Below are 72,089 nucleotides of genomic sequence, written 5' to 3'. Positions count from 1 at the left end.
GATCAAGAGAAAAGGAGGGAACCTGAAGGAGAGTCTGAACACTGACAATATTATACTTTTTGCGAGATAAGGAATGGACAGTATGTATCTGAATATTGGGACACATTCATTTACAAACACAAACATCAGTCAAACCTGAGAAGGCCCATGTCAAAAAGCGTTTTTAGGCACTTTGCTCAAAACTGTCACTTTTTCAGTCACTTTTTCAGTCAAATTTGTGCCCTCGTGTCTTGAAAAACATTTGAAATCCTCACTCAACTTTATGGTAATTTTTAGACAAGATTACATGTATTTTGTAAAAAAAAAAAAAGTATAACCTGCAATATGCTATGGAATATGAGGAAAAGATGGAAAAATTGTGAATAAATGTAAAAAAACAAAAAACAAAAACAGGTCACCTGTCTTCCCTGGAGAAATTTCTTTCTTTATATCTTAAAATATTTGCGCTGGGGCGGTGCGTGGCGCAGTGGGTAGAGCGGCCGCCCCATGTGGAGGCTACAGTCCTCAATGCAGGCGTCCCCGGTTCGAATCCCGCGTCGGGCAGACCTTTCCTGCATGTCATTCCCCCTCTCTCTGCCTCCCCCTTTCCTGTCAATCTATACTGTGGACTATCGAATAAAGGCAAAAAGCCAAAAAGCCAAAAAATATACTTAAAAAAAATAAATAAATAAATATTTGCGCTAGTTTTTTCTCTCCACTGTCTTCATGGTGGCCAGATGGAAGCCATAGTTACCGTAGCCGTCCTCTACAAGAGTACCCGTATGCAGGGACATGGGCGCCGCCATTAGCCCAGATCCAAACCGGAAGTCACGACCGGAAGTTGCTCTTCTTCATGTGTATCATTTCTATGTAGATAAAAAAAATAACTCAGTAACTCAATGGTCCATAATAAAATATTGTTTTCCAGCGGATATCTTAGTTACAACATGATTGAGCTATAAAATATTTTTTTGCATGGATCGTTTATTAAGTTATTGAGTTATTTAAAAAACGCTGCTAACGGCTAACAGCTTAGCGCCGAACGGCTAGCGGCTAACGGCTAGCGCCGCTCCTGCTGACAGCAGACCAGGAGAGAGAGAGAGAAAAAATAAATGAAATGTCGTTGGTGGGTGCTTTGGTTAGGGTTAGGCAATGAAGAAAGGAGTTGGTTAAGTTTAGTAAAAAGAGCAGGTAGAGGCTAGACAGGCCAGAGAGAGACGAAGAAGAGCAACTTCCGGTCGTGACTTCCGGTATGGATCAGCTGGGCTAATGGCGGCGCCCATGTCCCTGCACACAGGTCCCTCTCGTCCTCTATCCACAAGTTTCCGAACGTCATCTATGGGCAAACCCGGAAGCCGGTTTTGCCGGTTTGGTGGAATTGTACGTTTACGTTTCCATGGTTTTCAGTCGTTGTCATAGTTGCGGTAAACGCATGGATCTATTAAGGCTGGCTTTTAACACGGATGTCAATTTGTGTGGTATCCACTGTTAAAAGCTGCTGTGATGATCCATGCATTTTACAGATTTTCATTGGAAAATAAATAAATAAATCCATGCATTTACCGCGACTGCTGAAACCATGGAAACGTAAACATAAAATTCCACCGGAAGACCAAAACCGGCAAAACAGGCACATTTTTGACGTTCGGAAAAAGGTGGATAGCAGAGGCCTTTTTATTATCTCTAGATGATTCCCATCATTCATACTCATCAAACCATTTAGTGACTCCTTGTGGCCAGAATGGAAACATCTGCATTCGCATCTGTATCTTAATTTCTCACCCATGTCTTTACTTTCGGTGGACAAAGGTAGTTTTAAATGAAGTATCAGTATTATGTATTTGAAAATTTTAAACTTTGCCACACCTTGTGATTGTACAGTAACTTAGCAATTCACTCCTCCTCCTGCATGGATTGGACATGAGAATGTTCTTTATGCAATAAGAAGAAAGTCATCAAAATAATTTTTGGAGGGTTTGAAAGGACATTTTAAATGATTTCACAGAAAGGTGACTTTGACTTTGGGTTTTCATTGCCTGGAGAATTCACGTGACGTAAGTGTTGCTGTCTGCCCATGTAAGTGAGGAGTCCAGCCCAAAATGTCAGCGTGACTTGTGTTAAGCAGTGGAAGGAGACACGGACAGTGAGTTCTGATGAAACTGGAGGTAACTGGAAATCGTGAACGTTCTCAGTCACCTGATTGAGTTGGAACTGGGAGAAGAAAAGAACGAGTGAGAGAAACGTTTCGTCATCCTGCCATTTGGGCGCTGTGGTGTTCAGGCTCGTCTCGTCTCACCGCAACCATGCGGGAGCCTTCATCTTCGCCACTTCACAGTCCTCTGAGCGGAAACCAGACCACCAGCACATACTGGGCATACTGCTGCTGCACAGACGGTGACACACAAACATACACACACACACACACACCCTGGTATGAATATGAACGCATGCAGACATTCAAAGACACACAAACACTTGTGTCAGCGCCACTTACAACAGGCCACAGTTTGGTTCACAGTAAGTAATCACTTAATGATATAATAGCAATCACTGTTCATCAGCCAACTCCACACAGTCACTCCACTGGGCGTGTTTATAATGTCATCCAGCAGCTGTGTGTTTATGAATATTTACGTGTATGTAGTTCGCTCCCGGTGGAAGTCAGGAAAAGGTAGTGGACATAATGTGTTTATTTATACATATTTATATTTATTTATATGAGCTGAGAATTAACCGAGGCTTGAAATGAAATGAATAACCCATTCCTCCTGCAGCCAGCCTGAATGCATTTTAAAGTGCTTTTGAGAGCTTTATCTCGGGGTTTCTGTTTTGTTATTTCAAACGTGATGGAGAGCCTTTGCCACTTCTGTCCATTTTTAAACCAGAGTCGGTGGATATTTGTGAGAAAATAGTAGTTGTAAATGAAAATGTCAACTGGCACTTGTCACATATCCACGCCCCATCCCTCTCGCTCTCTGTCTGTCTCTGTCACACAGAACAAATTAAGCCGACAGAGCAATTGAAAGGAAATGGAAATGCAGTGGGAAAACAAGTCCCGCAGAGAGCTTTGATTGCTGCGATGTCTGCAGGACTCTCATCAAAACTTCATGTGATTCATGTGGACAATATGTGTGATTAATTTCTCGTTACCCATGGGCTACCTGCAGTTTATACTTTTTTCCTCATTAGATGTGACACACTAAGATTAATCATGTTTCATGCGACTCAGAACAATATCCGTCCTCTAAACTAAGCTCTATCAAGTCTGTTGTTTTCTACATCCCATGGATTTACTCTCACATGAACAGCCCCAAGAATATTTTTTAAAATACATAATAGCCTTCTTATAGCAGTTTTCTGCTTATATTAAACATACCTGGAGAGTATGTTGCCTGTCGTAACACATCTTTCACACGCTCTGGAAGGATCATTATGAAATTCAAGGCCTGATTTATTATAGCATTACGTCCACTTAGTCACTGGACCTGAAAAATGATGTTTTGGCCTCAGACTCGTATACTATCATAAATATATTATCACCTAACATGATATGGCAAACTTAGCAACTGGCTTATACATCCAGCAGATGCGTGTGAAGTCAGAGTTGTGTCAAAGAGGTCATTGTGAGTCAAGCAGTTTTTTGCTCTGTTCTTGGTCTCTGCCAAATCCAGGATGAAACACCTTTAGAAAATATCTTAAGCTGCTGAAGGCTCCTACTGTGCTCAATAGCTAGTCACTATGTTTGTCTGCCATTTGTTGATATAGTATAGTATATCGTGGGGTTTTCAAGCTTTTTTTAAAAGCGAAAAAAAGAGAGAGAGGAAACCAAAACAGTTATGAGCTGACAATGATATGAGAGACACTATTGATTTAATTTGATGTTCGTTTTTAAAGCAACATAATGTAATGTTTTTGAAACGGGTCTCTTAAATATAGTAATTATTACAATTACAGGCGCTCTTTGTACTTTTTGCTATTGCTGCATAGTGTAACGTCAGCATTAAACTGCTGTTTACTTACCAGTCAAGAGAAAACGCTGAGAATTTAACTTAAAACTTTATCGCTTTATTCACCAGGAGTTTCCTCCAGTAGCTGAAATTTACCATTTTCCTTTGCTTCTATCATTTATTTTATTAAACTGAAGTTAGCATGTTAGATTCCAATACCAAGTAACTGGGGCACCCAGTCTGTCCTGAAGAAGAGGGTGTTTATCCAACCTCTTGTATTGTAAATTAAACATTAGCTGAAGTTCTTAAAGGGGAACTAAACCCCTCAGTTTTGGATGACGTGCTCTAAGCTTGAAATTCAAAAAATGCCTTGATTATGGGCGGGACTCCAGGAGCACTCTCCGACCCCCCCTCCCCCCTCCCCCCTGCGCCCCATTCACACCCGCGAAATCACACAAAAGAGAAAAAAAAGTAATAAACACACATCAACACTTCTGCTAGCGCTAACGAGCTACTAACGAGCTACTCTAACAGCACTAGTAGCGTGGACACTACTAGGAGAGGACGCCAGAGCCGTGACACAGCATCTACAGCTGATCCGCCGGCTCGTTAGCTCGTTAACGGCTCGTTAGCGCCGGCCGCACTAACGATTCCCGTTCAGGCAGCTGTTAGCAGCCGTTAGCCGCAGCAGAGCAGCTAGAGCGCCTAGCAACCGTTAGCCGCAGCAGAGCAGCTAGAGTGCCTAGCAACCGTTAGCGGCAGGCAGCAGCCGGTGCTGATTGGTCGGGGAGCTAGTGGCCGGTGACGAAAGCTGCCTCCAAAACGTCATCTGCCTCCATCTCAGCCAATAGAAAAATTCGATTGTAATAGCCGTGTTTCAACCCATAGAGGGCAGTCACTCTACATTTTTACTACAAAATACACCAAATTGAAATATTTTGACTAAAATGTCAAAAGTTGGACCAGAATCAACTGACAACACTACCTTATACCCAAATACATTTGTTTTCAGCAGAAAAAAGTGGTTTAGGGGTTTAGTTCCTCTTTAAAGCAGAAGTAAGCGATATTTTTGTGTTAATATAAGTCTTAAATAGTTGTATCTTCCGACAGCAATCACTTACATGGAGTGTTTGGACCGAAACACGGGTCTCTCAGTCCCTCTGCTCTGCTCTGAGCCGAGGAGAAAACTTTTCTCGTATCCTACAAGTTTTATCCAATGAGGAGAGAGAACGGCATGAAGGGCTGTGTGTGCAGCCAAGGGATGCGAGTGAATGTGGTGACGTAGGGACGAGGACCAACAGATCCATGCAGAGCGATAGATATAACATCGCTCTGGATCCATGACGAGGGCGGGGGCTGCTAACTCCATCGGCTGACAAGACGTTACGGTGCGTTCAAGGCAACCCGTAACTCGTGTTTTTCTGACCTGTGAAGTCGTACCAGTTCGATCTGGTACGAGTTCACGGGTCGGAAGTTACGAGTGGCCGTTATAGTGACTTTCACAGGTAAAACAGGTCGGAAAAACACGAGTGGGTTGCCTGGAACGCTACAAAGTCGTAAGTCGTGACTTGAAGCTGTAATTTACGGTTTCAAAAGCCTACCTGGAACGCAGCATTAGCCAAAACAACCGGATCGCTTACTTCTGCTTTAAGACTACTAAACAAACAGCTGCTAATGCTATCTTTGGCTATGTAGCAGTAGCAAAAGTCTCTTATTGCTTTTTTGTCCAGTGCAAAGACACAGCCCATTATATCTGCAATATGCATATACTGGATATAGCATTTCATTTGCAGGTTTATCCATCAAAGTCCAATTTAGAAAACAAAAGAAAAATTCCAAGGCACTCTCTTACCTATAAAATGCCTTTATTAAATTATGGCATGGTCAACATGACAATTAAAAACTCCGTCGCGTTTCGGCGTCTAGCCTTCATCAGGGAGTCAAATGGAGTGGGACAGGAACAATGGTTCTTTTATACAAGTGTTTGTCCAATGACAAGTGTCCACCTGGTTACCACAGCCCAGAGTGGGTGTGGTCATCAGCCCATTAAAGGGACATATCCATGGCCCAGGCCTCAACTAAGCTGAATGAAAGAATAAAGGAGATCAGTGATATGTACAAAATAAACATGCCAACAGATACCAAAGAGAAAACATTGGATATCAAATAAGATACAACAAAACAATCAAACAGCATAAGATAAAACAAATACAATACAATAATAAGCAGACAGAAACCAGAGAAAAACTAGAGAACATAACAAACTCACAAGAAAACAGTGAAGTCTAAGTCCTCATTCAGGCCTGGATGTTTTGTAGCCTGCAACTTATAGATCCAAAACACTTCCCTTTGATTCAGTTTTCTTTGTCTATTGCCTTTGCGTATAGAAGATGGAATGTGGTCTATGCCAAATGCTTGCAAGGTAGAAGGATTACTGTTATGGAAGTCAAGGTAGTGTTTGGCCATAGGATAATTAACATTTCCAGTGCGAATCGCATACTTGTGTTCTGCCAATCTGTCTTGGAGGCGTCTTTTGGTTCTGCCTATGTAAAACACTTTGCAGGTGGGACATTCCAACCTATAGATGACAAAGGTAGTTTTACAGTTGATGAAGTGGTTGATAGTATATTCTTTCTGTAATGCAAAATCAAGAAATGTCTTAGTTTGTATAACATTAGCGCAGTGATTACACTGGTGGCATTTATACGACCCTTTTGGCTTAATGTCCAACCATGTTTTTTGGGTGTCTGGTTTAAGATGGCTGTGAACCAGTTTATCCTGCAGAGTAGGACACCTCTTGAAGCTAAACAGTGGTGGTTCAGGGAAAACTTGACTCAATGTGGTATCGCTTTCTATAATGGCCCAATTCCTTTTTATGATATCTTTAATATTTTCTGCTTCTGTGCTGTAAGTGGTTACAAATGCCACTCTGTCTTTCCTTTCTTTTGGGGTCTGACTTTGTAATAATGTCTGTCTGTCCAGGCCTTTGGCCCTCGTGAATGCTTTCTGTAGGTTGATGTCTTTAAAACCCCTTTCCTGAAAACGTGTAAACATTTCTTTAGAATTTGTTTCAAAATCCCTTTCTTGGTCGCAGATTCTCCGCACCCGCTGAAACTGGCCATAGGGAATATTTTCTTTAAGTCTCTTAGGGTGAAAACTCCTGGCATGTAGTGTGGTGTTTCTGTCTGTCGGTTTTCTATACATAGAGGTGTGTAGATTACCTTGATTGTCTTTAAAAATCTTAAGGTCTAAAAAATGTATACACTCCTTGCTGTAATCCAAAGACAACTTGATATTAGGATTAACACTGTTCAGAAAGGAATGAAAATCCAGTAGCTCTGTCTCTGAGCCAGACCAAATAACACAGACATCATCAATATACCGGCCCCACCAAATAATATGATTGAGGAACTTATTCCTTTGATGGTCAAAAACAAAATCTTCCTCCCATTTTCCCAGATAAAGACCTGCATAGGAGGGACTATAACAAGCCCCCATGGCACAACCTTTGATTTGTTTGAACACTTTATCCTGAAATATGAAAACATTGTTATTTAAAGTCCATTCTGTCAGTGTCAGTAAAAATCCACTAGGTGGCATTTCAGAATCTGAGCGGGCACTTAAAAAATGTCTTAGTGCTGCCAGGCCTTGTTCGTGTTCTATTGTTGTATATAATGATTCAACGTCCATGGTGGCTAAAAAAGTTTCACCATCTATGTTTTCTAGTTGTTCAAGCCTATTAAGAACATCAGTGGTATCCTGGACATAGGCTGGAAATGCAGGTAGAAATGGCTTGATGAAGAGGTTGTGCCATGGGGGCTTGTTATAGTCCCTCCTATGCAGGTCTTTATCTGGGAAAATGGGAGGAAGATTTTGTTTTTGACCATCAAAGGAATAAGTTCCTCAATCATATTATTTGGTGGGGCCGGTATATTGATGATGTCTGTGTTATTTGGTCTGGCTCAGAGACAGAGCTACTGGATTTTCATTCCTTTCTGAACAGTGTTAATCCTAATATCAAGTTGTCTTTGGATTACAGCAAGGAGTGTATACATTTTTTAGACCTTAAGATTTTTAAAGACAATCAAGGTAATCTACACACCTCTATGTATAGAAAACCGACAGACAGAAACACCACACTACATGCCAGGAGTTTTCACCCTAAGAGACTTAAAGAAAATATTCCCTATGGCCAGTTTCAGCGGGTGCGGAGAATCTGCGACCAAGAAAGGGATTTTGAAACAAATTCTAAAGAAATGTTTACACGTTTTCAGGAAAGGGGTTTTAAAGACATCAACCTACAGAAAGCATTCACGAGGGCCAAAGGCCTGGACAGACAGACATTATTACAAAGTCAGACCCCAAAAGAAAGGAAAGACAGAGTGGCATTTGTAACCACTTACAGCACAGAAGCAGAAAATATTAAAGATATCATAAAAAGGAATTGGGCCATTATAGAAAGCGATACCACATTGAGTCAAGTTTTCCCTGAACCACCACTGTTTAGCTTCAAGAGGTGTCCTACTCTGCAGGATAAACTGGTTCACAGCCATCTTAAACCAGACACCCAAAAAACATGGTTGGACATTAAGCCAAAAGGGTCGTATAAATGCCACCAGTGTAATCACTGCGCTAATGTTATACAAACTAAGACATTTCTTGATTTTGCATTACAGAAAGAATATACTATCAACCACTTCATCAACTGTAAAACTACCTTTGTCATCTATAGGTTGGAATGTCCCACCTGCAAAGTGTTTTACATAGGCAGAACCAAAAGACGCCTCCAAGACAGATTGGCAGAACACAAGTATGCGATTCGCACTGGAAATGTTAATTATCCTATGGCCAAACACTACCTTGACTTCCATAACAGTAATCCTTCTACCTTGCAAGCATTTGGCATAGACCACATTCCATCTTCTATACGCAAAGGCAATAGACAAAGAAAACTGAATCAAAGGGAAGTGTTTTGGATCTATAAGTTGCAGGCTACAAAACATCCAGGCCTGAATGAGGACTTAGACTTCACTGTTTTCTTGTGAGTTTGTTATGTTCTCTAGTTTTTCTCTGGTTTCTGTCTGCTTATTATTGTATTGTATTTGTTTTATCTTATGCTGTTTGATTGTTTTGTTGTATCTTATTTGATATCCAATGTTTTCTCTTTGGTATCTGTTGGCATGTTTATTTTGTACATATCACTGATTGTTTTCCTTTATTCTTTCATTCAGCTTAGTTGAGGCCTGGGCCATGGATATGTCCCTTTAATGGGCTGATGACCACACCCACTCTGGGCTGTGGTAACCAGGTGGACACTTGTCATTGGACAAACACTTGTATAAAAGAACCATTGTTCCTGTCCCACTCCATTTGACTCCCTGATGAAGGCTAGACGCCGAAACGCGTCGGAGTTTTTAATTGTCATGTTGACCATGCCATAATTTAATAAAGGCATTTTATAGGTAAGAGAGTGCCTTGGAATTTTTCTTTTGTTTTCTCACATCATTGATCCCTTTCCAAAGAGCACCTCTTTTTAAACAACGAGTCCACGTAGCGCTCCTTTGTTTGAAGATTTAAAGTCCAATTTAGATTGTAGAAGAATAACTGACTGAGCTCATAGAGGAACCTGCGGGCATTATACTGTATGTTCAGACATGAATTGTAGCCAGCATGTTCAGAAATACTCAGGAAAATGTCTTTGAAATACCGTTCAGTGACATGAACAGTTAACAGTTTCCCGGCTGGTTGTCAGACATCAGTAGATATTTCTGATCAAACCAGCCAGGACACATTTATCTCTGTTTATCGCCTCATCTGTTTCCAAAGAAGGGGAATCTCTCTCCATGCCAAGTCTTTGTTTGGTTCAGGGCATTAACATACAATTTCCTTGTCTGCTCTTATTGTTGCTGTGAAAATGGTCCTGGATTTGGTTCTAAACGCTCCTCTTCCTCCTGTATTATTAGCTGTGACTCTGAGCACAGCCGGAGCTTGTGTTGGCTTTGTTTTGGATCTCACCATCAGGACTATTTTCAGCATCATCTCATCTTCATTCACCTTCTGTCATACATGAAAGACCTCCAATGTGGTATTCCCACCCAGCTACGCACCCGGCTAGCCTTTGTGCACAGACCAGACTTGATATCAAAATGAGCAGAGTGGAGCTCAGAGAAGAGCAGAAGCACTGTGATCCAGTTTGCACTTCGTGCTTTACCACTAAAATGATTCTGTTTGAAACACAGACTGTGTGTGCGCGTGTGTACGTGTGTGTGTGTGAGAGAGAGTTGAAGAATAAGTAAGGGAATGCTTGTATGTATGTGAGTAAAAAGCAAGGGCAAGAGATGGAAAGGCCATCGGGTTCACACAGAGAGAACATCCCCCACTTATAATTTATTTATTCATTCATTTTTGTTTTTCATTAGGCAGGGATCTGGGTCAGATGTAGAAGTGTGTGTGTGTGTGTGTGTGTGTATGTGTGTGTGTGATAGGCAGAAATAAATATCAGGACAGATGCTTCTATACAATGAAAACTGGAATCAGCCAGTTTAGACAGACAGACGAAGCTGTTTGCAGATCAGTGGGCAGATGCAGGATATGAGACAAGTAGTGAGAGATGAAGACAGACGGGCATTCAGAGAGACAGGCATGTGTGAGCCAGCTGTTTGTCATCTTCCCCTCTATGGCCCTTTGGTAGGAAACCAACAGGTGTTTGTGTTCAAATAACAGATGCAGGCAGTTTGTGGAAACGTGTTGGTTTGCTGCGTGATAAGAAAGGCATCGGTTTAACTCGGGGCTTCAGACTCTGAGCCGGTTTATCAGCGTCTGTAAGAGATCTGACTGATAGCCTTGAATTAGTCAAAGAAACAGGAGTTGGCAGTGAAACTGGAGAGTCTGTGCGACGTCCGACTCACAACATGTGTGTCTGTGTCTTTTGTAGCCCGTGTGTGTGTGTGTGAAAGAGACAATGAAATAACGGCATTAGGACTGTGGGGTTGGCTCAGAAACGGAAAATGAATTTGATAATTGAGTCACTTCTGAGTCATTTGTCAAATAGGAATGTGGAGTATTTGTTGCCTCCAGCTTTTCAAATACTTTCCTCTATTTGATATGTGAATACCTTTGGGTTTTAGATTTTAAGCAAATGACCTTGGGTTTTCAGAAGGTGTGATGGACATATTTCACTATTAAATGTGAAAATAATCAAAAAGATGATGAAAGGTATTTGAAACTTAGAAGTGTATCTATTGTTCATGTGCGCGGGTTTCGGTATGACTGCACCGAAGGCGTGTTTGTTGACACACCCTCTTCTCAACTTCAAACTTTAACCAGAGAGGCTGACTCCTGACAAGCTCCCACAAGCTCCTGCAGTTGTTAACATCAAAAATATTTGTCCATAAAAAGACAGAGAAAGCCAAACCAAAGTGCTGAAGGTGAGTACGTTCTCCAGTATTCGTATATTATTTATTTATTTATTTATTTATTTATGGGAAAAGCTCGCCACCGTCTCATAATCGAACATTCCCAGAGCAATAGATCACTTTTATGCCGGAGAGGGACCCTGGGGAAATTTTGGGTCGTGTCATGGAGGAAGCAAGGGAGGGAAAATGACAGGGAGATGGAGTGATGAGGAAACCAGTGGAAATATGGAAAACGATAGAGCAGCTGATAAGAAGCTCATTATTCTGCTCCTATATTTGGATCACCATATTCTCCTTCCCTACTTTCACGCTGACAGTGAAGACATCTTCACTGTAGGCCTACGCCCTACTGAAATCTGCCACCTGCACGCCTGCCTGTCCCTCAGCGTGTGTGTGTGCGTGCGTGCGTGCGCGCGTGTGCTTTCATGGTACTTCTGTAGTTGTCATGGCAACATTAGATCGTCTGAATAAGGGTGTTTTCAGTGGGGTTGACGTATAATGAGCTGAGGTCTTTTGTTTTCAGAAGGAGATATTCATCAGTTTGACCTTTCCCCTCAGCAGAGCAGGAGAGTTTTTTCTCTCATCACACCTCTGGCTTCATTTAACTGGTCAGCGCAGAACTGAAGAGCATCACATGGTGTGGTGACGCTCATAGTGTTTGAATGTTTACTGACCCTTTCCTTTCAATGGTCTTTTTATTATTGACAAAGCATGTATAAGACAATCACTGCACAGGAAGATCATTTTTGATTTTTTGTCCAACATCCACCCATGACACAACATAACCCCCTGTCCAAATAACTGAACATGGACATACTCAGAAAAAAATAAAAATAGAAAAAAATGTGAATAGACAGAATAAAAAGAAAAGAATAAAAACAGGGAGGGGCTACTCCGTAATATTGTTGAAGGTTTCTCATAATGTTTACTGACGCTTTCAACCGCTGCTGCCAGTGTAGACGTTTTATTTTGTGGGTGTGTCAGAGTCAGTTACTGGCACACAATAGTCTAATCTAGGCTTAGATTCTGATAAAATGTTAAAAACTATTACTTTTACCTTCACTTTAGAGCTTGAACTTGGATTTTGAAAACACCTGGATGGTTGTCTGATTCCTCACTAAAACATAATGAAAGCTTCCAAATATAAATGCAATTAGAAGATGAATACTTTAATATCAACTGATATCTGTTGTTATTCAGTTGCAGTTTGTTTTGTTATTGTAAAGTAAACAAGTGAATTTTTTAAAGATGAAAAAGATTCAGAAAATTGCTATCAGACTCCACTACTGGTCAAGATGTAAGAACTTTGTTAAAAGCGCTAATAACAACCCCTAACAGCCAACGATAATATTGGAAAATGGCTTGTTTTTGTCCGTAGTTGTCCAAGTTGCCCAAAACCCGAAGATATTAAAGTTTGAGTACCACAAAATGACAGTAAATCCTCAAATTTGAGAGGTATGTTGTGACAGATATTTGCAAGTTTGTATTGATAAATGATCTGAAATGAGCCAGCTGCTAAAATGGTATAATTAATCATCTATTTTAGCACTTTCTACTGATAGTTAATGTCCAACAGTTTTGCCTGATATGTCTTTGCTAAGACGTGGGTGCTTTTATCTTTTTGAAACAGCTCTGAAAGCTACAGTAAGTGGATGTTTTTATACTATTTTTGAGGCTGCTTGACAGTCAGAGTGCATGAGGTATTACAACCAACAGCAGTCGCACCGCTCTTCAACACAATAGTCCTTAGTCTAACCTGCTTATCAGAGCCACCTATTTGGAAATACAATCGAGACTATCTGTCTGCAGTACAGGTCTGCTGAGCTGCTTCCTGGTTCAACAGTGATGTACTGTGTTGAACTGTGTTGGGTGAAGCTGGCAAACTCTCTGCTTATGTCTGATGTTCCTGAATTCTGTTTTAAAACCACCTCTGCAGCCCAAAGCCAGTGAACTGAGACAGACACAGACACTTGATAGTAAATGTAATACTTTTTTAAATTTAGGATTACTGGTAAATCTTAAAGCAGAAGTAAGCGGAATATTTGTGTTAAAGCAGAAGTAAGCGATATTTTTGTGTTAATATACAGTAAGTCTTAAATAGTTCTATCTTCCGACAGCAATCACTTACATAGAGTGTTTGGACCGAAACACGGGTCTGTCAGTCACTCTGCTCTGCTCTGAGCCGAGGAGAAATCATTTCTCGTATCCTACAAGTTTTATCCAATGAGGAGAGAGAACGGCATGCAGGGCTGTATGGTGCAGCCAAGGGATGCGCCTGAATGTGGTGACGTAGGGATGAGGACCAATAGATCCATGACGAGGGCGGGGGCTGCTAACTCCATCGGCTGACAAGAAGTTATGGTGCATTCAAGGCAACCCGTAACTCGTGTTTTTCCGACCTGTGAAGTCGTACCAGTTCGATCTGGTGCGAGTTCACGGGTCGGAAGTTACGAGTGGCCGTTATAGTGACTTTCACAGGTAAAACACGAGTGGGTTGCCTGGAACGCTACAAAGTCGTAAGTCGTGACTTGAAGCTGTAATTTACGGTTTCAAAAGCCTGCCTGGAACGCAGCATTAGCCAAAACGACCGGACCGCTTACTTCTGCTTTAATATAAGTCTTAAATAGTTATATCTTCCGACGGGAATCACTTATATAGAGTGTTGGGTCCGAAACACGGGTCTGTCAGTCACTCTGCTCTGCTGTAAGCCGAGGAGAAAACGTCTTGTATACTTCCTTGTATCCTACAACCTTTATCCAATGAGGAGAGAGAACGGCATGAAGGGCTGTGTGTGCAGCCAAGGGATGCGCGTGAATGTGGTGACGTAGGGACGAGGACCAATAGATCCATGACGAGGGCGGGGACTGCTAACTCCATCGGCTGACAAGAAGTTAGCCATAACGACCGGATCGCTTACTTCTGCTTTAAGTGAATTCAACAACTAAAGTACACTTCTTTGTCGTCACTCACAAGCTTCACCATCTCCATCTCTGTAACCTGTGATACTGCTAATAATATTTACATCCATCCACCATTTCAAAATGCATTCATGTGATATGAGGTAAGCTGCTAATTGACCTTATTGGGATCAATAAAGTTTTCTGAAACTGAAACTAAAACTGAAACCGCAAGAAACACATGATTTCTCAGAATGAAACATGAAATTATAAAAGACTGATTGCCATAAGTGAAGCACATGGTATTGTTAGAGATGAGAAAATAGAGTTTTCAATGTTGTTGTTTTTTGCCTGCCTTGGTATGACCAACCTTTTTTGGCAAATGTAAGCTCATGCTGGCAAACTTGCATAAATGTATGAAATGTGTAGCCCCACTGAGAGTGTTGAGTTCACTAACTTAAAGACTCAAATTGTGGCTGAGACAGTCAATCATAGTCATTGTCAAACCTCCAAGAGTTTCTAGGGTTTCTGTGGTTAACAACATTCTCTGTCAGACAGACCAAAAGAAAACTCAACTTTCAACAGAATCAGCAGCTCCTCTGTTGTTATCATTTCCAGCTTAATATTAGTGTTAACAAGAAACTGTGAATGAGTCACATAGTGGAGAAGTCAAGGCTTCGTCCACACTTTGTTTTTTATTTTGAAACATCTCTTTTGCTATGTTTTTTCTTCCTGTTTTTGACCACCAAAAGCCTTTTTGGAAATGATGACATAGACACTCATGATCGCTTCTTGTTTGGGTCATATCCTGGAAATCAGCCCCACGACCAGTGATGAATCCAACACAGATAATGAAATATATAATTGCAAGACCTTTTTGGTTTGCACTTTTAAAATGGAAATGCAGAAGTGTGGACATAGCCCAAGGCCGAGAGATGCATGGACAGAGAGTGACACCTGTAGAGAGCTGCTAATCCCACATTAAAGTAGATTACTGTAGCAGCCTGGTGTTCCCTATACCAGTCTGTCTGGAGGAAATGGAGCTGCCATAAGCTGCTATAAGTTGCTGTGGGCTGAGAAACTGCTGGCTGTGCTGCTGTGTTGACCAGAATGCAGCTCTATGACACTCAGACCCGGTCTGAACCCTTGACTCTTGTTCATCTCTTGTGCGTCACTCCACCTGCTGCTGAGTCCTGCTGTCATACAAGGTCTGTGTGTCTGTGTGGCTGCTGTCACTCTGGTCTACACTGTGTAGTGTGGGGTGTGTGTGTGGGTGTGTGTGTCATCATTTCTGACTGATACTGTGGAATAGTTGGAAATTTCCCTGAGAAACTTTTTCGAAAAAACTAATTTTCTTTATTTTGTCTCTTTTGCTTTTGTCCGATTACATTTTACATCAGTAGGACATGGGTCTATTTTGACTGGACAACAAATACAGTAGTCCAACTAGCCCTATAATCATGAATGACTGAGTGAGTGATGGTACCTCTACCACTGCTCACTACTCGGGCGTAAAGGCCTGAAAAATAAAAGCAACAATGTGAGAAAAAAAAGAATCCTTCTCTTCTAACTTTTCTCTCTGAGTGTCAATACAGCTGAAATCCCAGCTCAGTCTTGTTTGTTAGTCCTAGTTAGTTTTTTCAGCAAAAATTAATTTACACAGCAAAGAGCTCAATGTTATTGCATAACAGTGGACTTGCATAAATGACTGATGCGATGTGGAGCTGAGTGGATCCCTGATTTGTTTGTTTATTAGTTGCATATATGATGAATCAGTGCCCATTTTAATTTTATTTAAACTCCACAGGATACTTTCATGTTTAATTGAAAAAATGTGTTAATTAATTTGTAGTATTTTCACTGCTGTTGAGGAAAATACCTTTACTTGATTGAAACAGCTGTGAAAGTAATTCTGCTTATTGGAATACCACATGAACAGTAGTTGGCAGTCTTGGGCTGTTGACTTCAGTTTGGATTGGAGGTACATGTAGACCTGCTGCAGGTATCTGGCCTTGAATTATAGCTACGAATGATGTTTTGTTATGACACAGTTACATGTCTATTCATAAGTTACACATTAACACACAAAAATGCTGACTGGGGGTATAGTGGGGCATGAAAACAACACACACATCAAAGCTGGGACAAAACAAGCCCTTTCTGCGACACGGCAGTGCCACTGTCACACAGTGTGACAACTTAACAGAGCGCACGTCGTCCTGCGTGACAAGGCCGCTGTCACATTTTGCAAAGGGGTCTCTTTGCACGGCGTGACATGTGGTAAATGGAAAATCTGAAATCCGGGTTGATGGGATCTTTAAATTCTGCTCTAAAGGACAGATACTTGCACCTGCCGCTGCACAGTGTCTGATCGTACACGTACATGAAGGGAGAGGCAGTGAGGAGACTGAACATGGGGGGTGTTGTGTTGTGTCAGTACACAGTGGTGCGTACGTAGATCTGCTGATCTCAGCTCTGATAACTGTATGATTTATTGATGACTGTCAAGCATGTAGTCTATATATTTAACTGCCCTTTCACCTTTGGCCTCAGCGATCACATGCTGGATGAAGACATTTCCATGTAAAGTGAATTCTGGGTAAAGTGCTGGATCTCATCAGGACTTCAGCCCTAAACACCATGGTGCCAACAGTTCAGATGAATCCATGAATGAATGGACAATGAGCCCAGGACGAGCGATGACTTCATGTGCATAAAGGGATAGTAGCATTTTTTTTTAAAGTGGGGTTGTATGATCTACAAATAGCCCCTAAGTACTGTAATTGCAGTAGAAGACTCTCTGCACTCCTCCCGTTAGCAACGCCAGCCCATAGACCTGCCCACAGATCTACAACATACATTGTTGTGAATGGACCCAAAGAAACGGCCTTTTTTTCGTGGCCTAAAAGAGGTTTTACCTGAAAAAAAAATACACAGTTCCATTGTTCGCTGTAATATAATTTTTTCCAGCCCCTCAAAGTGCAGGAAAAACGCTGTTTTTATTTGGACCTAACCAACTGCTGATCGGCGGGCGCTAACCCTGGGTGGAGGGATACGTGAGTTGGTTAGGTCCAAATAAAAACTGCGTTTTTCCTACACTTTGAAGGGCTGGAAAAAATTATATTATAGCGAACAATGGAAATGTGTATTTTTTTTTCACGTAAAACCTCTTTTAGGCCACGAAAATAGGCCGTTTCTTTGGGTCCATTCACAACAGTGTATTTTGTAAATCTCTGGGCAGCGCTATGGACTGGCGTTGCTAACGGGAGGAGTGCAGAGAGTCTTCTACTGCAATTAAAGTACTTAGGGGCTATTTGTAGATCATACAACCCCACTTTTAAAAAAATGCTACTATCCCTTTAATTCTGTGTTTTCTGTCTTCAGCCCGCTCATCTGTGACATGATGATATGTGATATGTAATAATGTTTGACACCAGATAAAAGTAAATCTGTTCTCTGGTCTAAGTGTGACAGAGGAGGACATCCCCTCTAGTCTCATCGCCTCCTCGCCCTCTGTGTGCTGTCCAGCAGCTTGTTCTTTTATCTTTGTGTGTGTGTGTGGACAGAGATAATGACTCCACCGATAAACCTCTGTCTCTGTCTGTATTTTTTCTATCTGATCGTCTGTCTGCATGACTCTGCCCTGGTTTCTTGTTTTGGACCTGTGACTCGTGATTTGGAAACAATGGTTGATTCAGTAAAGAAAATGACTGGTGCAAATATTCTGCACAATAAGCCCCATCCACGTGCAGTTGGAAGTGCACGGTCGGTGACCCGCTGGAGACAGCAGAGCGGACGACCAGAAGATGCGTCTGTGCTTGAGCAGGACCGGGTGAGAGGAAGTGATGCTGGTGTGTCAGTGTGGTTTGGTGGAGCCGTTTTCACAAGGTATGACATGTTCATACTTGTGTGCCATGTCGACTGTAAAAAATTACTGGAGAGCTTGTAGGCCATTGAATAAAAGTGAGTGAAGTCTATAAAGCAACGTGTGTCGGGGTAGACAGCGCTGTCCTAGAAGCAGTTTGATGTTGGGGACACATGTTTTTTTTTTCTATCCCTGTGGTGAGCTACTATTGCAATATGACAATAATGTTTTTATTGCTGCAGCCTGAGAATGAACTAAATTTAGTCCCTATGTTTTCAGTTCTTCAGCACCTACAGTGTGTGATCCACCTATTTTGCTTAAAAACACAAACTTTGTCATTAGCTGCCTGTCTTTACACTAGTGTTTTTTAGCACAGCATAAACCACGCACCTAGGAGTGTCAGCGGTGGTGTGTGTAATGTCTGTGCGTGTAATGGAATCAGCCACGTTAGAGTGACAATATTACATTCACTGCACATGTTGTCAAGGCCCATTTAATTGAAGGATTTGGCCTTTATAAGACATTTAATTGACAAATGATACAGCAGCGTAATGAGAGTCTGCAATCAGAGGTTGAATTTGTGTGCTTTTCTCGCTCTCTGTGGGAGGGAGGAGGCCACCTTTCACAAGCTGATCTGTGTGTGTGTGTGTGAGTCGGTGTGAGTCCATGAGTGTGTGTGTGTTAATGATTTAGGGTCTCTGTGGGACCCTGACAGGAGGATTTGGCACGTGGCAACGAGGGGTCATCGGTGACAGACGCAGACCAGCAGATGCTGGAGAAAAAGGGTGGAGAGAGGACACAGAAGGGAAGAAAAGGGAGAGTAAAAAAAAAAAAGAAAAAGAAAAAAGAGGAGGAGGATAAGCTGTGGAAAGGAAAATGGTGGGAGGAGGGGAGCAGCAAGGGAGGTGCTGGATTGATGATTAAATGAGCAGAGATGTTGGGGAAAAAGAGGGAAAAGGACGGGGAGGGAGGAGGGAGGGCGAAGGGCTGGAGGGAGGGAGAAGAGGGCAGACAGGAGTCACGGAGGACAGTGACGAAGAGGCCATCGGGCAGCTTGAAAATCCTGATCTAGCGTAAACAGGAAATGCTGACAGATGATTGTCATATGACTCCTTATTGTCATGTGAAGTATTTTTGAGTTGCTGACATAAGCAATTATTGGGGCTTTGAAATAAAACAATCTTACAAAAGTGTTGTTTTTTTTTTAAATTGTGGAAATTCATTGAAACTGCAAAATTTGACCGAAACAGGTGACAAGATCTAAACAAAACTGTGAACTGCAAACAAAGGGTCGTCATTACTGATGACCTGGCCTGAGAGAAAGAGAGAGCTTTCTGAGAGGGAAGGACATGATACCCAGTGACAGTGTCATTGAATAGTGCTTGTGTTCTGTACAAAGTGAGACAGTGACTCACTAAGCTTTCCTATAATGAAACGAGACATGGAAAGGTTGTGTTTTAATGGAGACAGGGGGAGAAAGAGACAGAGATGGGAGGGGTCGGGTGGGGTGGGAGTGGGGGGCTGAAAGCTGCAGATCGCTCTCCGTCCCTCCTGCTGCCTCCATTTACCATCATTGATTGTGCAGCCAGGCTGAATGCTGTACTCTGATGGCCAGCATGTGTATACCAGTGTGTGTAAGAGGCAAAGAGGCAGCTCACTGTGTGTTTTAGTGAACCTCTCCTTTTGTGTTCCCGCAGTTATGGCAGTTGTGCTCTCGTCTCCTTATGAGCGTCATCACACGGTGTCCTCACAGGGAACGATGAGGACATTTTACAGCTCATTTCTCCTTTAAGGGGCCATAAAACTCAGAGTTGGGTTTGATGAGGTTAGTCCAACGTTGAAATGGGTTTATGATTGAAACTATGATTAAGTAATAGGTTTCAAAAGTGTCAACACCACTTTGTGTTTGCACCATTTAATAATTGTTATTTGAACTATATTTGCCTGATGAAAGCCTGACGATTTGCAGCATGAAATGATCTTGGAAAATTTGTGTGAATAATATGTTCAGCCACCGAGGGAAATGAAGTTAGTGCGCCTTTACAGTACATCAGCAGCAGATTCAAAAGAGAAGAAAACTAGTTCAGTCAGCAGGAAGGAGGCTAGGAAAGTGACTGAAGCAAAAGGGGCAGGAACACAAAGCATTGTTTTTGAGACAAGATGAAATGCTGCAACTTACAGAGAAAAAGTAGGGAAGTAGATTTATGCAGATGATGAATGTTGGCTCTTTATTTATTAATTTATTTGCTTTGTTTTGTTTTACAGTGCAAAACACCAAAATAAAGGTCATTTAAGTTACAGAGAATTAGGTAACGTAAGGGGGGGTTAGGTTGTTTGACTATTTCTTGGTTACCTGCAGTGACTTTGAGTGCCACTGCACCAGGCCAGTAAACCCTCCATAAAACCATGAATGTAGCTGAACCTCTAACTAGTAAGTTTATTTTCCAAAACATAACTTTTATTTGAAGTCAGGGTTCTCACATGTGCAGGACTGTTGCTGTTTCAGTGTTTTCAGATTCACATGTGAAAAGAGCAGCTGATTGCTCGAACACAAAACGAGCCGGTGTGTCCTCCATCACCTCGACCAGACCAGGCCGTGCCCCTGATGCTTTCTCTCTGCCATCTGTACACAGTAATTCAACCTTCTACTGTTTCCTCTTTTCCTCCTTCTCCTCCTCTTTCTCTCCCTCTAACCGTCCTTCTCCCTGAGGCTGCGTTTTTGAGACCCTTGTTCCTCCCTTTTTCCTTTCTTCTATACTCCTGTTCCTCCCTTCTGTCCATCTCACTCTCCATCCCTCTCTGTCGATCCCTCTCCCCTGGGCCATGGACTGTTGGATGGCTTTGTGTTTGACACGTGTGTTGGTATAGGAAGCAGTGCACGCACACACACACACACACACATGCACACACCGCGCACACACACACACATGCATGCACGCCTCCAGTTTCTATTGTCAGTAAGCTGCTCAGCTGTGAGGCCCCTAGCCCTAATTCTGTGTGTGTGGGGCGAGGACAGGGCCCCCATTGTCCTGCAGATTAACTCACACTCACACACACACACACACACGTGTCCCCAGACCCCATGGGGTCCGTTAAGTGTGAATGTGCCTTGAGGTAGAAAATCAGGGGGCAATTTATGGCGGGGTCCAGCTGAGAAGATGGGGGATGTACCGCAGATGCAGTCCTCTGTTTGAAGCTTTAATGTCAAAGTGTATCTGCCATCCTTTTCTTTAAGGATAGAGGTGAGTCCCAGCCTTTTTATTAGACTGCACTATAAAAAGAAAAATGTACATGAATTAGATTTGAGCAGCTGTGAACTGACAATTAAAATACTGACACAAATGGACAACGACAGTGTGAGCTACAACAAGGTTATCAAACTCTTTCAAAATCATATCACAGATACATAAAGCTTTAAAACGGTGAAATGTACTGTGGACTATCTTAAACACCGAAGGATCTTATCAGGAAGCGTGCACTCTCAGTGGGATTTTACACACAGTATATGAGAAACCTGTGAAGCCAGACAACACAATCAATTTCGGTGATCACTGGTTTGAAGCAAAGCCGCCCCAAACTAAAACCCAGAAAAGCCTCATCCGGCAGAATGAGGTGGGAGTTTGTGGGTTTGTGTTCTACATGTAAATTAAACTGTTAATTAGCAGCGGGAAAATAATGAGATGAAGCAGAGGATGCTGCCGTATGCACAGAACTTAAACGTGTCTTTAAAGCTGATCCTTTTTCTCATCGCTTGGTTAACTCCTTTGGTCATATTACAAAGCCAGAATCATACAACCAGCCTCCTCTTCTTAAAGAAACAACATGTAATTGGCATTTGTTGAAGAACTGATGGGTCTGTGAAGCAAGGATTACAAAATAGAAGTGATGGGATTATAGCAATTAAACTACTGTAGTGTAAACAACCAAGACTTTGAACTTATTTCATGTGCACACAGCTGCTTTAAATTACAAACAAGGCATTACTTTTCAGGTACATCCCTTAATTCAGAGGGAAACTCATCAGTGAAATATTTTCCCAAACCATAAAACCTGAACTTGGACTCACAGCAGCAGCAGCGTGACTTTCATGAAAACGAAGCCTCAGATTCTTTGCCAGATTTCAAGCCTCACTTCAAACCCTCCCTCCTCTCTACCTGTGTGTATTATGTTAAGCCTACAGTGACTGCTTACATTCAAAACCGTTGACCTACAGCGGCTGCTGTCTAGAATAACCAGTCAGGTTATGTGTCTAACCCATATGTCGGCCTCAGGTGATCCATAGCTGCCAGGGAGTGTTTGTGCAGATCTGCACGTTTCCTCTTTTCCAGCTCTCGGTCTGAATAAGGCCAATTGATTGGCTTTAACTTGTGAACATTTGTGCCGAAACTTCTGAGCCCAATACATTCCTGTTTTTCTTTCTTTCTTTTTCTTTTCTTTTTACCTTTTTACATCTAAATTCAAGGAGTTTACACGCTCTACAAATAACTTTCAATTTAAAAGTTCAACATTTTTGGAAAACGTGCCAATGTTCTTTCTGGTGCTGAGAAAATCTGAGCCAAATGAATTTTATTTTTGAATATGATGATAAACCCTGATTATGTGTCCTCACGTTTTCAATTTTCTCTTATTCGTTCATTACAGTTTTTTTTCAACAGCAATTGGTCAAAACTGAAGTCATTTTCAAAACTCTTAACATGGTCTGCAAAACAGAAGTCCATGTGGAGCAAACTGTGAATCATTTGCTCTTTCACACAAAATGCACTCAGGGACCACAGTCACCAAAATTCATAAACATTTCTCTTAGTTACTACTCTAGTTACTAGTCCACCACCTAGGAGGGTTTCTGTGCTTTTCCACTGTAGCCACAGTGAAATCTTTAGAAAATCATATGAAAAATATTGATATACTATACGTTGTTTTTTTTTTTTGTTTTTTTTTAACAATAGCTAAGACCCCTTTTTCAGTTCTGTATAGCCACATTTTCAGAACTCTTACTGTCATACAGTTAGCACAACATCAACCTGTGTGGGCTATACAATTGTAAATACAAGGCTACAGTCAGCAGACTGATTGCTTAGCACAAAGACTGTAAACAGCTAGCTACGCTCTTTTATCAACACAATCCACCTCAAAGCACTTCGATATATTTCTATTTCATATTCCTGGTTTGTTTCATTCATAGAAAAACCAATGCATAAAAACAACTTACTGTTTTATTGGGCTTATGTTCCTGTTTCTTGGCTTGGACCAGTTGTTAACATAAGCAGCCAGCCATATAGTCAAACTAAGCTGAACATCTGCAGACACCGTGTGTGTGTGTGTGTGTGTTAGATAGGCCACTGTGTGTCCTTTGACTGCACCAGTGGCTGATTAAATGCATTTTCTTTGTTAATCGTAGATGTCTGAGAATGATAAAATAATGACAGAGTGGGAGGAGGGGTCCCTGCTGGTTGTTGCAATAGTCTTGGGAAAAGGAAGTCCGTACAGGAAGTGAGCTGGCTGGGCCTCAGTCCTGTGTGACTGCAAACACTTAGGTCTGTCTCACCACTGTACACATGTGTCTGTATGGTATGGTGCAGTTGTACACACAAACACTCCTTTTGCTGGAGGACATTTCATGTGTTTGTGTTTGTGTCAGTGTGCATTGTGCATGTGTGTGTGGGGCTTGTTTTCAAATGCCACATGGAGATGAATATTGTAGTGAAAGAGAAAGAAAGCATGTGTTATTCCAAATGCTGTGTCCTCGCTTCCCCGGCTTTGTGAATGACTGATGTAGCTGCAGGAAGAGGCTGATAAATGAACTTAATCATCACATCACCTCAGAGCCAAGTTATGCAGTAATGTGCAGATGTGTTCAGATACACTATGACGATGGGATGGGGGGGGGGGCAGCACAAAACAGAGCAGGTCATTGCCCAGACAAAAACTGTCACTGATGTCATGTTTTGATTGCAGAGATGTAAAGTAGAAAAAGGAACACTTTGTACTCTGAAACAATAATCTAACCCAGTGGAGAGAGAAGTTTCTCTCATGAGTAATTTTATCTTTCGAGAGTTCCAACACTTTACTTGCAAATCCGGCGTAACCTTTGACTTTTCACAGACTTACATTTCTCTGTGATCTTTGTATTTTCCAACTTTACCACTACAAATTCATGCACACAAAGGAACACAAGGGGTCTTTCTCACCTTGATGCCACATGCTCCTCTCGTGCAGCATGAGCAGCACGTGTAGTAGGTGTGTGTGTGTGTGTGTGTATGGCGGTGTGTGTGCCTCCTAACAGAGGGGGGAGGGGGCAGCTTGGCTCGGTTTGGCTCGGTGTGAGCTCTTTGTGAGAAAAAGGGGGGAGTCAGGAACCGGGTGTTTCTCTCAGCTGCCTGCCGGTCTGGTTGCTGTTGGTAACTTTGCTTGATGAGATCAGAGGGGATCGGCTTTCAGCCCTTCATGTCTCTCTCTCTCTTTCTCTCTCTCTGTGTGCGCTCGCACTCACTCTCTCGGAAAGACTGAAGGGGAACTGAGACAAGAGTGGGGCTGAAAGTCTGTTCGGAGCTGGAGCTGTCAGCGGCTGTGACGACACTGCCTTGGAAACACACACATTAGAGTTGGGAGTGTGTTGAGGAGGGGGACGAGGAAGAAGTGATAGCCTCAGGACAGATAAGCTCCAGGGAGGGAAAAGAGGGAGGGAACAAGGGAGGAGTAAGGAGGAGGGAGAGGTGGGCAGCCCTGTGAGGAAAGAGGGAGTCTCTCTCTCTCTCTTTCTGTCTCAGACTGACTCGCAGGCTGCTGGTTTTCTCGTCCTCCGTCCTCCTGTCCTCCTCTCCTCCTCTCTCCTCGGGCTCTCTGGCTGCCGACCGCCGGCCGGGAGGAGTTTCAGCTGTGTTTTGGCTGCCGTTTGGATTTGAACATGGACTCGGGCTGATCCGCTTCACGCCCGCGAGACAAGAGAGGAGTCTCTGGAGATTCACCGTAAGCTGCTTGATCTGTTGTTGTGTAGTCTACAAGGTGTAGCCTAGTGTGTCATCGCTGAAATATGTCTCATCTAAAAAGAGATTGTTGCTATTTCAGTAGTAGAGTGTGTGAGTTTACTTGTGGAAGGAACGCTGTACAGCTCTATGTGATGTGATGCTTAGACAGTTCATACAGTCATATACCACACACGCCTGAGGGTTAAAGTAGCTGTAAGTACGATTAGTTTCTCAGTCTGTTTACATTAGACCAGATCAGCCCTGCTGCTGCTGTTAACCTTTTGACAACACGCTCCTCTCCTGTGGATGCTACTGTGCACTCGGGTCTCTCCTCTTCCCTCCCTCCCTCCCTCTCTCCCTCCTCTTTCTCATCCTCTGTCACCTTTAATTTTCTTAATGGTCTCGAATCCCCAGCTGGCCAGCCGGGATAGCCCTGTATGTCTGTGTGTGTGTGAGTGTTTGTGTGTGTGTGTGTCTGCTTTTGTCCAGTGGAGATGGAGAGTTGAGAGTTCTGGGATAAGCTACCCCTAGGATCCCCCCCCCCCGCTCACATACAATAATAGGATAGATCCTGCTTTCTATTTTTACACACACTGTCTGTCTATACGTTACAAACACTCCTAATCTGACGTCTCGCTCCTCGTTTGCCTGCAGTAGCTTTTCTCCCTGTGTTGTGTTTAGTCTATGGATTGGGGTGGGAGGGTGTGTTTGTGTGGTCCATTCTGGCACAGAGAGATAGCAGCTCTCCTTTCTGACTTTACCCTTTTGTTTTGTCAGCTGCTGACCTCTGTTTCTCTCTCTCTCTCCATCTCTTCCATTGTTTGTGTTCTCTCTTGCTGTCTTTATTTCACTCAAATCCACGCAGCCTTCCTCCACCGCAGCCTTTTTTTTTTATTGTTAAGCCTTTTATTTAAGTAATTGCTCTATTTAGGCACTCTTTCTAATTTCCTCCCTCTCTTTCTTTTCATTTTTTTCTCCTCTGTTTGTTGTAATTTGAGAACCCCAATGAGGATTCTCAATATCATGCTGTTTGTGTGTGTGCATGTTTGTGTAGATGTACTTTTCTCTGTCCAGTCGCCTCGTGTTCCACTTTACACAGAGCAATTTTGGAGAGCCCTATGGTGAGAGAGGCAAGTGCCCCAATCATAAAACATGAGCGTGTGTGTGTGTGTGTGTGTGTGTCATAGAGCTCTGCTTCCAAGAATTCCCATTATCTCTTGATTATTGTTTGACTAATTGATGAATTGCTTAGTCAATAAAATGTCAGACAAGGGAGAAAAATGCACTTCCCAAGTCACCAGATGCCAGTGTGACGGCTTCAGATTGCTTTTTTTTTGTCCTCACCTCAAATATGTTAATTTTATGGTTGTGAAAAACAAAAAAGGCAGTAAATGCTCATAAAGGTTTAGCATTTTTCGAAACGTCTCTTTGTTGGCTGGTGACTGCTTTAGTTAGAAAATAGCTCAATTGAATAGATGAAATTTAGTTTCATTTTTTTGATAAATAACCTAACATTAATAATACTAATTAATAAACTAAATATTTTAAACTCCTAGCCCCTTAACCATCCACAAAAATGTCTTTATACAGTATAATGTAGAAATGTCATAAGAAATCATGTGTTGGTGTGTCATCACGCTCCTGCGAGGGCGGGTTGGAGGATAAGTGAGTGATGTAGCAATGCGTCATATTCAGGCAAGATTCGATTCAGTTTCATTACTGCTAGGGCTGTGAATCTGCCACCTGAATCTACTGCAACTCCACAGAGGTTTATGGATGGCACTGCCAAGGCCTTCTACATGTGTGTGTGTGTATATACAGCATATATATGTGTGTGTGTGTGTGTGTGTGCATGTATCCATGTATGTGTGTGTTTGACAGATTAATAGGGTTTCCGTAAGGCTGTAGCACTAATGGTCTTCCCCTTAGGGCACCATGGATTTCAGATGTCACAGCAGGCATGAGGGAAATATAAGAACTTAGGAGCAGACAACGTTGTGTGTTCATACAGCTTGTGTGTTACAACCTGTCTAAAAATAGTGCATTTCATTTTTTACGGAAACTATCGAGTGCAAGTTCCTGCAAATGACCAAGAATGGAAGTTAAGTATCTTCTTAGATGAGAAATGAGGGAATTTTTACAGTGGGAATGTTCTTTTCCTGAGAAGAACAGATAATTGTAGGCAGAGGAAGAAGATGTGCGGGAAGGAACATGATTCATTTGGGGGAAGTTATTTCGTAAAGAGTTCAGACTGATGGAAGAAAAAACGAAGGGAGAGTACATGGAAGTGATGCATCAGGGAAATCTCACCAAAGGCAACCATCAGCTTGTGCGTAAAGGTCATTTCTTCTTCCACAACAAGTAACGCAGTCAATTTCACCCCTGTGTGAGGAGGTCTGTGGACGACCGGGATGCAGCTGTGTGTGAATTTGCTCGTGTTCAGTGTTTTGCAGACTTTGCTTTTTCTCTGCATGCTGAGCTCGCATCCATGCCGCGTGGTAGACGCTGGGGCATTCGGTGTGGCATTTGATGGCGGTGCCTGAAGGACCGATTCAGAGAATGTCAGCTCGGCTGTATAGTCTCCGTGGATTTTACTGGTACAGTAAAGGCAAAGAGAAACTCAGAGAGACTACGGACAGAGACAGATGGATAGGGGGAATAAGACAGAAAGTATAGCGGGGGAAAATGAGCGAGGAGAAAGAGAGAAGATGTGTGAGGAAACAGTCAAATTTACAAAGAGAGACATTGATAAAAGAGCCTTCATCCACAAATGCCTAATAAGTCCAGGGATGTCCATGTGAGCGCACCACTTCTTCTCATCAGCTGCGAGATAAGTTTGGAGTGTCTGTCTGTATTTTGACATCCTGTTAGGAGCCAGACGCTACAGTTTATGTCTAACGCTGGCATCTTCAGCCACCCAGGGATTCCCTCAGTAGGAATGAATGTCAGCAATGTCGAGGGGACGGTAGTTTGTTTAATCTAGTGGGTACAGCTGCTTGCTCTGAAGAGATATTATATAAATGTGTGTGTTTGTGTCTGTTGCTGTGCATTTTGTGACGGCGTGTAAGCCCTTTTATACAAACGCCGCCCCAAGGAATGGAAAGTGGAAGAAGTGACCGCTTTGTGATTCATTCGGGTGTCACAGGAATGAGACAAAGTTGCTGTAATTTACTGTGACAGTTGAGGTTCAAATAAGGTCAGAGTGGTCTACAAATCTGTAGTGCAATGGTAGGAATGAGGTGATACGGTCAGAGTTTAGGAGCTTTTGTGTTCGTAAAAGGGCAGACGAAGAACAGGGGTGAGTGAAATTACAATCTGTCAGTTATAATGAGGCACATGAAATCTGTTTGGCACTCGCCTGGTCTCAAACTGCAAATTCATCTCCTTGTTATGACTTTTCATGTTGAATTTCAAGCTTGACCAACATACCAGCAAGTAAGCACAAGTAGCACAAAAAACAAGTGCCTTGCTCTGTAGAATAATTTGAGTTCACCGACCCTTGACAGATGAGTCAAAAAAAAAACTGCTGACATATTTTAATGCAGACTCATAGCCATTCCCTAAGAAAAAGATGCTCAATATTTCAAGAGGAAGCAGCTGAATCTCTCAGAACAGACGTGTAAAAAGTTTTACTTGCAGCTTATTAAATGTTTCATGGCTCTGAGTTTCCAAATAACTGTTCCCTTTGTCCCAGGGTGTTGTGGGGGTGAATCATGAAGTTTGGTGGAAACCTAGATCAACTTTGTAAACTGTTTTCTTTAAGGAGAATGAAAATGTTTTGAGGGAATAGTTTGACATTTTAAGAAATATGTTTATTAAGGTTCTTGAAGAAAAATACCAATCTAATAAACAGAGCAGAAAATGAAGGAAACACTCAGCCTGGCAATGTCCAAAAGTAGCAAAGTCAAAACCAAAGTTCACTCATTAACATGTTTTTGTTTAAACCTTTAAAAAAGTGAAAAGTGAGAAGCTTTTCTTGGCTGCCTGAGGTCTCTGTTGGTTGCATGGCAACCTTACAGTAACAACAAGAAACTAGTCTGGTCAAGAAATAGTCCCTCTTAAAACCTCAGACTGTCATTTTGCACTTTTAGTTTTGTTTCCTCTGAACAGAGCCAGTCTTTATATAAGCTTAGCTCAAGAACTGTTACCTGGCACTGTTTATTGAACAGATGAGCATATTGTTAGTCTTTCAGAAAGTGAATAATATGTCATAAATATTCCTTTCAAATGTCTTTCTTGGCATTTGACTCTTACAGCTACATCTGACTCACTAAACAAGCCCATTGTCTCCACTAAACGGTGTTAATGGTGAAAACAGCAGCTGTTCCTGCTGCTGTCGGTCTGTCTGCAGGTGGCTGCGATGATAACTTGCAGACCAACTGATCTGAGATGAAAGACGAGCGCGCACACCGCAAACACACTCTCAGACCAGACGTTCATGCATCAACACAGAAACAGGAAGGCTGAATGACTGTGTAACCATTAGTCCTCCTCACTCTCTGGGGTGTTGTGGGTCACTGGTTGTCCTTGATTAGCCCACACACACAAACTAGAAATATAGTCATATACAGCAACTTTTTTTTTTAACAATATGTGGAAGTCTTACTAACTAACTCATATGTTCATATTTAGGGATTTGGTGCTTTTGGGTGTGGAAAAAGCCCACAGACATCTCTGGTCTGTTCTCTGAGGGTGGTGCAGTATGAGTGAGAGGTTCCTCAGCAGTTTCCTATCCAAATGTGTGAGTCTGTGTTTGTGTGTGACTTCAAAGCCTGTCTGCCCAGTCAGAGCTCGTTGGAGAGTTTTAAATGAAACACAGTCTGAGGCAGACACACACATCAACAAACACTCTTCTCTTGTACAATGTTACACACACACACACACACACACACACACACACACACACACACACACACACACACACACACACACACACACACACACACACAAGCCCTTACAAGCTTTTTAGTGACTGGAGCTTGTTAGTAGTGCAGCATGAGAAGCCAGATGAGTCCAGCCCACACACCAGGTGCACACTGCCGTCTGTCTGTCTGTCTCCTGTCTGCCTGCTTATCTAATCCTCTTCCACTATTTGACAACGCGTCTACATCAGTTTCTAATTTAATATCACTGATTATTGATATAACAATTACTAATTATTGTATCATTATCATATAGTAGCTATATGATAATTACTGTGTTATGAGAACCAGAAAACATTATCTTGTTTCAGCTTCTAAAGGTTGTGGGTTTTTATGTGACAAAGACTGGTGTGCTGGTTGGACAAATGGAATAATATACTGTATAGACTTGTGAAATGTTATTGGTGAATGGTGAAAACAATTTTCCAAATAAACTCATCTATCTATCTATCTATCTATCTATCTATCTATCTATCTATCTATCTATCTATCTATCTATCTATCTATCTATCTATCTATCTATCTATCTATCTATCTATCTATCTATCTATCTATCTATCTATCTATCTATCTATCTATCTATCTATCTATCTATCTATCTGTCTATCTGTCTGTCTGTCTGTAAAAAATGTGAGTTTATTAGTCAGTCAAGAAAAGAATAATTGGTTGCAGCTCTACATCAAATGCCAATCAATGCCTGCCATTTAGTATAGCCTACTAAATTATGGAAATGTGCGTCTTTGCATTTGTGTCTCCATACCTGTCTAACTCAGCTGAAAGTGGAGACGAAGGGAGGGGGGAACAAGTGCAGTCGGTCCTCACTGAGTTGGCTGCAGGAGAAGAGAGGGATGGAGTGAGGGAGGGAGAGTAAACAACAGATGGTGGAAGCATGTTGCTGCTATTCACAGAAGCAAACGCCGCGCCAGCCCGCCACCAGCCTACTGAGAGGTTACCCACGCAATGGTGACCGTGGCAACACGGGGTCAGAGGTCAAGTGCCTCCTTGATGGCAGCCTGTAATGCCAGATTGTCATCCTCTCGTGTGGCGCTAGACTCGGCCAGCTGAGATTGAGACACACACACACACACACACACACATAGACGTGTACAAACACACGGGGAGTTTGCACAGAGTTAAACAGTGTTTTTCTGTGATGACTCTGGAATCTTCCAAGCTGGGTCCACCCTGAACCCACCTGCCAGCCGTGATGACACACACTGAGGCAGCTGCGTGTGTGTGTGTGTGTGTGTGTGTGTGTGTGTGTCCGAGCACTGAACCCTCTCATGCTGAGTGGTGAACTGAGTGGTGGCACACATTGGCTGCCAGCTGCCATGACCTCATTCACGTCGAGAGAGAAGAGGAGAGGTAGAATGGAGAAAATGCAAACAGTCACATTAGTTTTACACAGAATTACACCATGATCTCACTCTGCGGTCTGGTAGAAGACTGGTTCGGTGGCTATAATTGTGCATGTGTCATCAGTATCTGGTTTAAAAAGAAAAACACTGTACATATTTTAATATCACCTTGAAAGACGAGCAGTCGCCTTTGTTTACGATGCCCCTTAAAGTGTCTGTTCAGCTCAATATTCTTGGCTCTCCAGACTGAAGTAACCACGTCTGGGAAGAGCGTCTGTTTGACTCTTTGGATGTATCTATAGGCAGCCTGGTGTTGACACGTAAATAAACTGCGAGGTGTGAGACTGTATTACCAGAAGAAGCGTCAGTTCAACGAAGACACATAAAAATAAACGCTGCTCTGTGGCTTGTGGTGGGAGATGTACCAGACGACATGAGAAATAGGGTTTCGTCATCCACTTCCCTATCGGCCCGAGGTGTTACTGACTCTTTTCCCGTGAACAGGAAGCAGCAGTTGCTGTTCCTGGAAGAGATCACTACGTCAGCTAAACCCGCTCAAAACTCTGTGTGAGATGATCTTTTTTTTTTTTTCTTTGACTATGTGACATCATATGGTGTTAATTGAAACAACAGACCATCAAAACAAATTACATAAAACTGCATTTTACCACGTATAAAACTAGAACAAAGAGGTAGAAGGTGTGTATTCGCCATTGTCATTATTCATGTGTAAACTTACATGAAAACATAATTAAGATTTTCATCTGTTCTTTTAACAAACTCAATTACCCAATAAACCAAAACCGGAAGAGAATTGAATAGAAACTGATCAAAAACATAAGTAAAACTAAAAACACCCACATAGGAAACTAATCTAGTACACTGGAAATTACATGAAAATGGAAATTACACTCTAAAAATGAAACCACAATATTATCCCATGGTTGTTGCTCACTAGAATTTTTTATTTTATAAAAAAAATATATTGCAGAATACAAACTGTTTGCTACTGTTATTTCTCTGTAAAGCGTGAGAGGCTGAAGTCAAGCTGACTTTTTCATCCCTGTTACACAGTGGACTGGATGTAAATTATTACCTGGTGTTTTTGTTTTCCTCCTGTTATGTTTATATTTTTGCAGACTCAGCCAGCCCTCATTAAAATGACATTAGCTAAATGAGGGAGAGCGCCAGCTTCAAATCTGGGCAGTGTTGTACTACTGGGGAATGCATGTTAGAGTTGGTATAGGAGCCTGAGCTTGTTGGGAGGATGCAGGATGAGTCAGAGGAAACTAGTGTGTATTTGCTCTATGTGTGTGTGTGTGTGTGTGTGTGTGTGTGTGTATCATCCTGTTCATTGTTGATTCCCACTAAGGCAAAGCCACACAAAATCTGTGAAACAAAGATTTGCCAACAACACTTGCCATCAGTCTATTCTCTCATACTTTGTTTTCCCCTCTTTCAATCATCTCCCCCTTGTTCATTCTCTAGTGTTTTCCAGTTTGCTGAAAACAAACAGTTACAGGGGTTAATATCTGTTTTTTAATCTCTTTTTTTTCTGGTCCTTCTCTCAACAGGAGTGTCCCCCCAATCTGTCTATCTGAGGATATTTGTGGCATGAAACCAGATCGCACGCATCTTTCATTCATCACCTCCTCCTTCATCTCCCTCCACCACACTCCAATCAGGAACTCTCACTCAGCCCCACCGCATTGATGAGGTAACGTCGAGCTCCACGCAGCGCAGCACACACCTGCACTATCACCACCCTCCCCCACCTCCAACCCCCTCTCCTTCTGACAACCCCTTCCATCGCAGCCATGGGCCAGAAGATTTCTGGCAGCATTAAATCGGTAGACGGACGCGGGGAAAGCGGCGGCTCCCCGTCCTACCGGCCCTTGGCTCATCGCCGGCAGCACCCGGAGCTGAGGGGCCCGGATTTCTCCAAACCCCCCAGGCTGGATCTCCTACTGGACATGCCGTGCGCCGGACCGGAGACCCAGCAGCGTCACGCGTGGAACCCCGACGACCGCTCGCTCAACATCTTCATCAAAGAGGAAGATAAGTTGACATTTCACCGCCACCCGGTCGCTCAGAGCACGGACTGCATCCGGGGGCGTGTGGGCTACACCAGGGGTCTCCATGTGTGGAGGATCCACTGGCCCGCCCGACAACGAGGCACCCACGCCGTAGTCGGGGTGGCGACCGCGGAGGCTCCGTTACATTCCGTCGGGTACACGGCGTTGGTGGGGTCGGACTGTGAGTCCTGGGGCTGGGATCTGGGACGGAACAGGCTGTACCATGACAGTAAGAACCGGTCCCACAGCTCGCTGCCGTCATACCCTTGTTTCCTGGAGCCGGAGGAGTCGTTCACGCTGCCGGACTCTTTGCTAGTGATACTGGACATGGACGAAGGAACTCTGAGCTTCATGTTGGAAGGACAGTATCTAGGAGTGGCGTTTAGAGGGCTGAAGGGCAAGAAGCTGTATCCCATTGTCAGCGCTGTGTGGGGACATTGTGAGATATCCATGAAGTACATCAACGGCTTGGATCGTAAGTAACATTTACGTATACCACACTACAACATACTGTATAGGACTTTCACATAATAAGAGAGCGAAACAGATCTGCTGAATCATCGGGGTCATTCCTATGTTCCCACAGCCCTTTGGTCCCACCATTGGTTGGGTTTAGGCAATGAAGAAAAGAGTTGATTAAGTTTAGTAAAAAGACCCGGTAGAGGAGACAGGCCAGATAGATAGAGTCCAGATAGGTAAGTGTAATGAGGCCTAATTTTGTGAAAAATCTTAGAACTGTGGGAACATAGGGCCATGGGAACATAGGGCTGTGGGAACATAGGGCTGTGGGAACATAGGGCTGTGGGAACATAAGGCTGTGGGAACATAGGCATGGACCCGAATCATCCTCCTACATGTCAGAGCCACAGTTAAATGGCAGTTAACACCAAAACAGGAAAACCAACTGTGGTAGTCCACTTTTATTGTGACATGTCACCACACGTCTGAGATTGTGTTAAGATTAGAAATTACTTGCGTAATTCTGTAAATTCAGAGGTTGTGTATTTGATGTCCTCTGTTTTGACAGCGGACTGAGTGAAAGTTCAGGAGATTCCTTCTGTTCCGCAAAAAATTCGAGGTAGTGATGAAAACAGCAGGACGGGCAAAATCTCCTCATCATGCGGTGTCATCTTGTAGCATGTGGTCAGATCTCTCAAGATGAACAACAGAGATGTGAAAAAAGTCTGTCGTCAGTGTGAAGCCACTGAAACTTTTCCGCTTAGCTCAGTTGTAAAGTTGAGTTTATTATAATAGGCCAATACTTTAAAAGAGCTACAGGACTCATTACTGGGTCTAATTTTACTATTATTACTGGGGAGTTCTGGGGCTAGGTACCTGATGTAATTATTTTCTCATATGGCCCTTACAGGTTATCAACGCTGTAATTTTGGCTGCTTCAATTACAGGTTTTTGTTTGAGCGCCATCACTTATCTTTGCTGTTAGAATTGTTGTGTCGTGAGGTTGTTGTGTCTGCCTAAACCAGCTGTGCTTTACAGTGGATTTGAGAGGGCGAGGAGTTCAGAGAGAGCAGTTTGCAAACGTCCAAACTCTGCATGCTTTGGGTTTAGGTATTTGAATATGGCTTGCCCTGCTCTCAGGAGACTCTGGATTATGTTCCGATACTCCCACTGTCTGTCTACATGAGTGCGTTATGAGAGAGAAGAGACAGGCTTTTCCTCCCCTCCCAGTCTAAACAGTAACTCTTTGAAGAGCTTGTTAGAAAAGATCTTAGACACACATCATGGACACCAACACACATGGACACACACCTGCCAGGAAGGGAAAGTGTGTGTTATGAAAACACGCTTTATGATCTGACTCGGGCCGACTCCCTCCCCCTCTGTTTGCAGAGCCCCATGGGTGTTATTTGATATCACAACAGGGTGTGTTTTTGTCTGTAACCCTGCTGAAAGCTGAGAGGAAACCCATCTCTCTCTCTGTAGTTTGTTGCGTCTGATTTCTCTTCACCCAGTCGCCACAAATGCACCATTAAAGTTCTCTGCTCTCGTGAGTCACCCTGACATCAGGAGCCTGTTGTTGATACATAACAAGGGGTCATATGCCTCACATCAGTCTTAAATGGGATGTTTTGCTCTTTAAACTGCAGCTGGTCATCTAGGATATGAATCAGAACCACAAAAAAAACAAAAAAAAAACACTTGGCTGCATTCAAGACTTTAATTTCTTAACCTCTAGTTAAGTCCTGACTGCTTCCACTTGTGATGTTTGGTAATCTCTGCACTCTTGGCTTAGTTCAAAGTACATACTTTGGCTGTTGAAAGCACCTCACTTCAGCCATTTTCCATTTATAGAGCCATGTGCTGGATTTCACGGTGAGTGATGGGCCACCTAGGAGAATACGGAGAATATTGAGTCTCCTCAAAGGCCCCATTTCTACAAGCATATAGACTTGTGCTGTGAAATGAGGTTTGACTGTTGAAAATGTGCAAAAGCTTAATGCAGCGGGGGGAGAGTGAAGGTTGAAAGGCTCATCCTGATAGGTGTAGCTGAAGGAAGAGGAGAGGATGGAGTTTGTGTGAAAAGGGCCGAGGCAGGAAGGGAGAAACGGACAGAAAGTAAGGCAGCAAGAACATTTAAAAATGCTCATTTCATTTGAAATAAAAACCTTGTCAAACGAGAAAGTGGCACAGAGACATTAATCTGCATGTGTGCACAAAATATCTGGCGCTCGTGGTTTGGTAACAGGGATTAATTGCAGGCTTTCTAGGTGACTTAATGTTGCTGCTTTGCCAGCTGAAACATTCCGATAACCTGCAAGTCACAGTAACTTTACACAGATTATTCAAAGACACGCATGTACCATCATGCCCTGTCTTAACGCTGCCCCAAAACAGTTCTTGTTCTGTGGAGCAGTTCATACTCGGACAGTTACATTGAAACACAGATAATAAGCCACAATAGCTTCCTCTCCCTATAGCTTTCTGTTCCCCTCAGAGGTCGATGGAGGTCAATGGAGGGAGAAAAAGCATTACATTAACTCAAATGAACCGATTTCACCACAGAACGTTGCAGTTTTATACAGTGGTGTAACGTGACTCTAAAACTGTTGTCTCCTGTTGGAAATTACCGTCTAAGACAGTTTATTATGTAACTAAGCGTTCCGAAACTCATAAACAGAATAAATAAAATCATGTGTGTATGTGGGCGTGCAAACAGACGGAGACAAAGCGTTTATTGGGAGGCAGGCCTCAGGTGGGGGAAATCCACTTGGACCACCAAATCAAAAACAATACTTTTGCTTTCTCATTCCATTCACACATGAGCACATTGGTAACTGAGAGGCCTTTTGGGTTATTAGTGCTCCAGTCGCTGCTCCGAGTCTGACACAATGACTGCGGTGAGAGTAATATCTCCAGATCTCATTCAGAGGTGAGGTAAACAGCCTCGAGCGTGTTCTCTTTGTTGCAGAGTAGGCAAACAGGGTGTGATTACGGTCTGTGTGGCGGCTTCGTTCAATATCAGTTTTGAATTGGATTGGCTCGTCTGCCCCACAGATGACTCGGGTAGTGAATGAAGTCATGATCGCTGCTTGCCTGTGAGCGTATGAATGGGTGTGAGTGGTAAACCAGCTACACTGTATGTGGTCAGCTAGTCTTTAGACGTAGTATCATATAGCTGTCTTTTGAAGCTCTTTGTTTCCCCACAGTAATTGCTTAGTGTATCATTTTTGAGATGTGTGCGAGCCTCAATAAGTAGAATGTGTAAATCTGTTCCGTGTGTGAATGTGTGCGTCGGGGTTTGTGAGAGCTCCTTGGGGTTGTTGGGTAACGACTTTATCTAATAGGCCTTCCTATGAGAAGCGACTATTGGATTGTTTGTGAATTATTGTTGTGAGGGGAAACGACACGACTGCAGGGTATTAAAAAGAGATTTATAGAGGAGGCTTCTCCTCGCCACAAACTGTTTGTTTTTTCTCATCGCGCCGGGCTCAGGCCCTGCTACACCACCGGCAGTTGATCATCACTTTGCTCCATCTTAGATCATTGCTCCCTTTCCTGCAGTTAACACAACGCGCACCGGTGAGACATAAAACCAACAGCACTCCAGGACCCGGTGGTAGTTTTGGGAAAAGCACACCGAGCAATCAGGGTCAGATAAGGAGGTGTAATAAGCACTAATGCAAATAAATGCTGAGTGAGGCTCAGACTGCATTATACTGTAAATGTGATGTAAATTATTCATCCTCCCAGCGCTGGGACTTCAAAGAACTTCTCCTCTTCCATCTAGACGTGATCAGATGTGTTTGCCAGATAGAAGATAGTTCACTTATGGTTATTACCACACGTGTAACAGGTTTATTTTGTTATCTGGAAGCAGACTCATCTTATTCTGTATATCTGTGCATGTCCCTCTCTCTCGCTCTCTCTCTCTCTCTCACACACACACACACACACACACACACACACACACACACACACACACACACACACACACACTGATCTGTATTCTCTCTTGTCCTGTCTCTGTAATTGTACCAATTAGCGGTGCTTTGATTTGCTACAATGGGAGCTGTCCTAGCTACAGCCCTGATGTGTGCCACTTCCTCTCTTTCTCTTTCTCTTCCTCTCTCTTCTCTTTGTACTCGAGTGCACATCACACCAAACTCCACTGCACAATCTGGCAGTTTAATGTTGCCTTCCTTATCAGCTAATGTACAAGCCACCCAGAACATCATTTCAGACCTTTTTCCGAATCATTAGGACTCGCTGCTGCTCACATATCACTGTTATCATGTGAAAACCTTATAAATCCAATTTAGGGGGCTGGTTTAAACTTCAGTGAAAAGATTACAAAATCATTTTTCTTTCTTTTTTTTTTGGACCACTGGTGTGGTGTCAGGCCTGCTTTTATTTTTATTTTTTCCCCATGAAATGTTCTTTATCCAACAGCTGTAAAATAATTCAGTTTCAGCCACTGGACAGCTCAGCTGACCAGATGACAGGAACGATCATTGCTGTCTCAGGGAAGGTTAAGGGAGCAAAAGAGGAGAAAACAATGTGGAACAGGGAAGTTGGGGGTAAAAAAAAAAAAAGACGAGAAGACAAGTGAAGTGGATGACAGGGAGAGTGACAGAATGGAAGAAGAACTGGCAGAGAGAGAGCTACAGCCGTGAGAATAAGTAGAAGCAGGGTAAGATCTAAAAGTAGCAGCGAACATACTGAAGTTTTATGAGGAGAGGGATGGAGGCAGAATACAAAGGCGTTAAAGGGGAGTGTTTGAACAATAAGCACAGAAAGCAGAGAGCTAGCAGAGCTTCAGAGTCGTGTGGGACGATGTGAATGAGGCAGCGTGACACTGTCTGACACTCAGCTGATCAGCTTCCCCAGTTGACTTAGGAAGGGAAATTGTCATATATCAACAAAATAAAAATTCTAAACTGCACTGCAGCACATCCACATCTCTGCATCGTCACTTGTTGTGCTTTATGTTTTAACTGCGCTGTGTGGAAAAATGACAAAAACACATAAAGGCGCCGGACTTCCAAGTGTGCTGACAGAAACGTGACATATGCAACGTGACACACAGACACAAATACTAACCCCGAGTGTTCACAGGCAGGGATTAATTCATACTTCACAGTTAAAATCACAACCACAGGCTCATTCAGTCGTCACATTCCAGCAGTTCTGTCAGCGAGAAGTGACCCACTTTTTGTTTTTTTTCCTCTCTCCTGTAAGCCGGCCTCTGACCTCCCTCCCTCTTCCCTACTGTTTAGTCTGCATCACATGAGCTTACACACTCCAGGTCAGACCCAAACCAGCTGCTGCCGCCGCTGCGCTCAGCCACCCATTCACCAAAACTACAGAACACTGACATCCATTCATGGCCCGCTTGTTTACATGAAGGCCGTGGCACCCACAGGCGCCATGCTTTAGTTCACCTCAGTATAGAGGGTCAGTCTGCTTGGTCATAGTCATTTTGTCTCTCCCTCTAGAACACATACAGTTGTACCGGTACAGATGAGGCCTACTAACAACAACTTATGTCAGTTATGTTGCAGTCTTTGAGACTTTTAGTGGCTTAATACAACAGAAGAGCGAGCAGTGTATTTGTTTACAGCCAAACATGAGTAGGGAGTTGATACACAACTGCCTATCTAATAAAATATTGTCTATATTATTATATTAAAATATCTGAACTTAGTTCTTTCTGGGTTTGTTGTTGCTGCTGACACCATATATCAACTTACATTTCAAATATTCATCTTTTCTACAATTTCTATAATGATTAGTGTAGTTTTTCTTCTAGAGAGGAATTTGGGGATACAGTAAATCTCAAGAAAACATTTGGTCAGTTGCCCCATTGACACACTAAGTCATGCAAATATTTTTGGTTTTATCTGCTGAGGTTTTGAGATATTCATCCCTTAGATTTCTCCCGCTGCTGTGCTCAGAATGAATGTGAAAAAAGAAATTGTATTTGTGCTGCTCAATGCACTGAAAAATGAAAACTGAACAGCAACACGTCCTTCCAGAAACAACTCCGCTACTGCTTCTCTACAGAGGAAATGGTTCCAAATAAAACTGTCTACCAATTTCCCAATAACTACCAGGGAAATGGTTTCTGGGAAAATGCTTTGGTCTTGAGTTTTTCAAAGTCATTTTTCAGTTTGTGAAAATTCCTGGACCGTAGCACATAAAAATCAAAACATGTATGTTTGAACAGCACAGAAACAAACAAACCTCAGTGTTACGCTCAGTTCAGTCCTGCTCAGTTTTTGCCTCCCGAGTTTCACTTTGTTCCATTACAGGTCAGTCAGTGTTTGAATTATAAATCTTCCTGCTGGACTCAGTGACTCAGCTTTCTAGTGGCAGCCTGGCAGTTAGCAAGCTAGAGTTTCACACTAACTGCTGGCTGTACGATATGTGGGTCAGTGGGATAGTCCTTTAGCTTAACTTAGCTGCTAGCCTCAGGCGTGATGCAGGCTTGCACTCTGCTTTTTTTTATGCTTCCCTGATTCGTCTCCCTCTTCTTTTCACTGTCACTGTGATTTTTTTTTTCTCTTTTTTGCTCATTCCCTTGAAGTGTTGCACATTTAGAGAAGCCATCAGAAGCTCCTCACCAGAGCCCACGCACACAAACAAAGGTAGACTGTGAATTTCTTCCACCACCCAGCTCTGATCTTGAGTGCCTTGAACAAACATGTCTAGCTATTCAGCTATTTTCAGACTGGACTCAAACTCCACTTGGTGCTTGCACCTGCACTAAAAACCACACCAAACACTTTACAGATGCTAATTGTGCTCATTTTATAGTGGTAATGTTACAGTGTCTTATTTATTTAGCAGCTTAAGTAAAATTGTCTGAGTGGAAGATGCAACAACAGATATTCCACTCAAATGAAATGTCCTCATCGGATGGATTCCTCTCTCTTTGCAACTGTGCCTGTACCTGCAGCAGCACACCAAAAAAGTCTGAGACCGGCTGCTGTGAACCTGCACTACAGGATTATGTGACACAGAAAAGACTCCTCAGATGTGTGTTTGAAAGTGCCGCATGTTTCCTTCATCATCCTCTGCTTTGAGATCTAAACACACTCGGCTCCTGCAGGCAACAGTGGTGTCATGTCAGTGCACTCGTGATCAAATATTTACAGCAGAGATGAATAGAGAAGTGGGGGAAAGGAGACAAAGAAAAGCTTAAAAGATAAAACAAGACAGAGAGGAAGGAAAAGAAGAAGAGGACTGGAAGAGCCGGTGACATTAGAGAGAAAAAAAGACAAACATATGAAACACAAAGCCTGAAAAGTCCAGGGAGTGATTTATATACACTGTGTCGTAGGTTTTCGGGAAACCAGATAGATGTCTACTTAAAAAAAAGACAGTATTAATAAAGGAACAGGAGGGAGTAAAGAGAGAAAGAGTCCACACCGGAGAGAATGTGAAAAGATGAATACGACTCAATAGATAGACAATGAAACCGAGGTGGCAGTGAGGCGTGAGATCGTGATCAAAGCGTGGCAGCCTGAATGAGGAGTGACAGGGACAGGATAAGAAAAGACAAAGAAAAGAGAGACATAGAGAGGAAGGAGACAAGAGGGACAAATTGAAAATCGTGTCAAGCGACTGGTGTCACTACTGTGTAGATCACCTGAAGTGATAGGTGATGGAAGACTGAAGGAGGAGGAGGAACTGGGTGCTTATCAGGGGCTGCAGAGTTAATACAGACTGATCGATGAAGGTGAGAGTGCTGTAATATGATTTATTGATCATTCTTGCAATGTTGACTAGCCTACTACTAGAACATAATGTAAATATTTGATTTAAAAATGAAGCATAACATATTTTTATTTAAACATGAAGGAAGTATCACAATCATCATGAAATCATCATTAACAGAAACTGTATTTAATTATCTATCTGTATCATTTAATATCTATATCAATAGCTTAAGACCTACAGTCTATAACTGTGTGGCTGCTAATGTAACATGCACATCTGTTCACAATTACTGTAGCCTGCAACATTAAAATCAAGACTGACATTATGATAGTGATAATCCACTACCTGCAGAAGATTAGTTTCACACTGATGTTTTATTCAGAAGCTTGAGACAAAGTTTGGAATTACTTGTCCTGGAGAGTTTCCCCAAAATAGAAATGTTGCTGTTGACCTTGCCAGAATAGGCAGCTCTTATTCTGTCAGACCTGCTGTTAAGTGGTACCTGAGCCAGAGTTGACATTTCACTCAAATTGGTCATCTTAAGCCCTGAGAGTACATTACAGGTGCAACGCTGACCTGATTCAGCTCCAAAACCTCAGACTGGATCCCCAGATTGTGATTTAAGTGAAGTTTATAGGAGACGTGTTTTGGGCCTGATGTGGCCTACTCTTGGATGAACTACACCACTTTCCGAAAGGAGGATTAGAAACGCTCTGGGAATCTGCTGTTTACTGCCAGTGATTCGGTGGCAATAGGCACTTCTGTTTTTCTCCGTTATCACTCATTTTTCCTGCGCCTTTTGTTTTGTCTATTTTCAACTCTTTGATTCCAACACATTGATACACTTTATTGATCCATTCCAGCTTTTACGAGCACCCTGAGGCCAGCGCTGTGTGTGCACCTGCTCTCACTAATGAGCACCAACACAGGTGTCTGGCATTAATCTTCTTTCATTTACTGCAGGATGTAATGTCAATAACAATGTATAAAAAATGTTTAAATTTATCTCAGAAAACCACTTTTTAAACAAGGATGATTTATTTCTACATTAATTCACTAATTTAAGTTACACCCAGCACAGAAAAAAAAGTGACACGTAACAACAGTGATTCACTGTCTCTATAGCAACCTGGCTGCTAACACCTTCACCTGAGCACCTTGCAGATATTTAAAGCTCCACACTCAAGGCTTTTGTACCCCGCAAAGACAATACATTTAGAAATGTGTTAAGAACTCAGCAGCCTCTTCTCTAATGTACACAGAGTGGTCGCTATTGAGTTATGAGCAGTTAACCAGCCATCTGCTATTGACTGGTCATCTTCGTTCCTTGTACACATTCTTACAAAAGTAGGCTGATATGTGATGTATTGATTAGTTTGTCTTTTGACTCAGATTCATCTTCATTTGAAAAAGCCAGATTGTCTCTCAAACATTTGCTGCTCTGTATGTTGTATGTGGATTAACCAGTGTCTTTTTCTACTGCAAAAAGAAGCGCATATAGAAGATTCCGGGTTTTGTTGGGTTTTTTTTTTTTTTAAGATAACTTTGTTTCATGTCCATATGACAAGGCCTGCATGGTCCAGATTTATCACTGAGGAAGTAAGCATAGTCGTGCTTCCAGGCCTAGTTTTCCATTTCTTTTTACTTTTTTATGTGGGAAACACATGTTAAACAAAGCATTATTCATAGCCTAGAGTTTTTCACATAGTTTAAAACATGTCAGGAGAAGAATAACAAAGGGCTCTAGAAAAATGAGTGTGATGTATTCCAGCACCTGTTCTTTTAGGCCCATCTCTCTCAGATGATATTCAGTTTGACATATTATGTAGTCAACATTTTATCTTTAGACATCAATCATGCATGTTGTTTTGCAGACACTGAGCCCATTAGATCGGCTTCTTATAGTGCATTTGTCTCTCCATGCCAAACTTCCTGTAACTCTCCAACGAGTCCATGTGCAACACCAAATCTACTGTTTGCTTTCTGCCAGTCCGTACAGTGCCAGGCCTGCTAGCTTAGTTACCAACTGTCGAGTGCATATTTCTACCCCATATTATTTATTGTTGAAAAAAAAAAAAAGACAGAAACTTCAGAAACACACCTACAGTGCAAAAATATGAAATACCTCTACACTGCATCTTTTTTCCGCTGATATTAGCATTAATTGCATAATCTCCATTTGGCCTCTCTATTTCAACACTGTGTTATTCATATTAACATGATAATATAAAACCTGTTCTATAGAGACTCAGAGAAGAGAAGTGGATGGAGATGGAGGATAATGAGGGATGAACAAGCAGAGATTTAGAGGAAATGACTGATGAGCTCAGGTTAAGAGGATGAATGGATAAAAATGGACTAGAAAGCCTTTGTGGGAGAAGAAGATGGAGAAAAAGCACAAAAACCTGAATACTGGTGCTTTTCTTGGGAGGTGGGGAGTCACACACCTGGGGGACCTGGCGGTTTAACAATTCCCATCTGTGCTGCCTTACAGTAGGCGTGTTAAAAGCACTGCTATTAGTTCTATTAGTTTTGTGTAAAGCAGTAATGCCGCTGTGCCTTGGGAGACACAGAGAGAAGATGAGGGACAGAGTGAACTACCACAGAAACGCAGAGTGATTTCACACCTGATTATCGTCCCATTTCCCCCCACCTCTCTGTCAGGGCCGATCCATTTCCTCTAATCTGTTCCACCCAGTGTGTGGATGTGTCTGTGCGTCATGCATAGGTGCCGGTGGAGAAACGTTGTATTTGCATTGGGACATTACCTCCGTTAGTCAGTTTGAGACTCATTTTAATGCAATTAATTTCCCAAAATACATTTAACACATCAGTAAAAACCTTTTGATGAATCCGTTTTGCTTCACAGTCACTTATGCATCACAGCACCAGCCACTTAGGATTCAAAGAAAAAAAGTCCAGCAGCCGAAATCTTTTTTTTTTTGAATACCCATAAATCCCATGTTTAACCCTGCCACAGACTAGACTGTAAGTCTGAGGCATTCTTTTTCCAGACACAGAGTGCCTTCTTTGGAGGAGGGTTGTTACTCAGATAGAAAAGGAAAAAGCTATCACCTGTTCCTATTTGATATATAAAAAAAAAAAACACCTACAGTACCGGCATGTAATGTTTGTCACTGTGGAATAAATACATTTGAGAAGGAAACGTCAGGAGATGTTTGAACATTGACCTCAGAGCGCGATTGTTTTCATTTATTAAATCCGCCACCAGCACACACAGGTCCAGTATTACAGTATGACCGGGGCGATCCAATCACCCTCTATCTCTGTAATAAACGAGAGCAGTAATGAATGAAAGCAAGATAATCCTCCCCGGGTCTCAGTCTCCTTCGCTCTTTGTTCAGGAAGCTGTAAGATTGACCTCTAATCAACACTTCAATTTGGTCTCCTGACATTACCAATTGGCTGACAGGCTGGATTCCTTTGTGTCCTCTCGTGGATTCACTTCTATTTAAAGGTCTCTCATCTCTCTCTCTTTCTCCCTTTGGCCTTCTCTTTTCCCCCCGTGAATGAAACTCGCCAATTTATTCAACTTCTCCTTTATTCACTTGACTTGCTTTTGTGGCTCCTGTGGCGTGTTTTCACCGTGAATACTGTGTCATTTTGCGACGAGCCAGGAGTTCTGTCACCTGGCGGCACCGAGAGCTTGTTGCCTGGTGGTTCTTTTCTGTTCGAGTTAGCCCTTTTCCTCTGTTGCGACACATGAGGGGGAACTAAAGTCTGTCTGCGAACTCGCTCTGCAATTGCACCCATCTGTTCCCAGTGAAGACACGTTGCACCGTCTCCATGACAACGCTTCTTATAACGTTTCCTGTTTGCACATCTTGTGAGGGTGATGTCATGACTTCAGTCAGGTGAAGGGGTTTGCATGAGCGCTCAGGAATCCTGTTCCTCGCAACGCGGAGCAGACACAATGATGTAATGGAGTTTTGTTTATGTCCCTGAAAAACCCCTGAAAACTCAACTCACTGCTAATCCTGGAAAGTTGACAGATCAGGCTTGGTGTTTTCCAGAAACTCCCTGTTTCCCACCTTCACACAAGGGCAGAGTGTGCCATCGAGCAGCTTTACTGAAGCTGTGAAGGGCGGAGTGCGTTCCTCAAAGTCGTGTCATCGCTTTCATCTTGCTCTCCTTTATAAGTGGCATTACTCACTCACATTTTCATATTTTCCCTGTCAGTCATTCAGTGCAACTACATGCACCCATGACACCAGGTTACTGATATTATACAGTTTCACCCACTATAATATCTGCAAATAAATAAGTGCTGCAGGTCAGTATTCAGTCTTATTTTGAAAGCATTATCTACATATTTTTACTTGTCCCTACAGCAGTTACATAGACACAGACATAAACATAAACCTGTTGTTTACATCATGTTCATGAAATCAGGTTTACAGCAGAAAAGTGCTGACGTGCTTGTAAACACTCTAACCTGTAAACCACTACCCGCCACACAATAGACACAGCAGTTTGTGGGGCTGATGTGGTTTTTCTTTATGCTCAGAAAGTAAGTAAAACATCGGAGTGCATGACCTGTGATTAATCACAGGCACATACTGATCATTGCCACATTGTAAATCTAATTAAAGCAGCCTGTGTGCATTGTGCATTGTTCACTTCACTACTCTGCTTGTAATATTAAAGTTAATCAAGAAATGTGATTAAAAGCAAACCATCTGTGGCTCAGTGTGCATCTGCCCAACATTTTTCTCTTGTTTTGTTGTGCATGTCTGAAAGCTTAGTGAACAAGAATTGTGCACACACAAGGCGACTCCTTATTAATGTCTTCAGTTAGCGTTGGTTTCAATGTGAATACTCTCAACAACTGTCATGCACGTTGTAACTTCTAAGCGGCTGCATCTGGTCTCTGTCACGACGGCCCGATCTGTCCTGTCTGTCCTCTTTCAAAACAAAATGAGGCAAGACAACCAATGAAGACATTCTTTTCACGGCAAGACATGACACACTGTTTTTTCACGTCTTTCACAATGACTGTTGTGTGCTGTTGGGTTCTTGTATTAGGAGGTGAAAACATTGAAACACCCTGAGAAGACCTGTGATGACCTCCCCTGTTACTTATTAATCTTGTGTTGAAATAAAGTTGAAGTAACAGTGAAAGAGAAATACAATGATGCAGTGAGGTTGATACTTCAATCTGATTTTTCTTAAGTTTCACAATTTACCACTGGTGGTTAAGATTCATATAATTCAAGGGTATTTCTCATTAATAATCAAAGATGCCATAACCTGCGGTTATACATTAAATCTGTGATAATCACTTAAGATTTTCAAGCGTTGAACAGCAGGGGGCAATTCGTTTCTCATTGACTTTGGTCATTACCCCTGACACTGAGGCTGCTTTCTGTTGTATCTCTTCTCATTTTTTTTTTTTTTAAGTATATTTTTCGGCTTTTTGCCTTTATTTGATAGTGATGACAGTAGAGATAGACAGGAAATGGGGAGGCAGAGAGAGGGGGAATGACACGCAGGAAAGGTCTGCCCGACGCGGGATTCGAACCGGGGACGCCTGCAGCGAGGACTGTAGCCTCTACATGGGGCGGCCGCTCTACCCACTGCGCCACGCACCGCCCCAATATCTCTTCTCATTTAGCATTTTATAGAATTCATACACTGACTGCCGAAATGGTGGAATTTAAAGTGTTTGATTAAACCGCTGACATCAAACTGGTAGGTTTATTGAATCTACTCCCACACACTATTAATTTATTATTAGTATGAATTTTTATCCTGTCTGGCCTCAAATTGATCATCAGAGGAGATGAAGTATCTATTTTAAGCGGAGCTTGCACCTTCTATTTGCTACGTAAAAACTTCCCACTTTATCTGCAGTGAGACAGCAGAGAGAGTGTAGCCTCTGTGCCTGCGCAAATGTCATACCTAGAGTAATACCTAGGGTAATGGTTTCTCAATGCTTTGTGTGCTTTGCCCGGGTGTGTTGTGGAAATCCTGCTGGGTCCTGAGTGTCTCTTCCAGAAAAGTGACTCAGATTCTATTCCCACATGATGCTGACACAGAAAACTGCCATTTTAAAGGAAAAGGGCGCATTTGGGGAAGTAGCTTTTGAGAGATGTTCCTGTACCTCGCCTACATCCCTCTTGTTTTTCAGAGCAAGGTCTGTGCTCTTAAATATAGTCATGAACAAGTAAGATAAGGACCTGGTAGCATATTTAATATAACTATGTGTACACTGTAATTACACACAGAAAACATTAATTCTTTTTTTCCCTGTATTTCTGCATGTACTTTTGTGATTTCATATCCTAACGTTTTTAATTAATACACATGGACATTGGACATGAACACTAACTGGTAATATAAGTTATATGGATCATAGTTTTACTAGCTGCCACCGGTCCCATGAGTGGTTTATCTCTCTCTGTGTAAAATCCATCCCTCCCTTTGTTTCCTGTGCACTGCCTCCCTCCCATGTATTGTGCACAGTTTCTCAAACATCTAAACACATCTTTTATCTGTTGTTATCTCTGAGCGCTGTGTCCTCTCACTCCCTGGGTTGCCCTCCCTGTCCCTCCCTGCCTCTATGCGTCCTCTGTTTTAACCGTCACTCATGGCCTCCAGTTAACCGTCACTTTATCTCCATCTCTCTGTTTAATTCACATTGCCCCTTTGTCCCCTCAATCTCTGCTGGGCTCTGTGCCCAGGCAACTACTGTAGTCCGCTCTGCTGGTTGGCTAGTGCAGCAGTGTAGTCCAACCCCACACTGCTGCCCTGTCCTCTGTGGTGCACCATGACGGCTGAAGTTACTGAGAACAAAAGAAAGTTTAGAGGTTGTAATTTGTATTCTAGGTTTAATCTTCATCACAGTATAGTTGATACATGGTTGGTGTTTTTTCTTCAGGGGCTTTGTCTGTAAAATAGATTATGTGGTTGCTATGACCGCTCTATAACTCCATCTGATCTCATGCTCCACCCTAATTAATAACAATTTGATTTGCTTGAAAAATAATTCAATCCCTCTACTTGTATGTTAAATCCTCCACTTAGAGAAATTAATGAAACACAATTAATCTCAACAAAGCACAAGATAAGTAGGAGTTAGGAGAATTAAATTATTAATAGGAAGTGGATCTAACTGTTGTGATGTTGTGTGATCATCAGTGATTCTTTTAGCTTTTAGTTGATGTTTCATGTAAAACATCTCAGAAACAAAGTGCACCTATAAGTTTAAATTAGAGGGCCAAAGATATGTGCTTTACTAGGTCAGTGCATGCAGTCATGCAAAACTGAGTTTCTCAATAACTGAGGCGAGTGTCCCATGGCTACGTATCAGAATCCGACCAGCAACCTAAAAATGAATGTTCATATGTTCAGTTAGAGTGGTGCCATAGTGTTTTCTGGTCCTCTGGACAGTTGATATTGTTCACTCATATGGAAAGGTGCAGGTAGCTAGGTTACTTCATGTTAGAAAAGTCTGTATCTTGTGCTTCGAAAGGGAAACACATGCCTGTGTGCATCCTGTGGCTGCTGCTATCTGAGCAGAGAGAATTTCAGAAAACGCTCAGCAATCAAAGTTAAAAATATTTCCGCTTTTAGCCAAAGAATACTGCAAATCCAATTGGTCATCAGTTGTCTCATAGCAACAACAGTAGCCATGACAAGTGCTTCCCCCAAGCAGCCGTTGCATTGCCAGATACATAAAAGGTGCCTCCGAATCAAAGACAATGTTTTTAGCTGCATGTCATCCACTGTGTGGTGAGTTCATAGTATTAATATTAACTTGTTGTGTGAAGAAAAAAACCAACGCAGTGCAAGCTGAATATTCCCCCTGTTTAATCCACTTACATTTGCCGTCTCACAATACACTGGTTCCTTGACCAATTGTGATCTTTGATATTACCTAAGACAGATTGCTCACAAACATACAATGTTGTAGGCTACATAAACCAGCTTGTGACCAAGTTTCATGGTTGATAGTAACAAAACTGATAGAGATATGCTACAGTATGACTTGGTTTAAGATTTCATCTTGCCCATGCACTGAAGCATAATACAAATGATATAACAAACTCCAGCTGACATATGAATACAAAGACCTCCAAGCAGGAGGAATTTTTACTGCACTGTTGTGCTAGCACAAGTTAATGCTAATAAATCAGGTAGCCTGTTATCTATGAATACTCCATGAGAACTCTGCGTGTTAACATTGCACTGACTGTATACGTTTGTCAGACTCATGATGGACAGTTCTCTTTAAATAACATAAAGTCAAAACTTATCACAACCTTATGGCTTACCCACAATGCAACATTGCCAAAGTGACATCACTTTGGCAAGTTTATCAGATTTCAGGCAGCTCCCTCTGGTGCTACAAAGGATTAAAAAAAAAAACACTTTTTCCTCACATGCAGTAGTCAGGGTCCATAAACAGACTTTGATATCAAAGTCGAGTTTTCCTAAAACTGCCAAAAGTCTCAGTTAATCTGCTTCATCTCTTCAAACTGGTGAGAAAATGTAAAAAAAAAGAGGTTCACCCAGAGGACTGATAGAGAAATCTTTCATGTAAAATAACCAAAACTGTGCTGACTTTGGCAGATAACTGTGTGTTCATGTGGAACCTCATCTCTCACAGAAGGAAGCCGACTGATAAAATTTGTTTTCAGAGCCATGAACACTGAAGGTTTTAAGGGTGCAGAAAAATAAATCTGGAAAATAAAGTATTAATTTTTCTCTCATAACATTTTGTTACCAGACTTAATCATGTGCCATTCAGAGACACGCATGTAGGCTTTGATCCCAACCTGACGCACATGCAAATAAACTCACTGATCAGCTTGTACTGTATAAACCAGAGGACCTGACAGCTGAAAGCATCTGCTGCAGTGTTTGGTGGCAATAAAGCCCTGTAAACACACTCTATCTCTCCGAGGCTCGTGCGTGTGGAGACGCATAGAAGACTACTTGAATCAAATTAGCGTCACAGCAGCTTTCCATAGCTAATTAAAGAAAGCGTTGCCAAAAAACTGTAATGTCTGCATACTTTGCTCACTCTGATGCCCTGCTGTACCTCATGAATTAATACGATTGAAAAGCTTTTCATTGCTGGCCATTTTGTAGCTTTTTATAATTACTGCAACATAGATTAATATATCTGTATCTATTCCAATGTGAGGGATTGAGAGTTGTTTTTGTAATTTTTTTATTTTTTCACTTTATCTGATTATGTGCATTTGAAATCTGGCCCTCCATGATGTCCTGGGCTGACACTGACCTCTTTGGTTACAACACAGCTGACCCTCCATGGTATAACCGTGAGCCAAAAATGAGGATTAACTGTCTGTGTCAGCCGAGGAGAGACAGCAGCTCCCTGAGGCCATCTGACAATTTGTTCAAATGTAATGAACTGGGTGGTGGACCAAATGTCCCTCATCTCTGCCATAAAAACCTCCATGCAGTGTCAGCGATTGCTTCATTCACACAAACTGAAAACACAAAAGAAATATAAAAGAGTTATAATGACATACTTAGTGTGCAGCAGCTGTCACATTTCATTCTTTATCACATTTAATTCCTTACCTGTTTTTGGATAACTACCACAACTTGTTTTTTAAATAGATCTGCCTTTCCCTAAGAATGAAAATTTGATTTTAATTACGTGAGTATGAGAAAATGATATATTCTCACATTTCGGCATCCCTAGTGTTTGGGAACATACTGTTCATAATTAGGAAGAGAGCTGAAGTCTGGGATCACACACTGTTTCACATTCCTGATGATTTTAGTAGGAAAAGCGGGTCCAAATCAAGTCCTCCTGCATGGGAACTGAACACGCAACCAACAATAGATATACCACAGAGCACATTAGTAGCAATTCAAACCACAAGGCATTTAACAGTAAAGGCTTCCATTTATTATGCAGTGGTTATGTATAATTTATCATTTGATGTTGCTCAATAGGAGTTTTAAACAGGTTGGAAGAACATTGTAGATATTACATGAAAAAGACAAACTTTCTTTTTTAACATGCTGGGAGATACTTGTGTTCCCTGAATAAATAAGTGTGAAACTGTCCCTTTAAGAGTCCACATCTCCAGGATGAGTGCAGTGGTCTCTGAGGACCACAAAACAGCTGTAACACCCACAAGGATACTGTTAGTCCAGCCTCTGTGAAGCTCTCTGCAAGCAGCCGCAGTTGTTCTGAGGTTTATTGCTCAGCAGCCACATGACAAGTGTTTTCAGTGTTGGTGCATGAAAGGCTAAATGTGTCACTGGTGACTGCAGATGTTGCAAAACCTCTGGGTCAAAGTCAAGTGCTCCATTTGGACTGAATGAATGACTGAGTTCATTGTTATACTATACACTAGGCAAGTCCTCTGATTGGACTAAAGGTTAACCTTTGCCCTGCATTAGGACAACATGGGTCGTCGATGCAGTTTTTACTTCAGTGCTCTCCCTCTTCTCCTCCTCCATTATCACTCTTCCTCTCTCTCTCCTGCACTGTCACAGCCTGAATCCTCCCCATCCCTCTCACCGCTCTGTCTCTCGAGCTCCACCTTCACTCTCTGCTCTTTATCATCCTCTCTATTTATCATCCTCTCCACACATCCCTCCTGCTCCTCCCTCAGGCTACTTTCCAGTTCTTCTTCTGTCTCTAACCTCTGCTCCTCCCCTGGTTCCGTGTTTATCTTCGTCTCCACCGCCTTTTGTTTCCTCCTCACACTTCCCATATCGATTTCTGCCTCCAGACGAGCTCTCAGCTGCTGCTCTCGGTGGCTCCATTCTTCCTCCAGCCTCTGGTACATGTGGAGAGAGAAGCGCCATGCCCCGTTCTCCTGCAGCATGTCCTCCACTTTACTCAGCAGTTCTCTCACCTGCTCCTGCTCTCCTTCCTTGTTCCCAGCTGCCTCGCCTCCTCCGTTCTTCCTTCCTGTCCCCTTGTCACCTTTCCATAGCCAAGTCATTTCCTGTTTCCTCCGTCCTCCACTCACCTCCGGCTTTAGTCTTTTGTTCTGGACGGTGACGGCTGTCTTATTATCCAACACCTGGTATCGGTAGCGACACTTGTTCATCAACCAGTTCATGGCAGGGCCTCCTGATTCGATGTGCTCTCGCACGGTGCGCCCTTGCCTCCTCAGGCGGTCTCCTAGCGTGAACACCACCATTGTGTGTCTCCAGACCGCAGAAGGCAAGATCTCCATCCTCTTCTCCACTGCTCTCCTCTCTGGCTCAGTGAAGTCCAGCAGAGGGATCACCAACAGAATGACATGAGGTCCTTCAGGTCCACACAGATCCAGCGCTCTCATCAGTTCTATTTTCTCCTCTCGGGGCACGTTCTCCTCAGACGAACTCCAACCTTGTGCATCCACCACAGTCACATGATGTCCAGCAGTGACGGAGCTGGCGGCCGTGCTGGTCCCACCTCCTCTGGTGTCAAAAACCTGCCCCCGGCCCAGCACGGTGTTACCGGTGGAGCTCTTGCCTGTCCGCCTGGGACCGACCAGCAACATCTTGAGTTCTCTGATGGCTGACGTATAAGAAAGAGGAAATTAATCTGTGTCTGACATCCTCAACCTTTTATGGTTCCAAAGATTTGTCGACAGGACATTTAGTGCGTTTTGTCCCTACTTACTCTTTACATTAGATTGATCATGTACTGATATGACGACTGCACGAAAAAGATAATTGACTGTGCTGAGTGGAAGAAGCGAATCTAAACCACTCTCTAACAATTATATGTTCCACTGAAAATCATTCATACCCAGATTTATTATCATTTTTAAGGCTTATTTTGCACAGGAAGTGACTGAGCAAATGTTTCATTAGCATTACTTCAGTGAGAAATCATCTCGAACGTATCCTGCTGTTGCACAGTGTTCGACTGCAGAGCTGGTCTTAGATACTGGACATGATTGTTTGGTGCCAAAGTCACTAGACTTGTGCTTCAAAGTCAGGCTAAAAATGGTTTATGACTTCAGGCTTTGTAAAATGTTTCAACAAATTTGGGTTGAAAACTCACTCACCAGTGCGCCCAGCTGGGCTCCATCCTGACATTGTGATAGTCCTTCCTTCAGATTATTCCTACAGTCTGTGTGGGTATAATATCCCTTCACTGTAGCGGGGAGCACTACATCAGACATCCATGAATCCTATTGTCTGCACTTTCCTCTTCTCTCACTTTAGTATCTGATGGCTTTGCTGAAACACTCTCCTCTTATCAACACTTTACTTTAAGCACCTCCTTGTTTTTATTGCTGACCTAGCGTTCTGGAGAAACATAAAACTATCAAACACTTTATGATTGCTATCAAGTAGTTTTCTCTCTTTCGGGAAGACTCAGGAAGTATATATAATATTATTGTTTCCGTCAGCATCTCTTATTGTTTAACCACTGTTGTTTTGTTGAGCAAGTTGGAGTCTGTTTACTGCAAAGGGACTAGAGTTGTACAGAGATTGTATAGATGTAGAGTTGTGTCAATGACATGAGAAATGATCCGAGTACATCTTGATACAACAATAGAAGTGCTGATATTCAATGCTTGGTTACTAAGAAGAGTCTCATGATGCAGTGGCAATGATTTAATTGCTAGATGTTACACTGTTGAGTGAACATCTCTAATAACTAAATGGAGTAATTTAAAATCTAGTGTTAATTACTAGATGCCTTGTATTATACACGCTTACATGCTCATAGTGTGTGTGTGTGTGTGTGTGTGTGTGTGTGTGTGTGTGTGTGTGTGTGTGTGTGTGTAAATAGTTGTACTACATTTATGTTTGCGTAACGACACTGGTTTGTGATGCTTCTACTGCATGCATCTATAGCTGCCCTCGACATGGCAGGAAGCCTGCAGAACAGTAAGATAAAGCAGCAATAGTTAAACACGTACATTTCTTTGAAAAATAGAAGTATAATCATGCTTAAAGCAGAAGTAAGTGATATATTTGTGTTAATATAAGTCTTAAATAGTTATATCTTCCGACAGCAATCACTTACATAGAGTGTTTGGACTGAAACACGGGTCTGTCAGTCCCTCTGCTCTGCTCTGAGCCGAGGAGAAAACATTTATCGTATCCTACAGTTTTTATCCAATGAGGAGAGAGAACGGCATGCAGGGCTGTGTGTGCAGCCAAGGGATGCCCTGAATGTGGCGACGTAGGGACGAGGACTGTTATGGTGCGTTCAAGGAAACTCGTAACTCGTGTTTTTCCGACCTGTGAAGTCATACCAGTTCGATCTGGTACGAGTTCACGGGTCGGAAGTTACGAGTGGCCGTTATAGTGACTTTCACAGGTAAAACAGGTCGGAAAAACACGAGTGGGTTGCCTGGAACGCTACAAAGTCGTAAGTTGTGACTTGAAGCTGTAATTTACGGTTTCAAAAGCCTGCCTGGAACGCAGCATTAGCCAAAATGACCGGATCGCTTACTTCTGCTTTAACAAATAAATAGATGTAAACACACCAATCATCTGACTTTATTTCCTGGTCATGTTGAATTCCAGTCACCGGTAGCAGCCACGTGCGTCTTGTTTACCTCCGCTGCTGTTTTACAGGCGTCATAACAGTGTAACACTTTAGCTTTTTAAAAGCTGCTCCTCACGTTCTGCAACCATCAAGGATCTTCCATGCGATTTGTGTCTGTGAATTTACTGGTATCCCTCCCTCTCTCTCCCCCCCTCTATCTCAGTATCACGGCTCACATGTCTGGTCCGTCTGCAGCCTTAATCTGCGCCTGCATGTGCACCTCACAGATTATTGTTTACTCTGACTGAACGTGTGTTTGTGCATGTGCAAAGTGTCATGTCTTGCCTGCATTTTGGCATTTGTGTGCTGTTGTTTGGTGACAAAGTCGTGTGCGTTATATTGTGTTCTGTTTGCTTTTATGCTGCAGGAAGCTGTGAACTGTATGCTCTTTGTAGAGCACTGCATTAGAGCTACAGTCTGCATGATTAATAATGCGAAGAAAAATGAGCAAACAGTAATTGTCTATTGCATGCAATATGCCACATACAAACTTTTATTTGGAGTCATCCATTTTTCGTGTTGGTGGTTGAAAGAAGATTAAAGGGACTTATGGAGTTTATATAATTTGTGCACTTTTTTACTTCTTATGATGATTAAGTATCAATATGAATGGCTACTTTAGTATTTCATTCAACAAACAAGTAATAAAATACACAGTAACAATAGAGGTTGCGACAACTAAGTCACACAGCTGTGGAGCTGTATGAATTAACACACTGATGTCATTATTTCACACAACAGGTAATAAAACCATACTGTACATCTGGTCAGCATGAGAATGAAATAAAGCTACTTGAGAACAATTGCCGTGCCGATTATTTGCCTTTGGTGGAGGTATGTGCTCTGCTGAGTGCCACCCTATAGTTTGTTTGTTTGTTTGTCTTCAGGGTTACACAAAAAGTGCTGAGCCAAATTGTACAAAACTTGGTGGAGGGAAACAACATTGGCAGAAAGGGCCATATTACATTTTGTAGGGGGGTCAGGTGAAAGGGACAAAACCAGGATTTTTTTTCATCGCCTTCCTGAACACTGAGGGCAAGATAGGGAACTTTATAATCTTGAGCTATAAAAATTTCATATCATATAACATATTCCTATTGTTGGCTTTTCTGTCTTTGTACAGTGTGGTGCAGATCTACAGTAGATAATACTCTTGGTCTCACAGACAGCCTTGGCGGTGGTATGCACTCTACTAAGAGCCATTCTGGTTGTGATGAAATGCTGTAATTTACCTCTTTGTATTTACCTCCTCGTCAGCTTAGTTCACTTTGTGATTTCTGGCATTACTCTGAATCACTCTGGGCAATTTCCTCACGGCAGGTACAAACTTGCAATCAGCTGCAGTGTCTGTGCTTCAGGTAGAAGTGGAGGTGCACATTAGTGTTAATGGCACATAACACACAGCTGTATCCTGCTCTAAAGTCTAAGGTCTTTTACATCTTGCTGGACATCAGGTGACTTCTTATTTAAAGTGTTGAGTTACACATAAATCCCTCCAGCCTCCTTCTCTCTCTCTCTCTCTTCCTCTGTTTTTACACACTGATCTTTTTCTGCTGCTTCGGTGTGTGTAAGTGAGCTACTATACCAATCATACACGTAAAACCCTTACCTGGTGAAGCCAGAGAGAGGGATCAGCCACTTTTAACTCAGTCTGTCTCCGCCAGCCTGAGGTCAGTGGATGAGATCCCGCCTGCTGCGCGTGCACACGTGTGAGAGCTCATGCTTGATATACGTGTAAATGCACGTGTGTTTTTCCCACCTTCCTTTACACACAGTCCAGTCCGGTGCAGCCTCAGCAGCAGCAGGAGCAAAGTTTCACCGTGTTGTTCCTCTTTGACAATCTCTTTATTGCTCTGTTTTGATCTTTTCTTCTCTGTGAACGCTTCTGCTTCATCTCCGTGTCAGTCTCACCTGCTTTGTGTGTTTCTCTCTGTCTTTGTACTATTCTGTAATTCACACAAACACATTAAGCTTCCCTAATCACCTGTAGTACTGTAGGTGACCTTGTCTAATGAGATCGCCTGACATCTTTCTCCATTGTTAATATAAAAATATTGATTTCAGACTCTTCATTTTCTATTCACCTCCTCTGACAACGGTTTGCCATTGAACTTTTCTGCCATTCTCTGTTATACTGAGTTTATCTTCACTCGTGTCAGTGCGTTTTGATTTTTCCAAATGCACATTAAGAAAATGCCACAGAGGATCAACATCAGCAGTTTCCCCTGCAGATTACCCACAGAAACGAAGGATTATTTATCATGTTTGCAAAACTGCATGTAAGCAGGAATATTAATTGAAGGCTGTGCTTAGTAAATTATGCCAACAGATTTCCTCTAATATTGACATTTTTATGAGTGAGGTCCGCCTCTGTGCAGTTTGTAACAGCCAAGGATATGTGAGGGTCAGACAGGCCGGCTGTGCTCTCTCTCTCCTCTTTTCTGTTTATCACCCTCTTTTCTCTTTGTGTCCATCCTCCACTCTCTCATCTCATGACCTCTTCCTGTCTTTGTCTCTGCTCTTTTTTCCTCTCCCTCACCTCAGTGCTCCTCATCCTCCTCTTCCTCCCTCACTGTCTTTTTTTTTTTTTTTAAGTCTCCTTCACATCTTTCCTCCCCCTGGCTCTCTTATCTCCCCGCTCCTCATCCCAGAGGAGACAGTGAACGGTGGATTTACAGTAATGCAGGATGGTAAAGAGAGACCAGGGCTTAAAAAAGAAACAGCGCCATGGTTTGCATTACCACCAACTCCTCTCTCTACTGGCCAGCTCTGCCAACAGTGCCCATATTTCTAATGTGGCCAGTAAAGATATGACTCATACCACAGGATCTATAACACTATAAGCACCACAATTAGCTTTAGCCAGATATCTTAAGATGACTTTTCTTAGGCAGAACTTAAAAAAAGAAAAAAAAAAGGATTTCTTTCTACACCCTCTTCTCCTAAATCTGTGTGGGACGGACTTAGTACAACTATGCTTGTAGCCATTAGACCTCCCACACTGTGGCTGCATCCTTTTTTTTTTAGTACAAAGGGGTTTTCTAACAAATCCTCCAAGGATTGTAGCAACATTATTACGTTGCTTCTGCCCAGCAGCTGCTTCAGTGTGTCCTTTTGTAGGATTGTGCTAAAAAACTGGTGGTGTTACACAATGTGGTGAGGATGAAGATACAGGACGCCATTGGAGGTACATTAGTTATGGTTGACGCCAACTTCCCTTTGCCTGTGAAGGACGTTGGTGTTTGGCAGAGTTCAGCATCGTGTGTGTGTGTGTGTTTGAAATGGAGGACGCTGCGCTCAGAGAGTCAAGATACACCTCCTGCTAATCCATCTTTTGTTGTGTTTGTTTTTGCTTTGTGTGATGTCTGAAAATGTTCAGTCTCTCTTTTTGTTGCAGCACAAGGAGCGACTTAAACTGGCTTTCTGATTGCGACTGTTTATGTGTAGAATTCATCTTATTGTATTTTGGGATGTTATTAAGCTGTTTCTACTGCACTGCAGCCCTCTGTCAGTAGATCCGATACCCTGGCTTCATATTTAATACATAGTGATGTTCTACAAACAGTGTCACAGTCGCAGTAGGCTATTGGCTGAACAGAAAATAAGGGTCACTGACTCAGGTTGAGAGTATAGTCACTGTCTGTACTGCAGAGCAAGGGGTAGAATTACCTGATCCTAGAGCACTAGTGTTTGTTTGCATTTCTGATCTACTTTTATTTATTTATTTTTGCCAGAATGTGCTTCCACCTGTAGGTGATCAAATTCAGAGATGTTAAACTTCCTTGAATCAGATATCTTTTTTTTTTAAGTATATTTTTGGGGCTTTTTTTAATGGACAGTTGAGAGAGACACAGGAAATGGGGGGCAGAGAGGCGGGGGAATGACACGCAGGATAGGGCCGCTCCACGCCTGCAGTGAGGACTATAGCCTCAACACATGGGGCGGGTGCTCTACCAACTGAGCTAAACACCACCCCGAATCAGATATAAATATGAAAAATTTGAAGAAATCTTCTAAGATCAAGAATAAGCAAGGAAAATATACTTCTACATTTGTTTTCACTCGTGTTGCTTTGCTCTTACATGCTAGCAGGCGGATATTAGTAGCTCACATGCTAAAGATGGGTGAGCTGGTTGTGTTTTTGTAGCTCATAACTGCTCTGATGGTTACACAGACAGGCAAAAAGAGAAGATCCAGAGATTCACATATAATCTCTTATTTTAACATCTGCCATGCAGCTGTCAACATTTGTTCTCATGAGCGTGTGAGCTGTAGCAAAATTTTTGGCTTAAAGATAGACAAATGTTACTTAATCCATGCGACTATGGCTGGACAGCATTCGAAATTGTTGGATACTCACAGGTTTAGTTATCAGTTCCAGACAATATTCAGAGGGAAAATAAACTTTTCCCAAACAAATTTTGCAAAAATATCAAGTCTGTGATTTAAAGAAGCTGATGAAATAGTTCACATTTTTTGGCCACATTTGATGCCAGCTTTTGATGCTTGATGGTTTTGGAAATTTAGTGACGGACACATTTTATTGGAACCGGAGAGAAGTGAAGATAAAGACCCAGCCTTAGATGTGACTGAAGATGAAGTTACCCTTGACTGAGCCTGACAGCCTCTGTACATGCGTAGGAAGGAAGCAAGCAAGAGGGATTTTTTTGTTTACACAGTTTGATATTTTTGCTGATCTCTTGATTTGAATGTGTGTATGTTTGTTAGTTTGATTTCCTGTATTCATGACCTTGCATATGCATGCGCTCTTTGTGTCTGTTTTCCACCTGTCAACATCTTTTCAAGACTGGTTTGTGGATTTCCTTTATGTAAATGTTTGTTCTCTCTTCACGGTAACAGGAAAACACGTTGCAGAGGGCCAATAGTGGCACTAGATTAGGAAAGAGAAAGCACACCATCGGTTAGAAATAAACCAGAGGTCATATTATTGAGCTGTGGGTAACTTTAAACTTGAACTGATTGATCACACCATGTGTATGCACACATTGTATGAGCAAACACAGAGGATGTATTAGTCCCAATTTTACTGTTGTTGTCATGTGAAAGGCTTGTAATTACAGTTTTATTCATTTTCATATTATATGGACTTTAATTAAAGGATTAAAGGATTACATGCTCCTCTAAATTCTTCAACCTCTCGGGCTTTGAAGCACTTCCAAAACCAGGCGGGTAATGATAGAAACTGCATTGTCATTAAGCTAAACACACACCTGTTTTTCTGTCTCATGTTGACATTTTGAGATAATGTGGTTTTCACCCAAGAGTGATGCTTTCTGATGTGCCAGGAAAGATCAAACACTGTGACCTTGGAGAGTATGAGTGAAAAGACAGGCGGGGGAGATAGCAGGAGGAGGGGGTGTCTTCTTGGCAGGTGAAAGAGCGCTGCAGGAGGAAAGAGGAGAGAGGTGTATTGTTACAGATGAGATGGAGCTGTGGCTAAAGGAGGGAGGAGGACTTGAGAGAGAGAGAAATAGAAGAGGATCATGTTTTCCGGAGCCGCCTGTTCTATATGTAACTTGTTTGTCATTTCACAGACTTTCCAGTGTAGGTCTTGTTTGAGCATGTGCTAATTTGGTTAAAACTGTATTTAGCAAAACAATTGACCGTATTCACAGTGTCGTCATCTTTCCTTACATTGTTCTTATTCACCTGCCCAGGGACTACGGATGGAAAGTAGCTAGTAAGCTAAATCTGCTACAAGGCATCTCTTCTCATTTCGAGACTAATGTTATTTTGTACATTGTCCCTGATACAAATAAACTTATTAAACTAAACTACATCATCACTCGGGTGAGAAGATTCAACGCCGTCACATAAAGTTACCGTTAACGTTAGCAGTTGCAGCTAATGCCGGCTAACTTAATTCAAATCAAGTTTTACTTTGAAATATGGCCCGATGCCCCTTCAGATGTTAACAACCCATGCCTTCCTTGGGTAAACCGTAACCGCGGCGCCCCTGGCTGCAAGCCGTACAAACGTCGGGAGTCTGATAAACTGCTTTCCTTCAATCAGTTCAATCAGACTCATCGGTAGTTAACCAGCTTTAAGGGCTAACATCGCATGTCACCTCAACATTTGTTTAAATGGGGGAAGGTGGGAAAGGATGCATCCAATCACCGTTACTAGGCTAGCAACGTTGTCTCTCAGATGTCAATCAGTGGCTACCATGGGAACCACTCTCCTGGAGGATTTAGTCGTGCACTCTGTGTCCACAAGTGTGTCCAAAAACAAGTTAATCCTCTTTGAAAAATGGTCGATACAGCTGCAATGTCATCACAATTCATCATTTCCTAATACAAAAAGTAAGAGTTTGGAGCATTGCTGGTTTTCCTCCGACTCGTGTTTTTCTCTAAAACTCATCTGTCAGGCTTTATATAGCTCTGGACCCGCCCCACAGGTCAGTTTTTACATCCATCATAAAAGTGATGCTGCCGTTGCCATTTTCACCTTCTCTCCCATTATCATTGTCTACAGACAATAAATCCTGCTCTGCAGGGCTGTGCGCTGCATCTCATTACAGGAGTTGTATCACATTCTGTGCCCCTATTACTTCTCGTTCTCATCGCAGCAGACCCGGGGTCGCAATTCATATCCATATAAAATGTCTCATCAGGGAAGCAATTCTTCACTAGCTGAGATCACTTCACACATGGTGTCAATCTGATATTACCAAGATATCTTCATCAGGAAACACTTGCACAAAAATTATAGGCTTGCCACATTTGTGCAAATAGATCACAGCAGAAAACAACTAGTTGCTGGTTTGATTCTCAGACAGTGCTGCCAACATTTGGCTCAGAAACAATAAAGAGAGAACACACTTCACTTAAGTCTTCCTAATAACTTGTTTCTTCATAAATAGGCCAGTTTTCCCACAGGAGTTGTTCTGGATTTATTTTGCAGTTTAACTAACAAATTCAGCTATGCTCAGGATTAAACTCTTAAAACGGATCTTATCTGACCTGAGATTGTAAGTTTTAACAGTTGCTTATTACTGTTAACACTTATCTTGATCTTGGCACTCCAAGATCATTTAGACAGTGACGTGCTGAAATAGAAATGTTATTGAGAACATTGATTTCACCATATGCGCGTCGTGGTGCTGCAGTAGATAATACTGTCTGGATTCAAACCTGGGCCTGGGTACTTGGTATTCTATTCTAAATTCTAAATTCTAATCTAAAATGATACATTATATCCACTTAGTACTGTGCATGCATCTTAATAATTTGTTTTAAAGGAGACATATTATGCCCCCTTTCCACAAATTAAAATAGTTCCCAGGTGTCTTAAAGACATGTCTGTGACATGCTTTGGTCAAAATACTCCAAGGATCAAACATCACAGCTCTTTTCATCCTCTCAAAACAGCCCTGTTCAGAACGGCTGGTTTCAGTGTCTGTCCCTTTAAATACAAATGAACCACTGCCCCGCCCCTTCTACTGGTCCCAGGTAGGAGTTGTATTATTTTCTTTCGTCAATTCTCACATATTTGGGGCCAGAAGACAAACACCCCAATATATGTTAAAGAGCCTTCAAAAAGTGATATTTCCACAATATGTCCCCTTTAAATGTGCAGTGATAAGTCAAATGTCTGTAGTGAACAGGTAGATCACTGTACGCATAATGATGGTGTTCAGCCCTGCAGCATTTTCCTCTCTTAACGTACTGAATGTGTAATGATGCAGAGGTAAATGACCTCGCACTGATCATCCACAGTGAATCTCATTAGCTTGTGGGGATGCTTATGGGACAAAACATGACAGAAAATGTGTCATTAAGAATGAAATCCTATCATTAATGCACTGGGATTTCTACTAGAAGTTAATAAACCCAGCTTATTACTTGTATAATGCAATAAAAGGCCATTATATAAATCTGGTGGGCAGCCGATGATTAATATGGGGATAATACCAATTTATAACAACTAGCAGATAGACAATCACCTAAAGCTTAAATAATATTATTAACACTCACCTGGGTTACATTTCCTCTTGAACCCCCCACACCTTTCATGTATTATACTGTACATACCTACATAATGCAATGTAACAAGATGGTGTAAGCCAGGCATGTCCAAACTAATCCATAAGGGGCTGTGTGGCGGCTGGTTTGCAGCTTAGTGCGTGAGGCACCAAGGACTAGGTGGAGAAATTATATCTGGGCCTGGGAACGCCAAAGGATCCCTCAGTCAGAGCTGGCCAATGTTGTCGGGGAAAGGGAAGTCTGGGGCTCACTGGTGGATCTGCTGCCCCCGCGACCTGACCTCCGATAATCGGATCAAAATGGATGAATGGATGGAAATCATCCAGCAGATTAAACAAGGCTGCTTTGGTTCTGAGTTTGTTTTGATTTCTTCATTTTTTATCAGCTAATGAAGATTGTCTGACACTAAAGTACAGCAAAAGATTTGTATATTTCAACCATATTATTGTTATCATTTCTTATCATGTAATTTTTAAAGTCACGCAGCTGCTTTTTGCCAGAAAGACGGAGAGAGAGAAAGAGTGTGAGTTGACAGTTGCTCTCTCCTCTTAGCAACCACAGTGTTGTCTGCAAAAACTGCCTCCACATAACTGCAAGAGCCTAGGAGCATGCTCAAATTAATTGGATTTGGTACAAAATGACTCGCCTTTACAGCCACATGCACACCACACACACACAAACACTCATTTGGCCAAGATTCAGAAATAGTTGCGACTACAATAACCTCAGCTTGACATTTTCATAGCCGGTCTGTGGTTTCAGTTCACTCAAATAGCGGCTTTTCTCTGTTACTCAGCAGAACAGACACAATTTTTTTCTGAGGAAAAGCTAATGAGCCTCATTGCATGTGTGTGTGTGTGTGTGTGTGTGTGTGTGTGTGTGTGTGTGTGTGTGTGTGTGCGCGCACACGTGCATACATTTGTGTGTCATTATATACAGCAGTGATTTAATGCTCATTCAGCCATGTTGTGTTTTGGCTGACTTTCATTTGACTCTTCTACATTTTTAGTTTTGATCCTAGATTTTATTAAGATTTCAAGTATATTCATTTTTTATTTTATTTTTTAGAAAAAAGGTAAATAAAAAGCAGGTGACAGAAACACTTTGTGTGTCTTTGGTCATCAGCCAGGGAAGCAATTAAGCCAGTTTAGCATCACGGTTTATTTCTGTTGGCTCTATATTTAGAGCCGTTAACGAGAGCCTGCTCTATTTACGAGCTTTGACACTAACTACATTAAAGTCCAACAATAATCTGAACCACCATGAGCTGCTCCTCATTAGTCATTCTCTATGTGTGGATAGACAAGAGGGCTGAAACGATAGGTTGATGAATTGATCGGTCAGACCCCAGAAGATTATTAATTTTGGAAGTCTGCTGCACTGCAGTGGCACAAAAAGGGAGATACCAACTTTTAATTTTTTTTTATCTAACTGGTCCTAGCACAATATGTGGATTGTGTCTGTACAGTAGTTAGGAGTTTATCATGTATATTAAACTGGTAAACTCTATAATACTGTGAGCACAGTGTGCCATCATGTTTAATATTTGAAACTTAGGATTTTCATGTAAAATGGCCAAAAACATTTTTCATTGTTCCTGGCTCAGATATAAGGATCTTTTGACTTTCTCAGTTTATTGTTGCTGTAAATCAAATACCTTTGGATTTTAGACTATTAATTGTTTAGTTTTAGGACATTACTTTGTGTACTGAGAAACTGTCAAGGGCACTTCAACAATTTAATGACATTGTGCAGACTACATGAATAATCAGTCAAAAAAGACATAATGAAAGTAATCATCAGCTGCAGCTTTGATATGCTCACTTCATCTCATCTGAGTCACTTCTCTGCAGCTGACTGTATCTGATGTTGACGTCCCTCAGCCACCACACAACAGCATTCATCTACAGTATTTCATATTAATGTGATGAGAGCAGCTCTCGTAATGGCGCCGTAATTGAGAGTCAAAGGGAGGTCAGAGTAAAATCAACACGGCTGTCCCGCCATTGTGACTGTGCACAAGTGAAGAGCAGTTTCTGTGGCGAGCGTGGATGAGCATTAATGCGGCTGTCACACAGCAAGGACACACACGCAGAGATGAAGTGGGTGTATGAGTTTTGTGTGAGTGTGTGTGGCTGTGCTGTGTTTGCTCCTATTGGTTTAACCTTGAGCACACACACACACACACACACACACTTAGAACAGGTGATGTTAGCGTGTGTGTTTTACCTAACAGGAACAGCAGGGAGACTCAGACTGATAGACTAGCTGAGCTTTAATGTTGCTCAGATCCTCTCAAAGCACTTCACACCTTGAAATTATGATGTGTACCACTAATTACAGCCTGTTCCCACATAAAGACATTGTCTCAGAGGGCTGACAAAGTCTTTTTCTGCAACTTTACACAATTACACTCAAACTTTTCTTCACTTTTTTCCCCCCTACAATCTCCATATGTTCCTGTTTGAATATGAATCTTTTTAATCCTTCCTCGTCCAATTTTCACAATTTCTGACTCCCCTCTTTCCATCTGAATGACTTCCTTTGTTGCTTTTCTGCTCCATTTCTCCATTTCCCCTGCATTTTCCTCCACTGATGGTTGGGTGGCATCGTGTCATTTATAGGGTCATGTAGTCCGAAGGCTGTTGTGTGTACAGTGCAGTGCAGTAAGCCATGCGTGCATGCGGTACAGTATGTGCCTGACTGTGAGTGTTTCCTCAGGTGGAAGAGTTTTAGGACAGACTGGTTGGTTGTTGGATCATGGAGTTCCTCTTTGTTAATGCAGTATAATTAGGCCAGTCACACATGGTCATTGCTATTGCATGAAACTGGTGAAGATACTTCAGTTGTATCCTCTTCCTACCGTCTTCTAATGGTTCTGGGATGCAGACAAGCCAAGACTTATTATCTCACTTTGTTGCCAGAATAAACGGTAACCATAATAGATATGATCTGAGGAGTTACCAAGACCAGAGCCAATGAAATCAGTGACGATCAACATCAGTAATTCTTACTGGTAATTTGCGTCAGCACACACCCTGTTTGACCGATTAAAAACAACAGCTTTTAATTCCTGAGCTTGTCCTCCTCTCCCCTGCACCAGGAACACTGCAGTCATCCACAGGTCACTGAAGTGGAGGAGAACTGACGCTGAGGTTTAGTTACTCAAAGAATTTGAACTGGTACGCACTGAGCAAGACAACAGACTTGTCAGTGCTCCCTGCCTGGTGGATGAACTAAAGTGTGTCTAAGCAGATTTCTGTCAGTACGATTAATAGTAATGTTGTGACGGTTTGTATAAGTAAGGAAGGAAGGAAGGAAGGACGAAGGGAAAGAAGGGAGGAAAGATGGAAGGGTAAAGGGAAGGAAAGATAGAAGGAGGGAGGGAATAGATTGGGTCAAAAAGGAAGGACGAAGGGAGGGAAAAAGGATTGTGGAAAGAGGGAAGGGAAAAAGGAAGTAAAGAGAGATGGAGGGAGGGAACAGATTCGTTCAAGGAAGGAGGAAGGGAGGAAAGAAGGAAGGGAAAAGGGAAGGAAATAAAGATGGAGGTGTAGGGAACAGATCAGGTCAATTGAATCAAAAGAGGAAGGAAGAAGAAATGAGGACAAAGGGAAGGAAGGAAAGAAGGAAGGATGGAGGAAGGAAACAGACTGGGTCAATTTGACCCAGAAGGACAACAGGAGGGTTAAATTCAACCTTTATTTCCACACTGTACAACCTAACCATACATTATGTTTAGTGATGGGGCCGTTCAATAATTACACCAGTTTTCAATGAAATATTATGTAAATTCTACCAACGGAAATTTGCTTGGGCACACTTTATGTCATGATGACACCGTTTCTAAATATTTCTGAACAACTGATCTGCATTTCCTTTCTGTATTATGAGAAACCACAAACTAATCACGTCTCACCTGAAAATGAAACGAGCAGCATAAGAAATTGCTCACTAAGAACGTTAATTAAAAACCACACATTAAAATAATAGCCGTGGCGTACTCTTTTCACACCTCTTGTATTTAGTACGTTCATTTTATTCAGGCTGTTTGCTCCAATTAATGACTGCGAGTTCTGATGCCGCACTGTGAAGTTGACCTGATCGAAATGCCGATGTGATCCATATGAACCTGACGTGAAGGGATCAGCGACTCACCACTCTGTCCATCTTGTTGATCTACAAAACACTGGAACCATCATCAGACATGAACAGACACCAGGCAAAGTTTCATTTCAGGGTGGACAGAATTAACATTAATTAACTACAGCTAATGTCTCTCATTTTAAATGGGAAAAGAAATAATTAGCAGCTGCAGAATGTTCTCCACAGTGCTCATGTATAATAATAAGAAAAAGAAAAAAGTGCTGATAAGAAACTTTTTATAGCCATTATTGTGAAAGTACAGAGGAAAACCTAACAACACAAAAATCAGCCAATAGATCACCCATTCAAATACATTTCATGAACAGTTTTGGGCTGCATTGATATTTTGGGAGTTCCTTAGATAGAAGCTAGATAGCAAGACACTTCAGACAGGTTTCTTCTACAGCAACTTAGTCCTCCTCCTCCTCCTCCTCCTCCTGCCCCTCTCTGTGGTCTGTGTCCTGCAGCTCAGACTACAGCCTCCAGTATCTGTTACCTCCTTAACCCTCATGTAAAGATGAAGGTCAGTGAAGAGGCTGAGCAGGAACTTGCAGGATGGAGGAGAAAGTGATCATGTAACACAAAAACAAAGAGCTCCCACACAAAAGTCCTAAGATTCCTCAGCAAAATCTGATATATATATATTTTTATAAGCTTCTCGGGAAGATGGAAAGGCAGGGTGGCAAATGGTTTTCTTGTTTCAGTGAATTCAAAGTGATGTGTGTGTATATAAGCTATCAGAAACAGGTGATTTCGTGGTGTGTGTGTGTGTGAGAAGGAGGTTTGAATATTTAAAGGTGTGCATCATCGCTCTCTCTGCCCCTCTACTTCTGTCTCCCCTTCATTCATGCATAACAAATAGAAAGATGGAATATGCATGTATAAAAGACAGAGGTGAAGGTAGAAACACAAACATTATGGCAAATCCATTCATAACACACTGCATGCGCTCATTAATCTCCTTTTTAAATGACCTCATATTAGTCATTTTCTGAAGTCTTTTCCTCCCAGACCTCTGGTATTTACATTTTTATAATCAATCTCTCCCTCCCTCTTTCCAGCCGAGCCTCTCCCTCTGATGGACCTGTGTCGGCGTGCGGCCCGCCTGGCTTTGGGTCGGGAGCGGCTTCAGGAGATCGAGAACCTCCCTCTGCCTCAGTCCCTCAAAAATTACCTCCAATACCAGTGACTGACACCAGCAGAGCACAAGGACACAAACCAGACCACCAGAGAGTCTACAGCTGAATGGATGAAAGAAATGAATAAAAAGGTGCAAAGAGGGGATGATGAATGGAAAAATGTCCAAACTGAGAGCACAGAGGCTCAACAAAAGAAGGATTTATACGAGGATGGATAGAAGGGCGGCGGATGGACTGACAGTGGAGGTCCAGGCTTTCACTCAAAAGGACAGGACAGCACCAGCTTCTTTTGGATTTTGAGCTGCTCTTTCATTTGTTTTGGACTTGAAATAAATTATTGATGATGGTATCCCATCAGTGTCTCACTCATCCAGAAAGAAAGCCCATCCTCTGATGGCACGGTGCAGTTCAGTGACTGGAAGAGACGGTGGTAAAAACAACCACCGCCACCTAGTGATGAGAATAAAAACTGCACCGAGAAAGCACACTAATCCTATCCTGGAGGCCTTTCTGACATATAGTCAGTGACCATATCATTGAGTTGGATACCGTAGTGTGTATTTGTGGTCTCCACTGGTACAGGTGACAAGCTGCAGAGTCTTAGACGTCTAAGAGGATTTTAGCTCTAATGTCCTTTTTATGTAATGACTTGAGGCTCGACCGAAAGCTCACACTGCATACAGAGTAGATCAAAACATGGCTGCAGGGTGTATGAAACATTTAGCACAAGAGACTTAACGTATCTCCTGGGTTTATGCAGACATGCGGTGATTGTTAAGCCCTTTTCAGACATGGAGTAAATAACGTCTAACAGTTAAAGCACCTGGCAGCACCAGGTGTGGAAGGAGGAGCAGTGGGATTAAAGAGTAATCGAGGGGGAAAAAAATGTGGATTTTAAAAAACATTTTTTTATTTAAGTTTTAATAATTGTCAGCGTGTGACTATCCAACATATAAGTTTGATCATTTACTAATTTATTTCCCAAGTTTTATTTTATTTCGTGGCTTGTTTTATACTGGAAGTGCACATTTTTGTTATCCCGTTGTCTTTACATGCTGCAAAGGGAAGTAAAAATAATTTCTATATAATCTAATCTTAAGTATGATTAATTCCAACAATATCTAGAAAAAAATATTTCCCTGTAACTTTCATAAGTTAATGAAGAGCAATCAAAATATTTAAGAAATACATTACAGTATTAACAAGTTATTTATAAGAGTTTGACACTCAGAACCTTGACAAACTTCATAATCAAGACTGTGTAGGTGACCAGATTTGATCGACAGTAATCAAACAATCCCATCAATTGTCAAATTTCTAACATTTTAAAAGTTGCATAATTCTGATGGAGGTATAGCAGCATTAACCTTTTCAGGATGAGACCTGCAAACCCCAAATCACGTCAAACACACTGAAGAAGAAACAAGTCAAATGTGAAATGCCAGAACTGTCACCATCGCTCATAGTGAGAAGCTTAATGAGGAAATATATTAAGCTCTTCATGTGCAGCTTTTTCACGTTAATGTGACCATATTCAATTAAGACCTGTGTTGCCACACATGCACGTGGTCCAGTTCTCTAAAAGAATGTGGTTGTGGCTCTTACACACAGAGCTGCGTGTCTGAAAGGGGCTTCATCACCGACAGAACGGGGGACAAGAGCGCTTGCTGTTAAACAAGCGTTAAGTTGCACTGAAAAAACATTCCTCACAGGACACTCAACCACGTAATATGATGTCAATCATGACCAAAGTATTTCATACTAAGCCATGGAGTGAATGAAAGTGTCTGTAGGAGCTGTAGGTCGTGGCCTGCTGCAGTGTGACCTGAGAGGAGCCTCAACTGCTGTTTGTTTGTAGCACCCTGCTGTAGCTCACTGGTACCAGACAGTATCTGTCTGCTCTCCACACAACTGTCTTAATGACCGCAAACAAGTAAACAAACAAACAAACGAACAGGGCCAGAGCAGATCTAGACGCCATGGATCTATAGTAAAGGCCGGAGCAGGAGCAGGACATAGGAACATTGCTGCAACTGCAGTAGCTCAGAATATGATGCAGATGACCAATGCACAACCACATGCGCACGCACACACACACAAACACACACACACACACACTCGCATACACGTACACACCTACCATGTTTTCTTTCCTAAAAAGGCTTGAGTCACTTTTTTTTTACTTCTGAGTTTGTATCCTACATTATTATTATTATTATAATTATTATTATCATTATTGTTAATATTATTGTGAGTGTGGAGTCTGATTCTGATGATGGGATGATGATGATGAAGATGATGATGTTTACTTATCACTAGCTGGTTCTATGTTTTTTTTTAAAAACTGATATAGTGATGGTTACATTCAGGTAAATGTAATACAAAGATGCTGGTGATGAAGGGAGAGAGAAATCAAAACTAGTTTCTTCAATGCTGCTTTTATTATTTTTTATTATCATTATTATTATTACTATTACTATTATAATTATTATTGTTATTATTTGTGATGGTGGTGCCCTCACCTCTGTCTCCATCAATTAGGATGGGGAGATAAACAACCATTTCAGAGAAGTAGTAGAATGTATGGACTGGCAGTACAGTTGAGATGTCAACAGAAATGAAATGTGAATAAAAGCCAAGTGAATTTGAAAAAAAATGATTTTTTTTGTGTTTCTTTCACCTTTGCTAGCGTTCTACCAATGTTTACCAAATTGTGCATATGTTAAAATCCACCACCCCAAAAAAACAAACAAATAAAACAACAACAACAAAAACACACAAGGGTGCTGCAGTAAGATGCAAAAGAGCCTGATGGTTCAACTGGGCTGACACACTTTCAGCATCTTTAATTGTGTCTGAGGGAGCGTTTAATCTGCCGAGGGAGGCCTTGGCAAGGAAAATTGGGCCATAAACTATTTGGCTGTAAGTTCTCCCAATTGTCAAGTGTGCAGTTTCCACTTCAGAAGGTAAACTGCTAATGCCCTGCTCATCAGCTCCTGCGGCTGTAAAGACAGCTCAGCTCTGAGTCTAAAAGTAAGAAGTGCAGGGCAGCACAGAGTGAGAACACAGGCATTAGTGAGAGCTGCTGTGGCTGCAGGCTTCATATTTCTGCTGCACAATGTGGGATCAGACTTGTGCTACGGCATCATCAGGTCTGACTCACAATATCTAAACGCACAGGGGATGGGTGTTTGGAAAATCAATAGCAGACAGACGGTGTAATGATGCTCCTGCATCACTATCCTGACACTATAGATCAAACACTCACAATTTAACAGGACTGGAAACACAGTGTGGTCACAAACAGCCAGTCACACTCTGATATGAATACTCAGGAGGACAGTGTTGCAGAGCTCAGGGGCTTAAGTCTGATGAGGCTGCACAACAGAGCGCCAAGTGAGAAGCTAACAGCGTTTTGAAGTGTTACAACAGAGAACAACAAACCCAAACCAGCAGTGAGGTCATCTTTAGAAAAATATCACTTCCTGCCCCTACCCGACTAAAAGATACCCAACTCTTTTTTTTTTTTTTTTTTACTTTGATAAATGGCCAAATGTATTAGAGACAACTGCAACACATCTTTTTCTCCAACTGTATTCATTTTAAGGTGCATTGGTGGAAAATCCTTTGGGTAGTAAAGTACTAGTTCTTCAACATTAAAGGTTGAAAACG

The 72,089-nt window shown here is 42.1% G+C and overlaps 2 protein-coding genes across 2 annotated transcripts; one reads left to right on the top strand and one right to left on the bottom strand.

The window, feature by feature from the left end:
• Positions 1–15,244: 15,244 nt before the first annotated feature.
• LOC146970653 (SPRY domain-containing SOCS box protein 4-like) lies at positions 15,245–70,371 on the top strand. Its single transcript, XM_085804130.1, has 3 exons — positions 15,245–15,446; positions 32,923–33,898; positions 68,340–70,371. The coding sequence occupies exons 2-3, from the start codon at positions 33,166–33,168 to the stop codon at positions 68,465–68,467; spliced, it is 861 nt and encodes a 286-aa protein (XP_085660256.1). The 5' UTR covers positions 15,245–15,446; positions 32,923–33,165; the 3' UTR covers positions 68,468–70,371.
• Positions 50,364–53,848, bottom strand: LOC146970654 (GTPase IMAP family member 7-like). The gene has a single exon (XM_085804009.1). The coding sequence runs from the start codon at positions 53,112–53,114 to the stop codon at positions 52,080–52,082; it is 1,035 nt and encodes a 344-aa protein (XP_085660135.1). The 5' UTR covers positions 53,115–53,848; the 3' UTR covers positions 50,364–52,079.
• Positions 70,372–72,089: the final 1,718 nt, after the last annotated feature.

Source organism: Trachurus japonicus, chromosome 17, assembly GCF_045865225.1.
Source record: "Trachurus japonicus isolate A0001 chromosome 17, Traja_1.0".
In the NCBI taxonomy this organism is placed as follows: domain Eukaryota; kingdom Metazoa; phylum Chordata; class Actinopteri; order Carangiformes; family Carangidae; genus Trachurus; species Trachurus japonicus.
This window is presented reverse-complemented; position numbering and strand designations above follow the sequence as displayed.

Bases quoted from the DNA above. Each gene is read 5' to 3' on its own strand.
- LOC146970653 (XM_085804130.1), top strand. From the start codon at position 33,166: ATGGGCCAGAAGATTTCTGGCAGCATTAAATCGGTAGACGGACGCGGG. The intron at 33,899-68,339 runs GTAAGTAACATT...CCCTCTTTCCAG, and splicing joins GTACATCAACGGCTTGGATC to CCGAGCCTCTCCCTCTGATG.
- LOC146970654 (XM_085804009.1), bottom strand. From the start codon at position 53,114: ATGTTGCTGGTCGGTCCCAGGCGGACAGGCAAGAGCTCCACCGGTAAC.